The 72,089-nt window shown below is 41.1% G+C and overlaps 1 protein-coding gene across 1 annotated transcript; it reads left to right on the forward strand.

Annotated features, from left to right (window-relative positions):
- Positions 1 to 34,170: 34,170 nt before the first annotated feature.
- Positions 34,171 to 54,167, forward strand: LOC140515222 (uncharacterized). The gene is made up of 9 exons (XM_072625825.1): positions 34,171 to 34,772; positions 38,612 to 38,727; positions 40,835 to 40,902; positions 44,998 to 45,059; positions 46,675 to 46,778; positions 47,553 to 47,705; positions 48,323 to 48,410; positions 48,560 to 48,625; positions 53,109 to 54,167. The coding sequence occupies exons 1-9, from the start codon at positions 34,371 to 34,373 to the stop codon at positions 53,265 to 53,267; spliced, it is 1,218 nt and encodes a 405-aa protein (XP_072481926.1). The 5' UTR covers positions 34,171 to 34,370; the 3' UTR covers positions 53,268 to 54,167.
- The last annotated feature ends 17,922 nt before the right edge of the window (positions 54,168 to 72,089 follow it).

Raw genomic sequence — 72,089 nt, forward strand, 5'->3', positions numbered from 1 at the left:
ATAGATATCGATATCGATATGTATATAGATAGATATATATGTGTAGATATTGATATGTATATAGATAGATACACAAATGTGTATATAGGTATATGTATATAACTATATGTATATAGATATATATGTATAGATATTGGTATGTATACAGATAGATATATATGTATAGATATCAATACATATACAGATAGATATATAAATATGTAGATATAGATAGATATGTGTTTATATAAATATATAGATAGATATGTACATAGATATATGTATAGATATTGATATGTGTATAGATATATATCAACATGTAGATATAGATATGTATGTATATAGATAGATATATAGATAAATATGTATAGCTATAGATACATATCTTGATAGATATGTGGTTGGTTGTTGCCCTTCGTCCTTGAAGAAGACCAAAGTGACATCACCACTGTAAAGTGAAATTTCAGTGTGTCCAGCTGTGGCTGATCAGACCAATACGAGCTTGGAATGCTCTGCCACAGGTTGGGCACAGATAGTCCGTCTGAATATTTGGGGTCGATAAATATATAGATATGGATGTATATAGATAGATATGTATAGATATTGATATGTATATAAATAGATATATAAATACATAGATATAGATATATAGATATGGATAGATGTACAGAGAGATATGTATACACATAGCTATGTATATAGATATATATGTACATAGATATATAGACATAGATGTATATAGATAGATATAGATATATGTATATATATGTGTGTGTGTGTGTGTGTGTGTGTGTGTGTGTGTGTGTGTACTTAGACATGACCAATATGAGCATTTGCTTTGTTTCAATATACTAACTTACTGCCAAGGACTGCTTTTTTTGGAGGAGGGAAGAGGCATGTGGGGATGTGATAATAACACCCTCTTTCCACCAAAAAAAAAGAAAAGAGAAAGAAAAAAGCCAGTGATGCATTTTTTAAACATGCGGAAGGAAGTTCAGAGGGAGATGAAACTAGTGGGACAACACTGGCATTAACAAATCAGATTTAGTACAGAGTGTCCTAAAAACATTAGCTTTCAACTATGAAAACTAAAAGTTGCCCTAAGATTTGGGGGGCACCCTGTATATACTGAAGGAAACAAACATTTTTCTGGCATTTGCTATGTGTCAGGATAGTAAGTAGGGAGAAAACTACAAGTGAAATGAAAACCCCCAGGAGCTTACTTAGTGGGAAAAGAAAACAGTCAAAGTGGAATGGAAAAGAGGAAGGATGAGAAGAGTCAAGAGGGGAAGAAAGAGGGGTGGGATAAAGGTAACTGACATGGAGGCATGGTTTGGAAATCTCCAAAATCAGGAATCTGGGTGGGAAAGAAAGAAATTTTAAAAATCTGAAAAGAAAAACAGTAAGCTGTGTATAATATTCATATTTTCATTCATAAGACTCTTTTTTGCTCTCTGGATAAGAAAAGATTAGTATTTGTGGACCTTTGTCACATTCATAATAATAAAAAAAGAAATCCAAAGAAAAGTCTAGATGTGAACCAGGCCATTAATGGGGCAGCGTTTGGGATTCTGCCTGATGATGGCTTTAACCCTTCACCTTAGGACTGAGGCCAAAGAGGGGACTCATTAGTGTGGCTTCCAAAAGTCTGATTTCTTGCAAGAAAAAAATCCTGAGCTTTGATGGGATAAATTATTCCCTCTGGGTCCCATGAAGTGGGGGGTGGCTGGGTGGAATATGACTCAATGGAAAATGAAGCATGAACTGTATTTTTTAAGATTCTTGAGGAATTCTAGGTAGGAAAATAAGGAGTCAAATTTGGGATAAATGTATGGACTAGTATATGGGATGGTTTTGCACTTTAAAGACTAGCAGACTCCAAGGGGAACCTGGGACAAGGTGTATATTTGGGAGGGGAGCATAAGGAAAGTCTTCTTTAGGAAATTCCTGAAACCCTCTGTAGTTACAGTATCAGTCAGCACCTTGCCCATGGATAGTAAGGGAGAGTTCTCCTCATAGGAGTCACCTGACTCTTTTTGTGGGGAGGAGATTACCCCATTGTACCATACAGGCCCTGTGGACCCCACCCTACATGTGGAGACCCAATCCTCATTGCATCAACAAGAACACAATGGTGACTCAGCCTATTTCTTGTTGGTAAATCAGAAGAATGTAGGAATAATGAAGATGGGAATAGCAACTGATGCTAGAAAGGGATATGCCGATGACCTGGGATTTCAATTTCAGGGAGAATAGAGAATTCGAAGAACTAAAAAAGGCAACAGAGGGCCTCTTTGTTGCCTCTTTTGGCCACAAGATGGAAGCATTGCCACACAACAGGTGATTTACTTCAGCTCTTTGGAAGGAGGGGAAAGTCCACTATATTCATTGACCCCTTTCTGGAGGGCTTTGCTTCCTGTTTCTTCCAAAGACTGAGAGCCAGGAAGGGATGATGCTCTACAGCTCCATCTCAACAGCCTTGCCAGTCACCTTGCCACCTGGACCAGAAGCCATGCCCTAGAGAGTTTAAACCTTTGGAACTCTGGCCTGACCTCCTAATTCAAGGCTGCTCTACCCAGGCCACTAGCTGAGGAAGGCCCCAGGCTTGCTTTCTCCACTTTGTTCTGCTTTCTCCTTCTCCTCTCCTGCCCTGAGACTCTTAAAACAATCCGAACTGAAGTTAGCATATGTACAGACTTCAACATAAAATGGGAACTTAGACATTTTATTACACTCTCCAAGCAGGCTCTTATTTTAAAAAGCAGCCCTGCACCAAGGTCTCACTCTAGGTCCCAATGTTCTGGTGAGCTTGGTCAGGAGTTGAGCTCCTCCTCCAGTTAGTGTGGACATATTTCTCTGAGACCACTGGAATCACTATAGGTAAAGTGTAGCTGGCATTGACTGAGGATTCCAAGAGCTCCTGTCCCTATCTTCAAAGAAGTCACTAAGAGATCCCAGACTCAGGATCAGGCTCATTAAGGCAACATATGTATCACAGGCTGCCATAACTTGGAGTGGGGGAGAGAGGAGGAGGATGACCTTCTCTCTCTTCCCAGGAGAAACTGGAGAGAGTAACATGCTATATATTCTGGAAAGTCAAAGAAAAGAAAGTAACAGATTGGAGCCACTACTTTTAAGGTCAATTTGTGGGCAGTTCTCCCTGCCCTGGTGTATCATGGGAGCCATCCTAAATCACCAAGTCTTTCATCCCTAAACCCACACATGAAATTCACAATGAGACTCACTCAAAGCCTCACACAAGGACTAAGACCAGTACATTGGGCCCGCTCCAAGGACCTGGAAGACCAGAAGCTGCAAGCAGTCTTCATGAGAGTTAGGGGAAGCCAGAACCAGTGGGGAGTAGGAAGTCGTGTCTTTTCATCACACCCATTATAATATCGTGCTCTCAACAAGTGCCAACAGGAAAGAGTGGCAACCACTTTCACCTGGTTTTGTGTCTGTCTTATTGGAAATGTACGCTTGGCAGACATGATCTTGGTACCCACCCCATCTGGGGCCAGAAGCTGTAATCAACTGGGCTTGCCAGAGTTCAGGACAAGGAACCAAAACACCCAAAGGGGAGACAGAGTTGGAAAATGAAGTTCCAGTGGGGGAAGAAGGAGGACCAGAGTACATGAGATGGCATGGTTTGCAAATGGCCAGGAAGTGGTATGGTGGACAGTCTGGTTCTGGGCACGATAAGTTCACCTGCCTGATTGCAGGTTCTAGGGACAGAGTTCAAAATCTGATGGTAGAAGAAAGGTCAAAGCAAGCACAAGAACACTTTGGGTAAAACTCCTAGAGTGAATGGAATTTGGAAGGGTCTTTGGTGACCAGTTAGTCTAATAATTACCAGGAAGAAACTGCCACTCTAACATGCCGTACAAGGGAAGAACTCCAAGGAAAGGGAAGGAACATATTAGTAGCTGAGTTAGGTCAACAAATCAACTAGCATTTATTAAATGCCTACTGTATTCCTGGCACTCAAGATAATACATTCTACTTTTGGACAGCTCCGTTAGGAAGTTGTTCCAAATATCAAGATTCAGAGCCAGTATAATCTGTATTCCAGCCATCCGATGCCATATAAGCCTTCTCTTCTCCTGGCTAAACATCCCCAGTTCTTTCAACCCATCCTTATATGACATGGGTTCAAGACCCATCCCTATCCCGACTGACCTCCTATGAACACTCTTCAGCTTCTCCTTGTCTTTAAACTCTGGTATCCAGAACTGACCATCACATTCCATAGGAGATCTGACAGTAAGACTGGTATCAACCTATTCCTGGAAACTCTCCATCTCCTAATGAACTCTGAGATCCCACTCACTTTTTTTGACTGTCTCACAATGCTCATGAATTTAAGGTCCATTTAAAAAGCTCAGATCTTTTCAGAACAACTGCTCTCTGACCATGCCATAAATAGCATAGATTCAGAGTTGGAAGGAACCTTAGAGGTCATTGAGTCTGTTGAGTCCTCATTTTACAGGAGGTCAAAGGCCTTGCCCAAGGTCACAGTAAATGCTTGGGGTGGAATTCAAACCCATAGATTCAGGACAGCTCTAACTTCCATAATCTACTAACTATGCCAAGTTGCCTCCCCCATATTTTTCTTATGAACTAGAGTTTGGTGATGGTTGTGGTGTTGGTGGTTGCTTTTAATCTAACTGTAAGATTTTACTTTTTCCTTATTTAATTTTAAATGGAATGCCTTTCCATCACACTAGGACTCCTACTTCCCTTCCTTGGAGGGAGAAGATATGCCATTGTATTGTTTACCAGCATTTGGGATAAGGGGGGGTGGAGATAAAAGCCATTCCATCATGCCAGGTCTCCTGCTTGGTCACCTGACTTTGGAACAATTCGAATAACACCAATTCCTTTAGATTTCCTGGACTTATTACCTCACCTCAGATGTCTAAGGCTTTTAGAGAACTCCAGGCTCCAAGAGCAAAGAAGCAGAAGCTGCTAAAGAGAGAACTGGACATTCCAAGTTACCTGACCTTAAAGATGCAGAATCTGTTCAGAAGTTCTTTCTTGAAGAAATACAGCTTGGAGAGAAATTACTAGTCCAACACCTGAAAAGGATATTGACCACTTGACAAATGCCATTGCTCTCTGTGAGCAGCCACAGCAGTTGTCAGAAGTTTTACAACAAGATCTTCCATCACTGGTGTTCGAGATGCTTCTGACAAAGCTGCCAAAAATTAGCCAGAGAACTGGGAGTGCGCAGAGCTTAGCTGAAGATGTTGTGGAATGAGAAACATGTTGACAAAATAAAATCCTAATAAAAATTTTAAAAAGTAATTCTTAGTCCAGTAGATGAGCAGCAATGGAGGGAACGGGCAAACATGCTAGTTATGGACTATGTATTACCTTGAAATATACCAAAATCCATTCTAACTTTGTGTAGGTAGTTTTGCTTGGGTTTTATTTGTTTATCTGAGTGAGAAGTGTATTTTGATAAAAAAAATTTCATTTTATAAATACATCATGTGTTATCTAGATATCACTAATTTCATTTATTACTAAAATATGCAGTTGTAAGATACATATGACATGACATTAATACATATTAAAATACTCAGTGCTCATTTTTGAAAAATAAAAATTAAGGCAATACAAAGAATTCTGCACTCCATGTTAGAGAGCTAATGCGTAGATTTAGTTTATCCTAATAAATTTTGCAGTATAGTAGAACACTGATCACTTTTTTTATTTACCAGCACTAACAAGCTGTGGAAGTCACTGGATGTGAAGTATTTTCTATTCATAAAGATAATCATGGATACATTTAAGAGATATTTTTGGTGTATAGGGTAACAGCTACCAACAACCAAAAAAACTTTGAAAATTATTTTATTTAAAACAAGTTTACTAGTCCTGGATATTTATCTCACAAATCAGAGTTATTGGAAATCAGAGCACTGAACAAGTAACAGTCAAGGAACTTGTGTTCTACTTCTGTTCTGCCACTATCAACTATGATTGACGTAGGACAGACTCCTTTATTGTAGAATTGCTGTAAAATAAGAGATTTATATTAAGTAATCTGAGTTCTCTTCAGCTCTGTGATGAACTCCTCATCATCAAAGCCACTTTGTTATGGTATATTTTTATACATGTTTGTCTTGCTGGTCACAAATATTAATTACAAGTTCCAGAATGGTTTCATTGGCCTATTAATAATACTCTGATGAGCTTTTCTTTTTAGTTTAAAAATGAATAGTGAAGAAAATTTTCTGACAGTTGATTATCCAGAAGTAGAGTAGTGAGTTATCTCAGGATACTATGAATTCCCCATCACTTCAGGAATGTGTTGGATCAGATGATTTCTAAGAGGAAGTCCCTTCCAACACTGATACTGTAGCATTTTAGAATAAGTTTAACTTACCCCTTACTCCCTTGCTCTTGTCTCCATGGTCTTCATTCATTTCTCCTCCTCTATACCTTCAAATCTTTGGTTTATCTACTTTCTTGAATGTTGAAACACCAGTGTCTGACATTGTGAATGAAGGCTTTTTCAGAGACAAATTGGGCTGATCAAGCTCTTTTTCTATGGCAAACCAGTTTGAAAACTAAATCCTAGCATCTGGTACATATTGGGATATTCTAGACTGAACACTGTCTTAGGTCTTTTGTAAGTGTAGAGTGGCCCCAATAGTTTGCTATGACCTGTTTATAAAAATTTTCTTTGAAAAGCTCATATATTCTCTTTAGCAGCATTTAAATCTTGTTCTATGATCCCCTGTAGCTTTATAATCTTAAGAAACAAGACCCTTAAAATGATGATTTGGTGGCTAAAAGTGGAGGAGAAGGGGAGGCCATTCTGCCATGGGGAAGAAGACTTTGGTGGAGCTCCTCTAGCTTGCTGATCTGAACATGTTAAAGAAATGTTGGTTTCTACCATTCATTTTAAGTCTTCTATGCAACATGACTAAAGTGAAAATGTATTTAGTAAGAAAGTATGTGGAGAACCCATATATGATTGCATGCCATCTTGGGGAGGGAGGTAGGAGGGAGGAAAGAAGGAGAAGGGAGGGAGGAGGAGAAAAATCTAAGATTTATGGAAGTGATTGCAGAAAACTGAAAACAAATTAATTAAAAAATAATTAAAGAAAAAAGAAATGTAAATAGGCTGCAAATAATTAGGGGAAGAGGGTTGCTATTGAAAGTAAGACAAGGAAATAGTAAAGTATATGCTTCTTTGGAAGAAATGAGGCATCATAGAAACATGATAGAGTGGAGCAAACCACTTCAACATCGAAGGGAAAGAAGAAAAATCTTGGAGGAATTCTGAGTTATACAAAAATTGCTGATCTATAGTGGTGGAATTTCTGTAGCAGGAGCTCCCTATACCGATGAAATCAGATCTGGACCAAAAAAACAACCCCACATTACAAACCATCCATAAGTGAAAGGAAGGAGGCAAGAATGAGATAAACTTGGATACAGGAAAGTAAAGGATTATCCATGTTCTTGTGACATCAGGGCCCAGCAAAAATGGTCATTTGCACTTACTATTTCTGATCCTAAAAGGTATATAAGTTAAATTGGGCCCCTATTAGGAGAAATTTTTTATTCTTTCTTATTTCTTTTTTTTTGTTCATTGGACAAATGAAAAGTGAATTTTTTTTTTTTTTAGCAAATTATAATTACATGAGGGGGGCAAGCACAAATCTTAATGCTAGTTACATGTGGCATCAGAAAGCTAAATATTTGTGGTGAAAAGTAATTGATCTTGAAGGTGGAGAATAGTTTTCTGAATTTTTTTAGATATCTACCTCTAGGACAGGTCCATGTTCTCTTCCTAAGGAATTTTATCTTTTGTGAAACCCCAGTCCATTCTGGTAATGTCAAAGTCTATTATATTCAAGTGAATTAAACGTGCCACTTCCCTATCTCCCACCAACTCCCTTTAAGAAAAAAACAAATGGTGCAGAATGTACGCACTTGCATAAAGCTTTTGGAAATGGAAAGTCATGAGCTTTCAGAGGTGGACAGGTTTCTCTCTATGGACAAATGTTTTTGATCTGTTTCTTAATTTCACACTTGGAGTAAAGCATCAGAAACATTTTGGATGCATGTATTTATCTGAAGGTAGCAGAGTTATTGTATCAGATGATTTTAACAATTACCCAAATGGTAATGCCTGCTTTTGTTACATTGTTTATTCAACTTGTGGACAAGGGTGTTGCTCAAGAATATAAAATGTTATCGAAATTTCAAGCGTGTTGGTATTTTACATAAGCAAGCACTATACAGAACTTTCAATCTTATAAAAGCTGAATTTTTTAATGTTGTTTGTGCCTCAAGCTATTAAAAAGTGAAATATTAAAGGGCTTGGAGGAAAAAAAATTCATTCTTGACCAAAATTTTCAAAGACTGGCACAGTGGCCAGTCACAAATTGTGAGGACTCAAAATGAAGCTTGCTACCCACCTCCCGATACAGGGGCGATAGACTCAGGGTGCAGACTGAGATGTATTTTTTTCAATGTGGCTAATACAGGAATTTGGTTCACTTGACTATATATGATTGTAACAGGAATTTTTTTTTGCTTTCTCAATGGGGTAAGGGGAGGAAGAGAACATAGATCGGAAAATAAAATAATATTTAATAAAAAAAAGTAAAGATTTCATTCTTGAGCATTTCCCATTTCTCCTGGGCATATTTTACTCTATGGGATTCTTTCATCTGAACTCTTTGAAATCTACTTTCCCCAAATTAAGATGTGTGTTCAGATTTCCTCTTCCCTATTGCAAACTCTAGGAGGGAGTACTCACTTACCCCTGGGGTTTCCATAATTTCTATGCCAACAACAAGGTCCTCTGTGCTGGTGAGAATCAGGGACAGAATAGAATTTTATCTCACTGTGTAGCATAATACTGACTACACTGGCTCCTACTGCCAGAAGGCCAGGGATGTAACATTTCCTCCCTCCCTCAGGGTTCTTAAGTACCCTTAAGGTGGTTTGAGTATCTGGGCTCTCTGTTGTTGACTTCAGTCCTCCTAGATAAGTGTTCCCTAGATTGTCAAGGTATGGGGTCTCTTAGTCTCCACTTCTATTTAGACACAAACAGTTGAATCAGCTTTTACAAAGGAATATTTATTTCAAAGTATAATTGCAAATATGCAAACTTACTGCCTAAGAAGTAGGGCTTCATTTCCACCTGATGTCATCTCAGTCTCTGGGGAGGGGAGGGGGATTAAGCTCATAGTTTTAGTTTTGTTCCTATAGTACACAGTCTGAAATTCCAAATCCAAAGCTCCTTTTGGGCTAGAATCTCAAGTCTCCTGGTTTCTATCAGACTGGCTGACTGCTTGCTACATACTTCCTGGAATCCTGACTCCAAGGTCACCTCAGCTTTAACTCCAGGAACCAGAGGGAATTATTGCCTCCACCTAGAAACTAAAGACAAATAAAACAGAACAGAAACAAACAGCCCCTCAGAACCATTTCTCAGGGCCACAAGGCCTAATTTTTCATCCTTAATTTTCTAATCTTTAGAGGAGGAGAAAAGAAGCCCTCCTTCCCTTTTACTGGCTCAGCTTATGGTGCTCACACTCTGGGTCAAACGTGTGTGATCTTCACCCTCTAGATGCAATAGGAAAGAACATCTAGCAAAGAGAGTGAGACTGTCCCAGTTTAACAGTTTTTAAAATCCCATCCTATACCAGTTTCAGAGCCAATCACAGTTACACCCAAATACAAAGTTTGACAGATTCAACAAAACAAGAAACGTTTCAAAGATTTCCAACTATTTCTGCATGCTTAGTCTTAGTCTAACAGGGCTTTTCTCAATCCACATGCAAAAGAAAAGACAAAAGACAAAGAAATCTGGCCTTGTGTCTTGGATAGCAAGTTGGTTCACACTGAGATTTCTAAACTTCATGGAACTGGGACCTGGGATCAACTGGGCATCATGCCTTGCTCAGATGAGAAAATTGTCCTGGGTGGAAACTTTTCCATGATTCTCTCAGTGAGTAAGGACATTCAACTGAAATCCAGACAGAAAGTGTCCCTTTCTACACAGGTGCACCCACATTCTCAAATAGTCCCTGAAGCATAGATGTTCCCTATGGAGATCCAGGTAAATTCTACCGGGTCCTTATTCCAAAGGGCACCTGAAATTCCCCCATGGATCCTTGCCACTGCCAGAGTAAACCATATGACTGCAGTCACCCATCAGGACAAGAAGACAAATAGGTTCAGTTAGAGAAGTGGTAAAGAATATGAACTGTCTGGGGATTTCAGGCACAGGCTTTCACACCCCAAGAAATTGTAGGGCATTTCGGCTTTGCAAAAGGCAACCAGTCTCAACCAGTTTAAAGGTAGAAAAAAACCCAACAAGACATGCTTTTCTACTAGCCATGAGTAATCTGGTGATGCCATGCTACCTACATTAAACTTAATGTAGGGACTCTTTCAGGAATCAGTAATAGGGCATAAAATATCAGTATAGCAATACTACACAGGATTCAATAATGCAAAAAGCATCCATATTTAAATGGTGAAGCAATCATCAATTGAAAAGTTCGTAAAATTGTATCAACGAAACTGACTTGTGAGAGAACATACACTAAAAAACAAATCGGCTGTACATTATAGCCTAACATATTTACTTATTGGGAAGGGGGATATCTCTAGGGTCTCTCATCTTAGGATAAATAAAACAAAAATCCCAGGCAAAAAAATCTCTCCAGGGGTCCTCCCAAAAACAAACGGTCCACTTTTATCACAGACAAGGGCCCACATGTAACACTGGCTACTCTGGCTCTCAGTGCCCGAAGGCTAGGAATGTCACATTCCCCCCCCTCCCTCAGGGTTGTCAGGTATCCCTAAGAGAGTTTGGGGTATCTAGGCTCTCTGTCATTGGCTCCATCTTGCCCTTCCCCCCCCCACTGATGTTGTTCCCTAAGGATGTGGAATCCCCTGGACCTTACATCCATTTAGCCACTAGCAGTCAGATTAGCTTTTACAAAGGAATATTCACTTCCAAGTATAATTACAAATATACAAACTTACTTCCCCACACATGGGAGTTAATCCTTCCTCTCTACAGCCTCAGTCACTGGGGAGGAAAAGGAGATTAGGTTCTTAGCATAGCTCAGTTCCTATAACACACAATCCCAAATTCCAAGCCCAAGCCCCAACCTGGGATCCAGTGCCAGGTACATTGGTTTTTCAGGGCTTCCTTAGGGTGTTTGCTAGCCACAACATTCCACCTGGAATCCTGACTCCAAGGTCACCATGACTCTAACTCTAAGGTCCCATAGGGATTCCTGCCTATACCTAGAAACTAAGGACAAATAGAACAGAAACAAACACCCCCCGACCCATTTCTCAGAGTGACAGGGCCTAGAAATGGAAAGGGGCAAAAGAAATCCTCCCCACTTCCTGGTTCAGTTCCTAGAACCCACACTGTGAGTGAACCATGTGTGATCTTCACCTTTTGGTCCTAGCAGGAAAAACAGTGAGGCTGTCCCAGTCTGGTCATTTTAAAAACATATGCTATCTGTCTTCTAAGCCAATTAAAGGAGGCTGCTCCCATCCATGTAGGGGCATACACAACAGCAGAGTGCTGCCATGTCAGTGGAGCTGGGAATGTTCCAAAGAAGCTCATTACAATGGGATAAAATTATTACTCAGGAAGGCAATTGGTCTGCTTTAGGCAGAGTGGGAGAGCTCAAGCTCTCCCTGGATAATTGAAGACCCCTGCCAGTACCATATTGTGCTTCTGATCTGACCTTGTGATCTATTTCCCAAACTCCTCAGTGATCTACTCATTCTGTCCCAGTGATCTGGATTATATTTCAATGACAAAATCCCTCTTGTTTCTCCCTCTTTTGACCTCTATTTTGTTTCTCCTCTCTGTTTCTAGATTTCCTCACAGAATTTTGCCTTCTTAATACACAATTCAATCACACCTCCCCTCCCTTTTCCTATCTTTATTCTTTTGAATAAAGTTAAGCCATCCAGATCCAGGGTCTAGTTATGGGTTTTCATCCCACTGGTTCTCAGTGAAACCTGTGTGGTCAAATTGATGGCCTTGATTTAAGACATCTACTTCCTCTCACTTGTTAAATGTGGGACCGTTGTTTGAGGATAGTCAAGGCTGTGCCTCTACTACAGGCTCCTTTTTTGGATTCTCTCTTCTTTGAATTCCTCTGTGCCTCAGTTGTTAATTCAGCTTCCTTCATTGTAACCATCTCTGTGGTATCCAGATTGAAGGATATGCACAGGCAATCTCCTCTCTTCCCCATCATTTCTAGTTTAAAGCCCCTTTGTTTATCTAATACAGTGGCTGGCTAGTCAACTACTCCACTGAGGTTTCAGGACTGGTAACCTGGCTGTTAGCTAGTCATTGTGGTTTGCCTGGGTTCATTTCTTGACTTCTAAATGGGGCCATTGGTTTCCCAGTTCTAAAATCCATTGACTCCTCATCACCATCCTGGTTATGTTGGGGACAATTCCACTCTTGGCTCTAGTCTAGGGTTTCTCCTCTAAAAAGAGAACCAGGAAGAAGGTATCCACTGTACAAACATGAGCCAGTTAGAGGACAAATCCTTTATTCTGGCTGCTAATTAGCCATTTTTAATTTCACCTCTACAGAGCACCATCCACTCAAACAAACATGTCTTCTTTCTGATAGACCCTCTGTCTCCTAAGCTGACTCTTCCTAAAGGAGGCAAGAGGTCAGGCTGGAGACACATGTAGCATGAGATGAAAGGCACAAGCTATGATGGTCACATGGGAATCTCATTCCACGATTCCTCTTCCTTCTGAAGACTGGAGATTGGGCAGGCAAGTGTATAGCAGGGGATGTGTGTCAAACCTGCACAGCAAAAGAAGAAAGTCCTGCTCCCCAATACCTTTCCTATTCCACTCCCCTTAAGAGTCAGGAGCAGCAGGACGTAGAAGGGTATCAGTCAGGAAAGATTTGACTCTTTTATTTTCATGCTAGTCTTTAGGTGGATTCCATCTCTGATCAGAAATCTGCAAAACCTATATTGAAGCTATGGTTTAGAAACTGAAATACCTTCCTTTGATATAACATTTTTTAGCCAGATAGTCATTTCTAAATTATGTTTTTTTCTTCTGCATCCCTCACCTTCAACCGGCAAAAAGATGAAAATATAACTTATGGTCTTATAGTCTTCAATTTCTTCCATAGGACATGGTGATTACTGGCAATATAATCAGTGAAAATGATAAATAAATCAAAAAAGTTTGAAAAGATGTACAATGATTCACAATCCTGGACCTCTCACTTCTACAAAGTTCAGAAGGAGGAAATATTTTCTCATGTTGCTTTTTGTGGACTATTATCTTTCTTTGTAATTTTGTAAACTTAATTTTCAGTTGTTTTGTCGTTGGGAGTCAAGGGACATCATCATCCCTGTTCTAGGATATAACAATGAGACAACATAACCAAACTTCTGGGCAATTAACAAAAGATAAGGATTTTGTTAGTGGGAGGAAGTGGGAAAAAGGTAACCAGCTCTTTTCCAGTCTTCTCCATCTGAGCCAAGTCTTATAATTTGCAGAGAACAAGAAAGGCATGGGGTGGGGGAGAGGTCCTGTGTGCAAAACAATCTCTCCATCATCACAGGGATACTCAGGGTTGTTGAGATGTTTTTCAGTCATGTCCAACTCTTTCTTGACAGAGATACTAGAGTAATGTGTCATTTCCTTCTCCAGCTCACTTTACAGAGGAGGAAACTGAGGCAAACAGGGTTAAATGGCTAGCCCAGGGTCACACAACCAGTCGATTTCTGAGGTCACATTTGAACTCAGGAAGATGAGTCTTCCCGACCCCACACCCAGCACTCTGTCCACTGCAGCACTACCTTGCTGCCTGGCAGGACAGGTAAATTTGACTCCTTTGCAATTTGTTAAAGTGGAGCTCTGAGAATATTTGCTAGGATGGAGGTTATGATTAGGAAGCAGGCAATCTTTTAGTACACATAAGACCTTTTATTCATTCTTTGATCTCTTTGGGGCCTAAGCCTAGTAACAGTATTGCTGTATCAAAGGGTATGCACAGTTGAATAGCTTTTGGGATGTAGTTCCAAATTGCTTTCCAGAACTGCTGGACCAATTGGCCTCTCTTACAGTGCATTGTACTGCCTCCTATACACCTGACACCCTTCTGATGACACAGTTTCCCTGACCACTCTTTCCTGCGCTAGGTGCACTGTGACTCATTCCCCTCGTTTCACTGGTTGAAACAAGGGAGTTGGAACATTCATGGCTCCCCATGGCCACTCCCAGGCTCCCCTCTCCTACAATGGCTCCTTTGAGGTTAGTTTGATCCATATTTAGCACTCAATTAAGATTCTAGGAGCTGTTATCTACAGGTCTCTAGGCTACTCTCCTTCCTTCCTCAGTGAGTTCACAACCTGGCTTACAGACTTTCTCTGCTTCCCAACTCCTGCACTCATACAAGAGGACTTCCACATATTCAACATACACAGTGAAATGTCTCCCAGTTCTTTGACTTACTCATTGTCCATGAGCTCCTCCTCCTCTGTTCCACCACAGTCACATGCAGAGGTGGGCTTGGCTTTGATCACTCTCTGCCTTGTTACTAAAAAACCTGCTCTTCATCCTCATCAAGATCTGAATCCCAGGGAAGTAGAAAACTGGGAAAGAATTTTTACAACCAGTGTCCCTGATAGAGGCCTCATTTCTAAAATATATAGAGAACTGAGTCAAATTTATAAGAATACAAGCCAATTGATAAATAGTCAAAGGATATGAACAGGCAGTTTGCAGAGGAAAAAATTAAAATTATCTATAGTCATATGAAAAGAATGCTCTCAGTCACTATTAGTTAGAGAGATGCAAATTAAAACAACTCTGAGGTACCACATCACACCTATCAGATTGGCTAACATGACAGAACAGGAAGATGATAAATGTTGCAGAAGATGTGAGAGAGGTGGGAGAGGGAAGATGTTGGTGGAGCTGTGAGCTGATCCAACCATTGTGGAGAGCAATTTGGAACTGTGCCCAAAAGGCTATAAAAATATGCATACCCTTCAACCCAGCAATAGCACTTCTATGTCTGTATCCCAAAGATATCATACAAATGGGAAAAGGACCCACATGTACAAAAAATATTTATAGCAACTCTTTTTGTGGTGGCCAAGAATTGGAAATTGATGGGATGCCCATCAGCTGGGGAATGGCTGAACAAGTTGTGGTATATTAATGTAATGGAGTACTATTGTGCTATAAGACATGATGGGCAGGCAGACTTCAGAAAAATCTGAAAAGACTTGAATGAACTGATGTTGACAGTAACAGCCACAGTATGTGATGACTAACTGATAGACTTAACTCTTCTTAGCAATGCAAGGATCCAAGACAATAAAAGGATCCAAAAGACTCATGATGGAAAATGCTGTCCACATCCAGAGAAAGAGCTATGAAGTCTGAATGCAGATCAAAGCAGACTATTTGCTCTCTCACTCTTTTCTTCTTTTTTTGTTTTGTCTTTGGCCCAAAGGATGGCTTCTGCCTCCCTCCTGTCCACATTTTCAACTCTGCCTGCCTCCTGCCATTTGCAGGCAGGGCTCAGACGGTAGAAGCTGAAGCAGCTCCCCAACTCTGAGGTGAATCTCATCCCTCAGTTCTAATTTCATGTTTCCAACTTCCTATTGGACTTCTAGAACTGGAGGTTCTCTACATATCATCAACTCACCATTTCCAAAACGAAATTCATTATCTTTCGCCCAAACTTTCTTCTCTTCTTAACTACCCTACTACTGTTTGAAGGCACCACCATCCTCACCTAGATATCATCATCCTCTCTTCTCTCTCTCTCTCTCTCTCTGTCTCTATCTGTCTGTCTGTCTCTCTACTTCTCTGTCTCTGTTTCTCTGTCTCTGTCTTTCTGTCTGTCTCTCTCTTTCTGTCTCTGTCTCTCCCTCCCTTTCTCCCTCCCTCTCTCTCTTTTTCTTTCTCTCTCTCTTGCTGTCTCCTCCTCCCCCTGCCCCATCAGACAATCAGTTGCTTAGTTCCATTGATTCTAACTCCCACCACTCCCTTCTCTCCTCTGACATTCCCACCGTCTTTAGGTAGTCCCTCGTAAAAACCTCCCAGTGTTCTGGTTCACCTCCCTGACTCCAATCTCTCCCCACTCCAGTCCATCCTTCATTCAGCTATCAAATTGATATTCCTAAAATAGATATCTGACCAGATCACTAATTCTATCAACTCTAATGGCTCCCCATTACTTCCAGGATCAAATATAAATTGTGGCTTTTAAAGCTCTTCGTTACCTAACTCCATCCTACCTTTACAGTCTTCTCACAGCGTATTCCCCTCCATGAACATTACCATCCTTTAGCTCTTATATTCTATAAATTTATGGAGCTGCAACACGTAGATATATGTGTAGCAACCATGGGCCCCTAGAAAAGCTGTCCCTTGTCACATGACTCTCTAAGGTTCAAGATCCACTCTGAATGATCAACTTCTGCTCTTGAGCCCCCATATACTCAAAAGACATGCTGATTTGAAACTATGGCCTTTCAGTCAAACTGCACAACAAATAGTGATCAAGCATCCTGTGGTCACAAGTTATCCTGACACCAGCAGGAAAGGATATACACACAGAAAATAGAGGTCCAGAAAACACATAGGGAGGACACACTTATAGTCAACCCATTTGGCCAAGGAACATTGATGGATGGGCATGACTGGGTAGCCCTAAGCAGTTTTTGCTTTCTTTTACTTTCATCCCTAGAAGTAGCTGGCATCTGCCTAATTGTAACATCATAGGGAAAAGTTCCCCTAGGCCCAATCAGAACCCTAACACCTGGGATATGAAATTTTCTGTCTCTTTTGCTTAGAAACTGGAATTCATGCCAAAGTCTGCTAGCAACTGAGCTGCATGTGGCATCAGTAAGGCCTTGAGGAACAGCTGGCTTGGTCCAGCTTAAATATTTGTTGACTTTTTGATTTGACTATATGACCTGGCAAGAGGGGAGAAGAAAATGATATTCTTAGGCCTATCCATCCCACCAATTAGGGCACTCAGGAACATTCCAAACTGGATCCAGATTTGGAGGACTACAACACCCTGCTCCTGTCTCTAGCCCTCATGAGGAATTGATCAGATCTCCAGAACATCTTTTAATGAATATCCTTTGGATACAAGTCTTGTGTGTATGTTTTCTCCTTTTCCCTTGCCCTAGTGTGGATGCTGACTTACCATAACCATGCATTGGGATAAGCCTTTGCTGCTGAATGTAGGCACTGAAGAGGAGAAACTTTTGGGAGAGTTGACACTCCTAAAATGGCCTCCTTCTGGCTCACAACCAGCCTTCAGTGTACTATAGGGAGTGATCCTCTTCATTCAAGAGTTCATGAAAAAGTTGAAAACTATGACCTCTATGCATTCGAGAGTCAAGAAGACTAGTTTGGCTGGGGTAGGAAGAGATCATAATGGGAAAATGAGCTCCTACATGAAGGTCAGGTTGAAGGAGAACTTAAGACTTTATGTCACGCTCAGCAGAGAGCCATTGACCAAGGTTTTATAAAGTTGTGGAGGGCCTTGAAAGCAAAGACTACAGTAGGTTGATTGAGTAAGGCCTTTGCCAGGTCCAGTTACCAAACAGGTAAAAGCTAGAGCTCCCCTGTTTCTTCAAGAAGTCATTCACCCAAGTTACTATTTCTACGATTTGTCTTTTGATCCACTCATTATTCAGGATGCCATTATTAAGTCCCCTTTTAGGCCTATATCTTCTGCTTGGGTTCCTGTGTACATTAATTACTACTTAATTGTGTTATACTCTGCAAAGGATGTTTCTCCTTTATTTACACTTCGTTATCGTTTCTCAGTGTCATAGCATATGGTTTATTTTTACAAAGCTACCATATGATGCTGAGAATTATGTATATGCTATAATATTCCTACAAGGAAGTTTCAGATGCTTTTCCCATCCAGCTTCCAACATTCTCCTCAGCTCTGTACTTCCCTTTTGTTTATCTTTCTGTTAGATTTGTCCATCTATAAGAGGAACGTTAGAGTTTCCTATAATTACTGTGTTATCTCTATCTTCTTGCAATTCAATTCACTTTTCCTTTATAAATATTTGTGCATATATTAGCTCATTGTCTATGGATCTTTTAAACATATATAGTTTCCATGACTCTCTTGACTTTATGAATTTTTATTTTTGTTTTCTACGGTAGTATTATCACCATTCTGATTTCTGGAATCATCCAATGCATCATTGTAAGTTTTGGTCCAGCCTCTCATTTTGTTTTTATTTATTAGATGTATTTACATATGTAGGAAATTGTTGAGTTTTATTTTCCCATCCATTCTGCCATGTTCTTTCATTTTATTTAATTCTTTGATCTCACATTCCATATTATGACTGGGATTTTTTGCATTTCTCCCATTTAAGTGAATGCCTTGTTCCTACATTTCATTTTGCTTACGGTACTTTGATACATTTATTCTAATTGCCTCTCTCCCCTGTTCTGCTCACCCTCCTCATTCCTTGACTTTAGTTAAATTGTCATTTTTTTCTTCCTATCTTTTATCTGCCACCCTCTTTCAACCTTTCCCCCTCCACTGTCCAGAATTGTGTCCTTGAAAATTCTCCCTTCCCCGTGATCCCTGTAACTTTTTACTTAAATAACATTCTTTTTTGACTCCTTTTTACAAAAAAAAAAAGTTGATTTTCTCCTCTCTTCTAGTTAATCCTCCCATTTATGCATAAATGTATTTTGACTTACTTTATCCTTCCAATATGAGGGATAAACTTTAGGAGAGCCAACCTGAGCTCCTTCTTCTATCCTATTCTTATTGTTTCTGCATTATTTTACCTCACTTTCTCCCCCCCTTGTGTATTTCTTTGCTTATTGTTTTATCTTGTTTGATTTTGGAGGGGTCTTCTTTTGGGTCTCAGTCACAGAATATTTATTCATAAAAGAGGTGGTGTGATGTGGTACAAGTCACTTTTCAACTTAAAACGGGAGACCCCAGCCCCTAACCTTACCATGATCACTCATTGTGCTTCATCTCCAGATCTATATTTGTCTCACCACCCTCAACATCTTTTCATTTTACCTGCCCCCAGAGACTTATATATCCCCTCTCCTTGGGTGAAACATTGTCCTGGAAAGCACAACCCTTGCTCTGAGAGGGTGGTTCCTTATTGTTCTCATTCTCCCCCAAATAAGATCCATTATAATATCCCCACCTCTTTATGCAACACTTATCCCCACCTTCTACCCCCCCCCCCCCCAACCACCACCATGCATCCTTTCATTTCCCATCTAGAGCAAAACTCTCATCCTTGGTCCTTCCCTTCATCGCTTTAATCCAATGCTCCCACAACCTCCCTATCCCCATATCCTTTCTCTGGATAAGGATACACTCTCCCCCCTCTCCCCTCTCCCAACTCAGATGACTTTCTATTGTGTCATTTCTTATTCACTCCCTACCCCCAAGACATTGATTCCCTTATAGGAGAGTGTGAAATTTATCCCATGAAATAGATTCATCAATTCCTCCTTCCCCCCTATTCCATAGAATATTGATTGAGCTTTTCCTCCCTCCTCCTATAGCCAGATCCTGAGACACAAGCCTTCAAAGTTTCTTGTTCTGGCTACAACTAGCCTGAGAGGTAAAGGACAGGTTGGAGAGAGTGAGTGAGAGCTTTAAGAATTTCTATTCTCCATTGTTACTTTATGAGGCTTTTACCTTGTGTAGTGTTTACATCTTATCTTGTGGATGCAGCTTTAGTTGCTATAAATTTGGCACCTATTTCTTTCTTTTGAATTTATTTAGGTTGGAAAGCTATACAGAAAATATCTACTTCCTCACCCTGTGGTCCACATTCTTTTGATTGGTGAATGTGTTATATAATCCACAAAATCCACCAAGCCCCAGCAACACTTTAAATTCCAGCCTTGCTGCTTCCAAACTCTCTGGACAACTGGATTTTTCAAACTTTGGAACCAAGTTGTCCTAACTGGTGCTTCACTAGCCAACCCCAGCCAAGCTTCTCCTTCCCTGCAATTTCCTTGTCATCTTTCTAGATTTCATAGCTCCACCATTCACAAATTTGCTAGAAATCTATATCCACTTAGAAATGAATAACATTTGAGGGTTCTGGTCCTCACCTTTTGTGGGTAGTAGTTGGTATTTTCCCTTGAATGTAGGTACATTATGGCTTTCAGAAGCATGGACACTTTTACTGGGATTCCAACAGATCAAATCAAAGTATTCATCCCCAAAGTATTACAGTAAGGTCCGCTGTTGAAAATTTGAAGCACAGTGTAGTAGTTTCTCAAGTAAATATCGCCAGCAACAAGTTATAATACCCAACATTCAGGGGCTTTTGTACCCCTTAAGCTAAAACAGGGTCTTTTCTAAGAGATTCCATCTATTTTCCCTTCTCCATTGTTTCTCAGATTCCTATGCAAACAAGAGTGATAAAATCTAAAAATCATAAAAATAGAAGGGCCTAGTTTAGATTTTTATACAGCAAATGAATACATGAAAGTGTGTAAAAACCACAAAAATCGTATAATTATCTTAATAGATACAGAAAAGTGTTTGACAAAATATAACACCCATTCCTATACAAAACACTAGAAAGCATAGGAACAAATAGAACTTTCCTTAAAATGATAAATAATATCTCTCTAACTAAAACCAAGAGCAAACATTATCTGTAATAGGGATAAACTAGAAGCCTTCCCAATAAGATCCGGGGTGAAGCAAGGATGCCCATTATCATAAATATTATTCAAAGTTGTACTAGAAAGGCTAGCTATAGTGGTAGGGTAAGAAAAAGAAACGGAAAAATAAGCATGGTCAGAGGAGACAAAATTATCACTTTTTGCTTATGATTTGAGCATTTACTTAGAGAACTGTGGAGTTGATAAAAAAGTCAAAACAATGAACAACTTCAGCCAAGTTGCGGAATATAAACCAAACTCACACAATTTATCAGTATTTTTATGTTCTCCCAACAAAACCAAGCAGAAAAATATGGAAAGAAAAATTCATTTTAAAATAACTGTAGACAATATAAAATATGTGGGAGTCTACTTGTAAAGACACACACACAGGAACTATATGAACACAATTGCAAAACTCTCTTCACACAAATAAGGACAGATCCAAATAATTAGAGTAGGCCAAGCCAATGTAATAAAGATGACAATATTACCTAAATTAGGGATAGCTAGGTGGTACAATGGATAGAGCATCGAGCTTGGAGTCAGGAAGATCTAAGTTCAAATCTGACCTCAGACACGTACTAGCTTTGTGACCCTGGGCAAGTTACTTAACCCCTATTTGCCTTAGTTCCTCTAAGTTCCTCTTAGTTCCCCTAAAATGGGGACACACCGGAGAAAGAAATGGCAAACCACTCCAGTATCTTTGCCAAGAAAACCTCATGGATAAGAGTCCATGGAGTCACATAGAGTTGGACATGACTAAACGGCAAACATTGATTTACTTATTCAGTGTCATACCAAAGTATTACTTTATAAGGGTAGAAAAAAATAACAAAATATATCTGGAAAAACAAAAGGTCTTTCAAGAATGTCAAGGGAATCAATGAAAAAAAAATGTGAAGAAAAGGGACCTTGTAGTACCATATCTAAAACCTCTTATTTAACTCCATCTGGGTTTCCTTTCAGGGTTGGAGAACCTGAAGCCTCCAAGGCCACACATGTGGCCCTCTAGGTCCTCAGGTGCAGTCCTTTGACTGAACCCAAACTTCACGGAACAAATTTCCTTAAGAAAAGGATTTGTTCTGTAAAACTTGGACTCAGTCAAAAGGCCACACCTGAGAACCTAGAGGGCCACATGTGGACTTGATGCCTCAGGGTCCCCACCCCTGCTAAGTCCTAACATCCTTGCTGCTGTCCTCCTCTCCTCTCTTCTCCAGCAGAATGGCCCCATTAACATATTCACTCTCTTAATAATCTTTCATCTCTCCCCCCCCCTTTTTTTGGAGGTGAGAGCCAAGTCAATTGGAGTTAAGTGACTTGCCCAAGGTCACACAGCTAGTAAGTGTCAAGTGTCTGAGGCCAGATTTGAACTCAGGTCCTTTTAACTCCAGAGGTAGTGGTCTATTCACTGTGCCACCTAGCTACCCCATCTCTCCCTTTCTTTCCTACTGCCTACAAACATGCCCATATCTCCCCAGCCTCACAAAATCCTCACTTGGGGCTATTATCTCCACTATCTATTGACCTACTTCTCTGCTAAACTTTTTGAAAAAGTTATCTGTCCTTGGTGCCTGCATTCTTCCTCCCTTTCCTTTCATTCTTCTCTAAAACCTCCTGCCATATGGCTTCCAACCTCATCACTTAAAAGAAACTGTTGTCTCCAAGGTTACCAATCTCTTTGTTGCCAAAACCCCTCTATTGCCTTGTTTCCATGCTCATCCTTCTTGACCTCTCTGCAGCCTTTGTCACTGTTGAGCATCTTCTCTTCCTGGACACTCTAGGTTTTCATAACCCTGATTTTGCTTGAGCCTCTTCTACCTACCTAAGTGCCCTTTCTTGGTTTCCTTTGATGTATCTTTCCCTATATCATACCTCGTAACTGTGGATGTCCCCCAGAGAGTTGTCCTGGGCCCTTCTCGCATCTATCTCGATGCTTTGTTACTTGATAATGTCATTAGCCAGGTCTGCAGAACATATGGCCCATGGGCCACCCACCAATGGATTTCCGGGGGCCTGTGAAAAATGTAAAAGAAAGTAAAGATGTAAGGAGTGCTTTGTCTGTGCCCCACTTAACCCACCTTCCACTAGTGCGTGTCATGTAACTTGGTGGGTGGGTTGCCACTGCACACTCTTTCCTGTTTGTTATGTGAGCCATGGTAACCAGCCATCATTGGTCTGCCTCTACTCTGAGAGGAGCGATTTCATGATAAACAAAAATCTTAAGCAATAATTATAAGTAATTGGTATTAATTACAATTTCTCTTTTCAAATACAGTTTATTTGCAAAATAGTTTAATCATAATTGTACCTTTACTTGGCAAGTGAGCTGCTAAAAACCTGTCTGCTACCTGAAGAAGTTTAGCCTATTTTAATTTTGACCTCTACCTACTGCCAAGTCATGCTAGTCTCTCATTAGCTCCCACAGGTTCAATTATCACCTCTATTCAGATAACTCCAGATCTAAATAGAGAGATTTTGTCTTGCCTGAGCTCTAAATGCCTGCTGGGTATTTGGAAATGAATTTCTGGTAGCCATAGCAAATTCATCATTTTCAGAACAGAAGGCACTATCTTCTCCCCAGTCCATTCCCTCTTACCAACTTCCCTGTTACTACCTAGGGTACCACCATCCTCCCAGTCTCTCAGGTTTACAATCTTGATGTTCTCTTTACCTCCTCCCTCTGACTCACTCCATACATCCAATCAGTTGCTAAACCTTGTAGTTTAGACCCTCACAGTAGCTCTCATCCTTCTCTTCTCTACTCATCAGGCCCTCCTCACTTCACTTCTGGACTATTGCAACAGCCTTTTAATTGGTCTCCTTGCCCTAAGTCTGCCCTCACTCCAATTCCTCTTTGACCAAGCTGTGAAAGCTTGGACATTTAAGAGATATGAACTAAGCAATAGTACAATCTGATGAATTCAGAACCAGTTTGGTGGCCAGACTCAAATCAGAGTTATTAAAAGTGTTCTTAAAGCTTTGGTCTTGCCATGTCATCTCTCCTCCCTCTTAATAGTCCAAGATAAAATATAAAGACCTCTTGTTTGGGCCTTTTAGGCTCATCCCAACCTGGTCCTTTCCTATCTTTCTAGTCATTTCACACTTTATTCATCTCTACACACCCATCAATACAGGCCTATTCCTTGTCACATGACATCTCTGCCCTCTTTCACTGGCTGTGTCTCTTCTCTGCTTCCTGGCAACTCAGCTGAGATCCCACCTGCTGCAGGAAATCCTCCAGAAGCCCCCAGATGCTTGAGCCTTCTCCTTCAAAGGGATCAACCCTGTACTCCATATCAAGTAGGTACATACCTAGAAAAATAGACACAATATTAAATGCATTAATAGAATATTCATAACATAGTAAATATAATCATGAATGTCATGTGAGTAATTAATATATATAATAACTTTATAAATATATACACTATACAAATGTAAATAACATGAGGTACCTGTTTTCTCTCCTGCTAGAATGTAAGCTGTCTGAAGACAGGACCATTCATTGCGTTTTTGTCTTTCTTTTGTATCTCCAGCACTTAGTACAGGCAGAGTTCATTTTATTGTACTTTGAGATAGTGCGTTTTTTACAAATTGGAGATTTGTGACAACCCTGCATCAAACAAGCCTGTTGGCACCATTTTTTCAAGAGCACATGCTCATATCATGTCTCTCTGTCACCTTTTGATAATTCTTGAGGTATTTCTTTTCTTTAAAAAGAAAAAAAGAAAACCAGTTTCTTTTGTAATTTTGAGATGCGGTTGATACAGGGGAACTTGTTTTGCTTGACTAAGTGTGTGTGTGTGTGTGTGTGTGTGTGTGTGTGTGTGTATGTCTCTACATGTGTAGATGTAGATGTGAGATGTGTGTGTGTCTGTGTATACACACATACATATGTATATAGGTGTATATATGTATATATTAAGAAATACATATCTATATATTTAATTAATATAATTATATATTAATTAAATATACAATATATATTAAGAAATAAAGCAAGCATTTCTATAACAAAGTAGAATTTTTTAAAAGAGGATTTCACACAGAACTGCAAGTCTATTATGTACACCTTGCTATTTCTTTTAAATATATAATAAAATTATCATGTAACTGTTTTCACTCCCTCTTCTTCCCCCCATGCTAAAGAGGACAAATATGTGTTCACACACACAACACACACACATATATATACATATATGCACACACACATATACATATATATATTATGCAATGCATACTTCTATTTATCAGTTCTTTCTCTGGATGCATATAGCATCTTCCTTCATAGGTCTTTTTATTTAACTTGAGTATTTAGCCAGAACAACTTGATGGCTCAAAGTTGTTCTTAAAACAATACTGCTGTTACTATATACAATGTTCTCTTGCTTCTGCTCATTTCACTCTTCATTATTTCATGCAAGTCTTTCCATGTTTTTCTAAAATCACCGAGCTCATCATTTCTTATAACTCAGGAGTATTCCATCATGATCATGTACTACAACTTGTTCAGCCATTCCCCAATTGACAGGCATCCCCTCAATTTTCGGTTCCTTACCACCACAAAGACATCTGCAACAAATATTTTGGAACATATAGGTTCTTTTACCTTTCTCCCTAAAACTTTTGGTAAATAGACCTAATAGTGGTATTGCTGGAACAAAGGCCATTTAGTAACTCTTTGACCATAATTCCAGATTGCCCTCCCAAATGGTTAAATTAGTTCACAGTTCTACCAACAGTAAATTAGTATCCCAATTTTTCCACACACCTCCCAATATTTGCCATTTTCCTGTTCTATCACTTTAGCCAGTCTGATAGGTGTGAGATGATATCTCAAGGCTATCTTAATTTGCAAAATTTTTCTAATCAATAATTATTTAGAGTATCTTTATATGACTACAAATTGTTTTGATTTTTTCATCAGAAAACTACCTATTAATATAATACTAATGACTACATTTATTATATTATTAATCATATCTTTGGACCATTTATCATTTGGGGAATGACTCGTATTCGTATTCTTATGACTTTTACAAGGTTTTTTGTATATTTGAGATATAAGACCTTCATCTGATACGATGTCTATAAAAATGTTTTCCCAATTTTCTGCTTTCCTTCTTTTTTATATATATTTATTTTTAACACAGTTTGTAAGAGATAAAGCAATTCAAACTTTTCATCAGGTGATACATCTTTTTAAAGCATTTACAATATGGACCATCTGCTTTCCTTCTGATCTTGGCTACATTTGTTTTATTTGTGCAAAACCTTTTTAACTTAATGTAATAAAAATTATCCATTTTACACCTAACTTTGCTTTCAATCTCTTGTTTTTCAATATATTGTTCATCTATTCATAGGTCTGACAAGTAATATATTCCATGTTCTTCAAATTTTCTTGTAATCTCTCTCTCTCTTTATATCTAGGTCATATTTCCATTTTTGATCTTCTCTGGGAAAATGATATAAAATACTGATCTATGCCCAATTTCTACCAGACTTTCTGGCTTTCCCAACAATATTTTTTTTTTTACCAAATAATGAATTCTTGTCCCCAAAATTTAAGTCTTTACACTTGTCAAACACAAAGTTACTATTGTCATTTGCTTCTGTAAAATGTATGTCTACTTTGTTCCACTGATCTACCTTTCTGTTTCTTAGCCAGTACCAGGTGGTTTGGATAATTTCTGCCTTGTAATATAGTTTAAGATGTGGTACTAATAAACTTCCTTCCTTTACATTGTTTTATTAGATCCTTTGATACTCTTGACTTTTTGTTCTTCCAAATGGATTGTCTTATTACTTTTTTCTAACTCATTAAAATATTTTTTGGTAATTTGATTGTGATGGCATTAAATATATAGATTAAAGTTGTCTTTTTTTTATTAAATTGACCCTGTTTACCCATGAACAAGTAATATTTCTCCAATTATTTAAATCTGATTTTATTTGTATAAAAAGGTTGTTTTTTAATATATTTTTGTTCATACAGTTCCTGGGTTTGTTTTGGCAGGTGAACCCCCAGATATTTTATACTGTCTAGAGTTATTTTAAATAGGGTATCTCTTATTGTCTTTTCTTGCAAGGTTTTGTTGGTGAGATATAGGAATGCTAATGATTTATGTGGGTTTACTACATATCTTGCTGCTTTGCTAAAATTATTAATTGTTTCTGATTCTAATTTTTGATCCATTCTGAATCACCCCATCACATTCAGCTCAGCCCCAACCTTTCTTTCAAGCTACCCAAGTAATAATGACAATCTTAAGAATACTAATGACATTTTCACATATAAGAAGTAAACAATTTGACCTTACAGTTACATTGTAATTGATCTTTAATGTTTACTTTATATTTTTCCTGGATCTTATGTGTCAAATTTTCCATTTAGTTCTGGTCTTTTTGTCACAAATACCTGAAAATCTTTCAGTTCGTTAAATATCCTTTTTTTCATTCAAGATCATATTCAACTTTTCTGGGTATTTTATTTTTGGTCCCAACTCCAGCTCTTTTGCTCTTCGAAACATAATATTCCAAGATCTATAGTCTTTTAGTGTGGAAGCTGTTAGGTCTTGCATAATTGTTGCTCCAAAATATTTAAAGTGTTTTTCCTTGTCATTTGCAGTATTTTCTTTTTTACCTGGAAGCTTTGAAACTTGACTATGTAAGTTTTCATCCTGGAATCTCCTTCAAGTGGTGATAGGTGAATTTTATCTATTTCTACTTTACCCTCTTGTTTTAGAATTTCAAAGCAATTTTCCTTAATAATTTCTTGTAATATTGCATTTGGAGATCCTGATGTTTTCTGACCTACTCCGCCATCCGCCCAGAATCCTCCCCCAATTCTCATGATATTTCAAGCTTTTTCATCATCATCATCATCATCATCATCATCATCATCATCATCATCATCATCATCATCATGTGAGCAGTGATCAGTGATGCTAGTATTGTAATTGTTTGGAGGTGCCACAAACCATGCTCATATAAGACAGAGAACTTGTTGTTTGTGTTCTGACTGCTCCATCAACCAGTCATTCCTCATCTCTCTCCCTCTCCTCAGGCTTCCCTAGTTCCTGACACAACAATGTTGAAATTAGGCCAGTTAATAACCCCGTAATGCCCTCTAAGCGGTCAGGTGAAAGGAAGAGTCAAATGGTGCTGCAAAAGTTCGCACTGTCGTCTTATTTTAAGAACTTAAAACCACAACCACCTCACCCTTCAGCTGCTACCACCCTGATCAGTCAGCAGCCATCAATAGTGAGGCAAGTCCCTCCACCAGCAAAAAGATTATGACTTGTTGAAGGCTCTGAATATGATTAGTATTTTTTAGCAATAAAGTATTTTTAATTAAGTATGTGCATTTTTAGACATAATCCTATCACAAGCTTAATAAACTACAAAATAATATAAATATATAACTTTTATATGCACTGGTAATCCAAAAAAATCATGTATGACTCACTTTATTGCAACATTTGCTTTATTGTAGTGGTCTGAAAATGAACTTGCAATATCTCCAAAGTACGTCTGTATAGTCATTGGCACATAGTAAGTGCCTAATAAATGCTTGTTGGTTATTGATTGTATAATCTCTATAGGGCCAAAACTTCTCACAGGTTGTAGGACTTTCCAAAATCTAAACCCAAGTAAACTCTTAACACACTTAGGTTAGGATTGTAACATCTGTGGGATAACAGAAATTCATTGCAAGATGAGAGGAGGGAGAGGGAGACAGACTATGTGCTGGGAGTTGTCAGCTCCCTTCCTCTCCCACAGAAAGTGATAATTTAGTGCTTCTCACTGTTTAACTATCCATCTATAATCCAATAGGCATTCGATAAGTCTTTATTAAATGATGACTATGCTCCAGGCAATGTGATAGGTTGTGGGCAAAGAACTGTATTTCTTGTTTTCAAGGAGATTACATCGTGATGGCAGAGATGAATACATATGTAAGTAAATATAGGACACAGGCAAAGTAGTGAAATACCAAGTAGTTAAGAAGGGAAGGCAGTGGCTCTGGTAAGGGAAAGGGGAGGGGCCAAGGAAGACATCAGGCATGATCATGGAAAATGGGAAAAGGACCTCAGAATCAGAAGAGGATAAGTGCTGTTCTAGAGAGAGAAGGGAAGAGAATACAAACTATAAACCATAGACTTTGACTCCAATTCAGAGGAAATTCTAAAATGGATCATTAAAGAGCTGGTTGTTGAATATCTTGAAAGGGAAGTTGATATTCAATTGTTGTTCAGTCACGCCTGCCTCTTGGTGACTCCATTTGGGGTTTTGTTGGTAAAGATACTGGAGGGGTTTTACCATTTCCTTCTCCAGCTCATTTTACAGATGAGGAAAATGAGGCAAAAGGGGTAAGGTGACTTTCCCAAGGTCACACAGCTAGTAAGTGTTTGAGGTCAGATTTGAGCTCAGGTCCTCCTGACTCCAGGACTGGTGCTCTATCCACTCCAATGCCAGCTAGCTGCTCCCTCTTTTTTCTTTCTATTCTTAGAAAAAAAAATTTAATTTAACAAGATTTATGTTTACTTCCTGCCCCTCACTTTCCCCATCAAAACAAAACAAAAGCTCTTGTAACAAATATGCATAATCAAGCAAAACAAGTTTCCATATTTGCCATATACATAAATGCCTGTGTAATTCTGCATCCTGCGTGAGCAGTCTTCTGGAAGTACAGTTGGTTGCTGTATTGATGAGAGTTCTTAAGAGCTATTATACAAATTGTTCTCTTCATAAAGTCTTCCCAGATTTCTCTGTCATTGTCATTTCTTACAGAACATGTATTGCATTACATTCCTATACAGTAGCTCATTACCCAATTGATAGGTACCCTCTGAGTTTCCAGTTCTTTGCCAGCAGGAACAGATCTGTGTGGATATTTTTGTGTATGTGAATCTCTTTCTTCTTTGTTTTATGTCTTTGGGATATAGAGCTAGTAGCAGTATCACTGGGTGATACTCATAAAGAGTATGTAAAGTTTAGTAATGATTATGGCACAGCTCCAAATGACTTTGCAGAATGGCTGTCACTATTCACAGCTTCATCAATGGAGTATTAACATACCTGCTTTCTCCAAACCCCACCAACATGTGTCATTTTTTTGGTCAACATTGCCAACTAAACTTTGTGAGATACAACCTCCAGGCAGCTTTAATTTTCATTTCTCTAATTATTAATGATTTGGAGTATTTTTCATATAGCTACTGATAGCTCAGATTTCATCCTGTGAAAATTGCCTGCTCATATCCTTTGACCACTTATCAGTTGGTGAATGGCTCTTGTTCTTATAGAGTCAGTTACTTAGATTTCTGGAAAATGAGATCTTTATTAGATAAACTTGCTGCAAAGAATTTTTCCCCAGTTACTTGGTTCCCTTCTAATTTAAACTTCATTTGCTTTGCTTGTACAAATGCTTTAATTGTATGTATTCCAATTAACCATGTTGTCTTCTGTAATCTTCTCTATCTCTTGTTTGGTAATGAAATCTTACCCCTCATCCTTGTTCCTCTAATCTCTTTATGTTGTGATCTTTTGCATCTGTCATGCATCCATTTGGAATTAATCTTGCTTTATGGTAACAAGTGTTACACTAAATCTAATTTCTACTAGACTGTTTTTCCAGTTTTCCCAGCTATTTTTGGTGGAACAGTGGGTCTGTGCTTCACTAGTTGGGTAGGGTCTTTGGACTGATCAAACATTAGGTGAATAGTCATTTGCTTCTACATGTAGCACCTAGAGGTGATTTGTTCTGTGAAGTTTGGATTCAGTCAAAGGGCTGCACTTGAGGACCTAGAGTGCCACAAGTGGCCTTGAGGCTGCAGGTTCCCTACCCCCTGGGATTAGCAACTTTTCAAATTGAGAGAGGGAGAATGAACAGGTACAACTCCCTGAAATCAGAGAAAGAGGCATCTCACTCTCTGAAAGTGTATTCAAAGGAACAAGGAAATAGTAACTGACTGATCAGTATGGGGCCAGTTTTCTGATAAGATATATAGGTTGCTTGAAATGTACAATTGTGAGAAAACTCCTTGCATCAGTCTTCAGATCTGACTGAGTTTCTGGTCAGCATAACTGAGGTCCTTGGTTAAGGGTCTCTAAGCAGCAGATGGAGATGGTCCAGCTTCCCAACCAGGCAGTCCCAGGTTCAAACAATGCAAGAAGGTTTTCTCACAATTCCCACAACTGATTCAAGTTTTTTCACTGGATGTAAATTGGACTAAACCTATAACTGAATAGAAATGGAACTGAGCTAACTCCAGAATTGAGTCACAAGATGGAGTCAGAGTGGTACAATTCCCAGCACCACTTGCTGCTCCAATCCCTTGGTTTCCCTCAGGTCTAAGAGATTCTCAACTGCCCTAGTGATGACAAAGTTCTTAGGATTACATGTATCATCTTCCCATATAGGAATATCAAGTTTAACCTTGTTTAAGTCCCTTATGATTTCTCACTCATGTTTACCTTCTCATGCTTTTCTTAAATCTTATGTTTGAATGTCAGATTTTTTATTCAGCTCTGGTCTTTTCATCAGGAATGCTTGAAATGCCTTGGTTTCATTAAATATCCATTTTCCCTCTCTGGTCTGTGCTCTGCTCCTTACACAGGTAGGACCCCTGCTCCCCAGCCTCATCACCCATTTCACTCTGCCCTGGTATTGTGAACCAGAACTGGGGAACAGGTGACAGAGCTGACAAATGGCACCCCTAACCTGCTAGTCCAAGGGGCTCCTGGGATCTCTTGCTGACCAGATGTTCAGGTCCCTTACCATCCTGGGCCCTGGTCATTGCTGCCACTGGCATATCTCAGTGCTGCACTGTTGGCCAGCCCTTACCCCAGTATCCAAGGACTTCTCTATCTTCCTAAAATAGGGGAAGCTAGGTGGCACAGTATATAGAGTGCTGGGCCTGGAGTTAGAAAGACTCATTTTTGTGAGTTCAAATGTGGCCTCAGACATTTACTTTGCTGTGTGACCCTGGGCAACTCACCAAGCCACTTCACTCTGTTTGCCTCAGTTTCTTCATCTGTCAAATAAACTGGAGAAGGAAATGGCAAACCACTCCAGCATCTTTGCCAAGAAAACCCCAAATAGAGTCACAAACAGTCTGACACAACTGAAAAAACACTCAGCAACATCTTCCTAAGCTGCTCTGTGCTAGAAAAATGACTTGCTGATTCTTTCTTGGTTTTGCCCTCACTTTGGTGTATTTGCTGCTCAGTTTGGTTTAGTGTATTTTTTAGGTCATTGTGGAAGAGGTTTTGGTGGAACTGAGGCAAAGTTATTGAGCTCTCTCTCTGCCATCTTGGCTCTGCCTTAGCATTTGGAACATAAAGATATGCTTTAACCTCGGTTATCACTGAGAGGGGACTCTAATCAGGGACTAGAAAAGTAGTCCCTGATCAATGGAAATAATTCTGATGGGGTTGCAGGCAAAGAAGAGTGTGCAAGAGGGGACACACATGTGGGAATCCATGTGAGGGGAAATCATGGTGGAGAGCATTTGGGTGAAGAAAAGGGAAGGAGCAGCTACAGCTGGGGACAAATGGAGGAAATGGATTATGCTTTACTAATGTAAATGACAAGGCTAGCACTGGGGCAGGACACAGGAGTGACAGGGAGCTTGGATGATCTGGACCTGCCATTCCAGTGAGAGTTTAGATCTCTCAGGAGACAGAGGAAATCAGGAGGTGAACAGTTACTCCAGACCTGATTCTTATCAACTATGAAGAACCAGTTGATACTGGGGAATGACTGGAGACTTAGGGATGGCAGAGGGAAAATACAATATCATCTTAGAGCTCCAACATATCCTAGACCAGGGGTGGGGAACCTGAGGCCTGAAGGCCACATGTGGCCTTCTAGGTCCTCGGGTGTGGCCTTTTGACTGAGTCCAAGTTTTACAGAACAGATCCTTTTGTTTAGGGGATTTATACTGTGAAGTTTGGATTCAGTCAGGGGGCTTCACCTGAGGACCCAGAAAGCCACATGTGACCTGAAGGCCACAGGTTCCCTACCCTTGTCCTAGACCCTGGGAAAGCAGATTTCAAATGGATATTCTCATTGGCCCAGTGAACTAAATGCTGGTGGCAGGAGATTCTGATGAGTAAGCTAAGGGGGAGAAGTCTAACAAGATGCATTTCTTGTCTAAAGGGAGAGCATGACATTTGAAGGGGGGTTCAATTTGTTCCTCACTCCAGGGGTAGAACAGGTAGAACTGCTCCAGGGAGCAGTAGGTGGAAGTCACAGGTCGATGGATTCCCTCCCACAGAGGAAAACTTTGTAACAATTCGTGCTCCCTGCCCATGGAATGGATGTAGTGAGTTTCTAGTCAGTGTTGCAGAGAGGGGATGGATGACCCCATCTGAGAAGCTGCAGATGGGAGACACTTGGAGCCTCCACAATGGGTCTGGGTCCAGGACATGGGCATTTAAATCCCAGCTCTGCTTCTCACCCTTTCCCTGATACTGAGCTTCCTTTTTTTCTGGAGGGGGTGGGACTAGAGGGCTCCTAAGGTCTCTTCCAGCTCTAAACCTGTGATTCTGGGAAGGCCAATTCTATGACTGAGGTCAAGCTGCAGCTTTGCTGGACTATTGGTGTGACCTTGAGCAAGTCCCTTCCCTTGTCTGGGCCTCCCTGGCTCCCCTTCCCCCAAATGTAGGGCCGAACAAGAGGCTAAGGGTCCTGACAGTTTTAAAGCCTGTTTAAGCCTCTAAACCCTTGGCCATCTTGGGCCTCAGTTTCTCTGTCTGTAAAGTGAAGGGGGTGGGAGGAGCTCATTTCTGAGGGCCTTTTCAGGGCAGCCCTAAATTCTAGGAGGGTGCTACAACAAGCAAGCACCTTCAGAAGGAAGGGGCTGAAGGGGAGATCGGCCCTAGAGAGAGATTCCCACCCCCACCACAGCTTGGGCACTGCAGTGTAGGATCTCTAGCCTGTAGAGGATTGTTTTGGCCCAGGGCTCCTCCTAATTCGGCTGCTGCAAAACTTCCCCGGGGGCTACTTGGTTCTGGGTGGGAAAAGGAGAGACTAGCACGGAGGAGGAGAGGGTGGGGGGAAGGGTTAGGAGTTAGGGAGGATGTGGGGATGGCTCTCCCTAGACGTGCAGAAGCGGGAGTCCTAGGGTGGCACATACACACACATACGCAAGACCTTTATTTGGGCAAGACTCGCCCCTTCTATAGGGGTTTTCCAAATGGGAGGCTGCACCTGGTGACCCCAAAATCCTGGTCCTCCCTTCCTGCCCTTAGCTGGGCGTCTTTGGCCAAGCCCCTTCCCCTTTTTGGGCTCGTCTCTCCCTCGCTAAAATGATTTACACGAGTGTAGACGGGGGTGGGGGCGGGGGGAGAGGTTGTCCTTGACGAGGCTTCCCTCCTATGGAGCTGCTGCTCCGTCACTCCCCGCCCCGCGTCCCAGTGGGTTCGCCCTCGCTCCAGAGTCCCGTTAACCCCGCTCCGATCGCCCCCGCCTGCGGGGGAAGAGTGGAAGAGGCCATTTCATTGAATCCCAGCCAATGGGAAGGCGAGAACGGCCGGGGGGAGGGGGAGGGGGCAGGGACCGGTACAGAGAGAGCAAGGTGAGAGCTGGCCAGCGTGAGAGCCCCTGTGACGTCACCAGATCTGACCAATGAAAAGGCTCATTCTGTGAGCGCGCGGACATTATGAGCTGTCCGTCCTGTTGTCAGGGAGCACAAACGACGATGGCGGAGCTTTGTGCCGGGTTGGGGGGCAATGATAGCGAGGAGAAAGCGGCGGTGGCCAGAAACAGGCAGGGGAAACAGTTATTGGTGGAAGAGGAGAATTACTGGGGAGGAGAGGGAAAAGAGGAAGAGGGCAAAGAGGAGAGAAAGGCTGAAGGCGGAGAACAGAAGAAGAGACAGCACGAGGACGAAGACAAGGGCAAAGACACTGACGTGGAGTACGAGAAGGTGATCGAGGGGCCTTTGACTGACAAGTCAAAGGAGGAGGAAGACAAGGACGACATGGATAGCCAGGAGGAGAACCTGAAGGAGGAGGACGCCCACCTCAGTCTGGAGGCTCTTCGGGTACTGGAGAGGCTGAAGGTATTGGATACTGTAGAGGGGACAGGACCCGGCCTGGGTAGGGAATTTCGAGTAGGGGGGAGTGGGGGGGGGGGGGAGCGAGAGGGACTGGGGACCAAGGGGTCTGCTGTTGGAGGGGCGGGAGAGGGGTCGAGCGAGCAAACTGTCTTTGAATTTAATGCCCTCCAGGACCGTCCCCAGCTGGGCTTGTAGCCCCTCTCTTCCTCTATTTCCCCCTTCCCTCTCCCCTCTTCCTTCATCCCTCCTTTCCTTTTCCTCCTCTTCCCCGTCTCCATCCTCTTCTCCCTTTTCTCTCCTCTCTTCTTCCTTCCTCTCTCTTCCCTTTCGTCTCCTTCCCTCCTTTTCCTTCCTTCCACTTTTCTCCCTCCTCTTCTCTTTTCTTCCACATCCTTCCCTCCCTTTTCTCCTCCTCCTTCATGCTTTTCCTTCTTTCTCTTCTCCCCCTCTTCCTCATTCTCCTCCCTCCTGCTTTTCCCTCCCTGTCCCCCTTCTCCCTCCCCCTCCTTCCCTCTTTTCTCTTCTCTTCCCTTCCTCTTCCTTTCCTCCTCCTTCCCATCTTTTCCTTCCCTCTTCCTTCCTCCTTCCCTCTCTTCTCCTTCTTTATCCCTTCTTCCTCCTCCCCTTCCCCTTTTTCTTCCTCTCCGCATTCTCCAGCCTCCTTCCCTTTTCTCCTCTTCCTCCTTCCCTCTTCTCCCTTCCCTTCTCTTCCTCCTCCTGCCCATCTTTCCCTTTCCTACCTCCTCCTCCTTTTCTTACCTCCCCCTCCTCCTTCTTCTTGCCTTTCGCTCCCCTCTCCCTCCCCCTACCCTTTCCCTTCCCTCCTCCCCCTTTCCTCTCCACCTCTCTACTCCCTTCCCTTCCCCTTCTCTTCCTTCCTACTTTCCCACCCTTCTTCCCTTCCCCCACCCCTTTATCCTTCTTTCCAACTTTCCCACCTTCTCCTTTTCTTCTCTCCTCCTCTCTTCTCTTTCCTTCCCCTTTCCTCCTCCTTCCTTTCCTCCCTCCTTCTACCTTCTTCCCTTTCCTTCTTCCATTCTCCTCTGGGTCCCGGCCCCAAGACTGAGCTCCCCAAAGCCTCCCCCTTGCCTCCCCAATCCATCCTCCACACCACAGTGTAAGCTCCCAAGGTTATTTCTACCCCATTGTTGCTAGTGTCACTGTCCTCAATAAACTCCAGGGGTTCCCTAGTGCCTCAACAATCAGATAGAAAGTAACTTTTAACCCAGCCTTCAAGACACTGTACACTGACCACAAAAACACCTCTGCAACCTCATCTCCCCCAGTTCCCTTCACATACCCAGCACCCCTTTGAAACTGGACCACTTGGCCTCACACAAACATATCTGCGCTTATCTACCTCCTTTCCTTTGCTCCTACTCTTCTCTCAGCTCCCACCAGTAATACCAACTCCCACTTTTGTGTGACTTTCAGGTTTATAACACTTGGGGAAGACCTAAGCATCCGTCTCTTTCCAGGAAGCTGCCTCTGCTCACTGTGGTCAGAAAGGAGCTCTCATTCCCTTAAACATTTTTTTCTTTCTATCATGTTGGGCTTTCTGTTAGAGTCAAATATTTGTTTTATTTGCCTTGTGGTTTGGGATGGTTTCTAATTTTATCTTTTTTATTCCCTGCTTTATCTAGTGTTATGCCTTAGAGGTAATAGTAAGTAAGTGAAATGAAAGAGGTCAATTTCAGCTAGACATAAGCCCTTTAAATACCTAGAATTACTGCACTGTGAGAATACATTGTGTCATTGAAAGTGACTAAGTGGTCAACCAGCAAGCATTTATTAATAGCTAAGGCATTATGCTAAGAGCCAGAGATACAAAGAAAGAGGAAAAAAAGTCCTTCCCTTCAGGAACACACTTTCTAATTCTAGAGACTATGTAAATAATATGATACAAATGAGATCTCTACTGAAGAGATGAAAAATAATCTCATGGGTAAGAGCACTAGCAGGCAGAAAGTGGGAAACAGGAAAAACCTCTGGTAGAAAGCTGGATTTGAGCTGAGGCTTGCAAGGAACCAGGAAAGCAAAGAAGGAAGAGTATTCTGGTTATGGGAGCAACCACTGCAAAGGCACTAAGATGAGGAATGAAATACTATATAAGAGGAACAGTAAGAAAGCCAGTGTTGCTGAAGCCTAGTGTATGTATGTGGAGGGATATAAAGTGTTAGAAGACTGGAGAGGTAGGAAGAGTGAGTTGTTGTTCAGTCACGTCCAACTATTTGTGACCCTGTGGACTATACTGTTCATAGGGTTTTCTTGGTAATGATACTGCAGTGGTTTGCCATTTCCTTGTCCAGTGGATTAAGGTAAACTGAGGTGGTAACTTGCCCAGGGTCAGCTAGTAAGTGTCTGAGGTCACTCAGGGCTTGCTGGTTCCAGGTCCAGTGCTTTACCTACTGAGCCACCTAGGCCAGGGTTGGGGAACCTGCGGCCTCAAAGCCATATGTGACCTTCTGGGTCCTCAAGTATGAATCCAAACTTCACAGAACAAACCCCCTTACTGAAAAGATTTCTTCTGCAAAACTTGGACTTAATCAAAATGCTGCACTCAAGGATTTAGAGGGCCATATGAGGCCTCAAGGCTGCAGGTTCCCTACCCCTAACCTGGGTAAATAGGGGTTGTGTCTTGCCCAGGGTCAGAGAACTAATAAGTGTCTGGGGCTGGATTCGAACTTAGGGCTTCCAGACTCCAGGGCCAGCACTCTATCCACTGAGCCATCTAGCTGCCAAACAGAGTTTTTCATATATGATCCTGGTGGTATTTGGGAGCTACTGGAATTTACTGAGTTTATATTTGTGGGGGGCTTGGTGAGGGACATGGTCAGACCTGCACTTTAGGAAATCATTTTGGCAACTGAGTGGAGGGTTGGATTTTAGTGGGAGAGGTGTTTGAGGTACAGCGACCAACCAAAAGACTATTTGAATTATCCAGGCATGAAACGCTGTGTGAGTGGAGAAAAGGGGATGTATATAAGTTGTATAATAGTTTGACTGTTTGGGATGAATCCAGGTGACAAATTAAAGGTGACAGTGAGATTGTGAGCCTCAGTGACTGAGAGGATGTCAGTACCCTCCACAGTCATAGGAAAGATGGGAAGATTGGGCAGGGGGGGAAGATCATGAGTTCTCTTTTGAACATGTTGAGTTTAAGATGCCAATAGGACATCCAGTTTGAGATATCCAAAAGGTGAGTGGCAACTAGAAATCAGGACTAGGCTTGGCTATCTAGACCTGGGAATCATCTTGTTCTCTATGATAATTGAATGTATAGAAGCTGAGTGATGTGCTCACCAAGTAAGATGGTACAGAAGGCCAGACTGTGAGATATATTCCCACAGTTAGTGGGCATGACACAAGGATTCAGCCAAGGAAACTGAGAAGAAACAAACAGGTGGAAAAGCAGGAGAAAGTAGCATCTTGGAAATCTAGACAGGAGAAAAAATCTAAGAAAATGAGGGTATCAGCAGTAGTGACAGTTGCAGAGAGCTCAAGAAGAATGAGGACTGAGACAAGATCATTAGATTTGGCAGTTGAGATCCTTGGTAGCCTTGAAGAGAACAGGTGTAGTTAAATGATGAGGTTGGAAGCCAGGCTGCAAAGGATTAGAAGCCAGCATATAGCTGGATTTTCCAAAGAGATTAGCTGAGAAGGGGAAAAGAGCTAGCGAGAGGGGAAGAGCTAGCAGGGCTGGATGATTGCTCAGTGATTTGTTAGGGTTACTTTAACAGGGCTTTGTCCACAGGTATGGGTGAGGTGGGGTTAGACTATTATTTCTTAAGACCTCTCATGATCCTTCTAAATGCAGCTGATTTTTCTTTTTCTTCATTCAGGAGATGAACTGCCCCTTCCTCATGGATTTTTCTAAAAGTAAACGGAATGCAGCCAAAGAGTTCCTGTGTACCCCATCAATTTACCGTTTGGATATTCTGTTATGGTTATTTAAACGGTAATGTCTTGTCCTTTCTTCTCTGTGTCCTGAGCAGCTCTGCTCCTCAGACAGAGGGGTTCATCATGTTTTCACACAGCTCTGGCCCTAGAAGGTACCATGCTGTGCCCCTAGCTTGGGGGAGGAAACCTGCAGCCTCGAGGCCACATGTGACCTTCTAAGTCCTTGGGTGTGGCCCCTTGACTGAATCCAAGTTTTACAGAACAAATCCTTTTATTAAGGGGATCTGTTCTGTGAAATTGGAATTCAGTCAAAGGGCCACATTTGGGGACCCACAGGGGATTTGTGTTGTGAAGTTGGGATTCAGTCAAAGGGCTGCTCTTGAGGACCTTGAGGGCCACAGGTGGCCTTGAGGCCACTGGCTCCCCACCCCTTCCCCAGATCATCTTTATAAACAATCAGGGGCAGGGGCAGGCACACAATGGGCAGACCATATCGACAACCATTTGTTAAGGCTCTACTACATGTCAAGCACTGTTAGGCATCTGGGTTATAGAGACAAATAGGCAAAACAGTCGCTGTCCTTGAAAAGCTTCCATTCTATTGGAAGAGACAACAAGTACATCAGAAAGTCTATGCCAGATAAATAAGAGATACTTTAGGAAGCCAGGAAGTAGCAGCTGGAGTAATAGCACAGGCCATAGCACAGGAGGTGCTGTTTGGGCTGAGTAGGCAAGAAACCAAGAAATTCTGCCCCATTGAGATAAGGAAGAGTAAATGCCTGGCACAAGAGGGCTAGTTGCTGGCACAAATCTAGAGAGGGCAAAAAGAACAGTGGCATGGAATAATTCTGAAAAGGAAGGAAGTGAAGAACTTTAAAGGCAGATCCTTTAGACTTAATCCTCCAGAGTGGCCCTCTAGGTCCTTGGGTGCAGCCTTTTGACTGAGACCAGGTTTTACAGAATGAAGTCTTTTATTAAGGGGATTTGTTCTGGGAAATTAGAATTCAAAGGGCCACACTTGAGGACGTAGAGACTAGGCACAAGTGTGTCCAACTGTTGAACAGAGCAGTGTTCATAACATTTTAAATGACACAGGTTGTCTTTCCCCACCCTCTTCCCCTTACTCACGTAGAATGCTGAGCTATTAAATAACAGGTTGTACAACTGAGACAGAGAAAATTGTACATTTAATTACCTCTTTCAATTCTCCAGACTTTGGTGCCCAGGACTGTTCTTTTGTTTGTCTCAGGATCCATAAGTCTTTTAGGCAGTTGGTGGAATTGAGTCACTTTGGCTTTTCCATACATCAGTTTTCCAAGTTCTTTTTTGCTGTACTGGCTAGTCATTGATAGAGCAGAGGATTCAGCAGTATAGCCTTTGACAAATCTCTTTCCCTCTCAGATCCTGTTTCTATCAATGTAAGAAGAGGGTTTGGCAGTAACTCTAAAGGCCCTTCTTGTCTGATGGCTTTTGATCTATGAACACCAAGGAAATTCAGAAATATTCATGAAAAGGGGTTTAAGTGCCAAATTTGTCCTCCCCACACTGCTGTTCACAATCAATCTTGAAGTTGAATCTTGACATTCTGGGCATAAGGAAAGCCAAGAAGCAAAGGGCTTAATTAAGTTGACTCCTTGCTTATGCCAATGCCTCATTTTAGTGACATCCAGCAATAAGTTGATGCCAGTTATATTCAGGGGGGGGAGAATTCATCTATTGTAAATGGAGTATCAAGCAGTTTTCCCTGAGGGTGGGTGCCTGATGTACCCCTTGGTCAGATAGCATGGACTTGAGTTTTCAAGTATAGATGATCCCCACCTTGAGGATGCCATGGGTTACAAGAGGGAAAACACAGACTGACTAATTAGGTAACAGAGATACTCAGGGCCATTGGCAGAACCATAACAGGAGTGAGTAAATAGCGGAGATGTGATACATGGGCAGGTTTTTATCAGGCAATGTGAAACTCTCTAATTCCTGTGTCCCTTTCTACATCCCATTCTACCATCTGAGACCCTTCCTCTTAAACTAGATAGTTTACCTCCAAGATAGAGATTTTCTTTATATCTTAGAGATACAAAATGAGCATATATATATATACATATATATATATACACATAAGCTATAACAGCATGTCATATTCATTCTTTCTTCTTTCCCTTTAGATTGTATCCTCCATTTCGAGGGTCTTTTGATACTTGGCAGAATTGTAACGTTGAAGAGAAAATAATAGGTACAACTTTATCATGTCAGTGACTTTATTTGGTCTTCTTTTTTCAATCCTTTAAAAACTATTTTGAATTTGACAAACACACACAAACATTTGTTTATGCAAGGGAAAATAGAAAATGAGGCTTGCTCATGAAATCTTTCATCTTCATTACATATAGCTTATTGAATTTCACTGAAGTAGAGATTAAAATGAATCCAACTACTTCCAATGCTTTCCTATGTGCCATTGTCTCCTGCTCTCATTAGTGTATTTTAGAAATCTTTCATTGCCATTCTTTTCTTTTCTTGGGGAGGGGAGTGCAATCATTATCATTAGCCCTCTCCAATTCTCCACATAACATTTGCCCTTTTGCTCCCCCAAAAAAGCCCTCCCTTATAATAGCAAACATAGTTAACAAGTATTGTTAAACAAACCAAATCCACCCATTGACCTTGCCTAAAAATGTATGTCACATTCCTCACCCGACTAGAGTCTCTCACCTCATTCCTCAGAGATGATAAGTCTGGTTCAGTGGCAATCTTCAGGAGTCATGATCAGGCATTGCATTGCCAATAAAGCTGATAACTTTAGGAAAATAGAGGAATATTTACAAAAATATAAAATGCCCACATTAACAAAATAAGAACTACTGAATTTAATCCCATTCCTGAAAAAGAAGCTGAACAAGCCGTGAAGGAACTATGAAGTTAAAAAACACCAGATGGGATGGGAAACCTGTGACCTCAAGGTCACATGTGGCCTGCGAGGTTCTTGGGTGTGGCCCTTTGAGTCCAAGTTTTACAGAACAAATCTTTTTATTAAGGGCATTTCTTCTGTGAAGTTTGGATTCAGTCAAAGGGTTGCACTTGAGAACATAGAGGGTCACATGTGGTCTCGAGGCTGCAAGTTCCTCACCTCTGGCACCAGAACCAGATGGACAAACAAGCGAATAACAAGTGAATTCAAAAAACAACTGACTCCAACAATACATAATTGGTTTGCAATAAGGCAAACTACTAGGTGCCTTCTATGAGACAGATATAATCCAGATACCTAGACCACAGAGAGAAAAAGCAAGAGAAAGAAAAATATAGACTAGTGTCTCTAATGAATGGCACTAGAAAATAGTGAATAAATTATTAGTGGCAGTCCTCAAGCTAATAATAATAGTAGCTAACATTTACACGGTACTTTAAGGTTTACAAATTACTTTACAAATATCAAATTTTTATCCTCACAACAACCATGCAGGTTAAGTGACTTGCCCAGGTTCTCACAGCTAATAAGTGTCAGAGGTCAAATTTGAACTCAGGTCCAGAGCTCTGGAAATCATACTTCCTTAGCTGCCTTTTCTTTTTAGTAATATTTTGTTTTTTCCCAATTACATGCAAAGATAATTTTTAATGTTCATTTTTAAAAATTTTGAATTCCAAATTTTCTTCTCTCTCTCCCTCATCTCTCCCCCCTCCCTGAAATGGTAAACAATGTGATATAGGTTACACATGTGCAATCACGCAAAACATATTTTCATATTAGTCATGCTGTGAAAAAGACACAGACCAAAAAGAAAAACACTCAGAAAAAAAATAAAGTGAAAGATAGTATGCTTCAATCTACATTCAGACTCATTCAATCTACATTTAGTAAATAATCATAACAATGATTGTATACTATAACCAGGTTGGATTTAGATGTGGAATGTAGAGTTAGGAAAATTGAAACATTATAGATGACATAAATAGCAAAAACAGCAGGACAATATATTACTAGATGAAGGAAAAATGTTTCACAGGATACAATAGACCTTTTTCTTAAAACCCTTAAAGAGTTTAGGAAAAAATAGATTGCTCCTTAATATGGTAAATAGTACTATCTAAATACAAAAGGTGGCATCATCAGTAAGGAAGGGAACACTAAAGGCCTTTTCAGTAAAATCAGGGGTAAAGCAGGGAAATCCATCATCATCACTATTATTTGCTATAGGGCTCAAAATACTAGCTATAGCAAAAAGACAAGTTAAAAAGAAATGAAGGGGATAAACCTGGAGACAGAAGACAAGGAATTATTGCTTCATTTGGCATTTCTCCTTGGAAAACTCTGAACTTAGCCAAAGCCTGCTTAACAAGCAGACTCGTTTAATTGCTCCTCTTGGTAGCTATACTTTATTTCCATCGGAACAGCTCAAAAGTCTGTGAATGTTTATACAGCTTCTTAGAATTAGGCCTCGCATGACAGGCTTGGAGAGGAGGACCTGCCAAAGCAGAGAATCCAAGAGGCAGACAAAGCTCACCTTCTTGGCTGGGCTGGACTGAGAGGCTCAGGGAGACTTTTTCTCTTGGTGCGGGTAGGTGAGAGTCAATCATTATTTGTCTCTTCCTGAGTGCAGTCTGTGTGGGTGTATGGCAAATATGTACACTTGGGTCTGCATACAGATGTTGCATGTGGTGTTCCTGAGAACCAGCGCTGGAGTCAAGGTCTCACAGAGATTTCTCTATAACCTCCTGTTTGCGTTCAGTTTTTGGCAGAAACTGTTCTTAACCCAGTTATGAACTTTAGGAAAATTTGAGCAAAGTCTCAGCCCCTGAAGACAGTGAATAACTTTTCCATTTCAAAATGGATTGGAGACTTAAGGCTGCATCTGAAAGCAGAATGAGTTGAAGAGGGAAAAGTGCATGTTGCCCCAAATTTGGCCCTGGTCAATGCCATGGCTAGTGAAGCAGATTGGGGCACTGACCTTAACCTCCTCAGGTTAACCCTCTTCAGAACCAGGAGCACAACAGAGCTGATGGTTAGAAAAGCAGCATCCCTGGCTGAGGTGACCAAAAAGAGGGGGTCACCCATGCCCAGTTCTCTTTGTGCACATGCTTAATGTAAATACAGAGTTGCCTGTAGTATAAATGATGATTTAAAAGGGGGAGAACATGAATTAGTTGTTCTTTTTCACAAAAGTCATCCCAATTTGCCCTTGTGTTTGTAAATCAAACCACAGAGTGCTAGCCAGAAGGGCCCTGAAACGTCATCAGATCCAACCCCTCCCTGTATTACAGAGGCGGAGATTGAAATTAGAGAGGAATTAGGGGCCATGGTTTGGTGCCTAAAATTCCCTGCTCCCTAGAGGTCAGTGTGACATCCAGCTTGGCCCTTATCGGTCTCTCTGATTTCCAATTTCTTTGCTCAGCACCAAGGAAACTCTTTCTCCCTTCTTCATTCTCTTCTCCATTTTAAAGAAAATGCAGAAAAGTAGGGCTCTTTTCAGTGAGTTTAAAAATCTGGGACCCTAACAACTGATCCCTACTTTGCTTCCCATTGCCCAAAGTAGACATCCCCTCATATTGCTGTCAGGGTTGCATGTCCCCTATTAACATTTAATCTCTCATTGGGTTTGGAAGAGTTGGTAAGCACTATAGAAATGCTAGTGATCCTTCTTATTAGGTAAGCAGTCTCCTGTTCCTCTCCCCCCGCACCCCCATGACCAGTTACACAGATAAGTGCTCCTAGCCATAGTCCTAAATGCTATAGGACTAGGGATAGTTTAACATTGTCTCCAGGTAACGTGCCCATCTCCAGCTGGAGTCAAATCCCCTCCCCCCATTCTTTTTTTTCCCCACTGTCTACTCACCTTGATATTAAGGTTTGTGTGATGCACAGGGGTCCTGACATTTAGCCCCATCCCTGGCACCTGACCCCCACCATGGGTTCATTTAGGTATGCAGTTAATTAGGCATGGGGCTAGGATTAGAATCCAGACCCTCCAAGCTGTCTTCTACATGCTCTCTGGTTTCACCTCAGTCCTCCCTAGGTTTTTCTCTTTGGGACTCAGGTCTAATTTTCTCTTGTTCATGCTTTTCCCTGGAGCTACCTGAGCAACAACTTGGCTATCAGCTCTAACTTCTGCTCACTCCCTCTCTGCCATCACAAATGGGAAACCCCTTCCCATGCATTGAACACAGCTAGAATTCTGTAAGAAGGGGAAAGTCATGAGAAGGTGGTGGGAAAGGGGTTGGTCATCCACTTTCTAGCTAAGATGGGGGAGATTTGACATTGTAGGGATGGCACTGAACTGTCTTCTCTTTCAAGTTCATGTTTACAATAACCAAATCCTTATCATCTTGACAGAGATGACTAGACTAGGCCATGAACTGATGTTGTGTGGACCAGATGATCAAGATCTCATTAAGGTAAGAGAAGGGACTCATTCATTCATGTATTCCTTCCTGTCTTCCTTCCTTCCTTCCTTCCTTCCTTCCTTCCTTCCTTCCTTCCTTCCTTCCTTCCCCAACCCTTTGTTGCATCCCTATTGTGCTCAGGCCTCTGTGCTTGGAGTCTGAGGTTAGATGAGCAGAGGTCCTACCCTCGGGAAGCAAGAAGGCTCCCCTGGACATTCACACACCCTCTCTCTCCCCCATGCTTCAGGTCATTATTGTATTCCCAGTACACTAAGTGCATTAGGCAGGTGCAAAGCCCATTTCTCTGAGGTTAGAGGGGAGAGAGTTATTCCCCCAAAGGGGCATCGGTGAGAGCTTGATGGAGAAGCCGGCCTAAAATTTGACCTACACAGCATGACCTGAGAGGCTCTTGCAGTGGTGTGGATAAGTGAGAGGTAAAACTACTGGCTTGTTTTAAGAGGTGGTGGCAGTGGGGACAGAGAGGAGGGGACAAGGGTTGGGATTATGTCAAAAGCAGGCTCACAGGAACTGGTAACTGGATAGGAAAGAAGACAAAAAAGAAAGATGCCACTGTCCCACCCACATCCCAAGCACAGAAACAAGGTGAATGATCCTTGTAATAAAAGGATTTCTTCTCTAAAACCTGGACGCAGTCAAAAGGCTGCACCCAAGGACCTAGAAGGCCATATATGCCCTCAAGGCTGCAGGTTCCCCTCTCCTGGGATAGCCTGTTAGACACTTGAAAAAGACCCTCATGTTCTCCTTCACCCATGTTCCATCTTTTCTCCATGCTCACTGCCCCCTGTTCCTCACAAGGGATGATCTCAAGGTCCTAGGCTATGTTGGCCATTTACCTCTGTGTGCTCTTCAGCTAGCTTCCAACTGACCACTGCATCCTCCAGCTTGGTTCTTCCAAGGGCATGATGCAGAGCTCCCTCCATCTCCTTGGTCGTGCTTCCAGGACTTTGTTATTACTGCCCCAGATCACCCAAACTCTGCTCCCATTCTTGATACATATTGAACATATAACCACTAGAGCCACCAGATTCTTACCAGATAAACTAATGTTTAACAATTCCTCCCCCATCTGAGACTCAAGAGCTTGCTTTTTTTGGAAATCAAGTCAAGTACAAGATTTTGCATTGAACCTAATTTAATTTCATCTAAAGAGTCAATGAGAAATTCTTGCCAGTAGGGTTTCAGATTCTGGAATGGCCTCATATAGGAAATGTGATACTATGTCTGGCATTGTTTCTGCATTCTCTCATGAAGACTAGCTGTACTACTTTCTGGACATTCTGGACATAGAACATACAACACTTTTGTATGTTCCCAACTTCCACTTTTACTTCTCCAACAATTTTGTAGGGGAGGTGAGGCAGATATCATTATCCCCATTTGACAAAAGAGGAAACTGAGGCCCCAAGAGCTAATATCCCTAAGGTTACACAGAGTTAACGACAGAGCCAGACAAGACCTCTGGTCTTCCAGCTCCCCATCCAGAATTCTTTCCAGCACTACAGAGCATGAGGCAGTGAGTTTTAGAGGCTAAGAGATAGTGGTGAAAGCTGGGCCTCTTTGTCTTATATTTGTTCCACAGAAGTTGTGCATGCTTTTCTCATTACAGGGCTATGCCCCGGAGAAATCACAGATCTATTTAATGCATGAATTAATGAATCTGGTAGAAACTCTGAGTTCTGAAATCAGTGACAAAAGATTGGAAAGATCCAGGTAAAAAGCCAGGGGATGCTTTCCTGGGAGGTCCCTTACTGGAAGAGAAATGGGGGGGGGGGGCGGGGCAGAGATCCATTCTACTCCCTTGATTTCGGTTCTGTTCACGCAGGCTCATGTGTGTAGATTCTCACAGTTGGAAAGGATTATAGAGGTCATACAATAAAACTTCCCACCCAATGCAGGAATCCAGGCCTGACTTCAGAGGGCAACTCCCCTTCTGTCACATCAGGGCTCATAGGTGATTGAAATGACTTGAATGCACAGATATCTACTGAGCAACAACTCTGTGCCTAGCCCTGTGCTATATGCTCTGGGGGAGACAGAATTTTAAGACATGGCCTCGGGTTTCAAAGAGATAACAAAATATATTCATGAAAGATTAAGCAGCATCATGGGAAGAGAGCAAAAAGGGTAAAGGAGAGGAGAAAATAATGCTGGGCAGACTGGGATTGATTGTTCCAGGAGTGGCTCAGTCAGCGCATCTCTTAGAGCTTGCAGGAAGGCTCTGTCACTGAGCTGGAATTGTCAGGATGCTTTGGGGACCCATGGGAGCTGGCTAGGAGAGGCTGGGCAGGAAGCAAGGGCCTGTGGAGAACTGTGGCTTTGAAGGAAGGAATTTCCTCCATGAGACCCAGGATTGTCCCTGGCACTCAGGTGAGGTTGAAGCCTGGTATGGGGAAGGGTGTGGCCCCCAGTTACCCCACCTCTGACTCTAGGAAATTGCTTCTGAATTGGGTTGACTTCATGGGATATCATCATGGTTGTTTGCAGTAATGAACTGAACATCTGTGAGATGATGAAGGAACAGAAGACAACGCTACTGAAATTTTTCAGTCTAGATCGATCCCAGAAGATCACAGCTTCCAAGTCAAGCTCTTTACCTACAGAGCCTCATTATGGGAAAACGGAACACCTTTATGCAAAGTAGGTGCTTGGGGGCCTGGGAGAGAAGCCAGCATAGCCAGAGCCTTAGAGTGACCATTGGTTCAGATGCTGCAGTTAAGGGATAGCCTTCAGGAGCTCCTCCTTGGCACAGTCTCATCTTGAGGGATTGTAGAAAGAATGCTTGATCTTTTACAGAAGATGACTTTGGGGCACCAATTGAACTAGACATGAAGAACACCTAACTCAAGCTCTCTCTCCTCCCCTTCCAGAAATAGGCCTGCCCAGTGAGAATATCTGCCCCCATAAAGATGGGCAACCCAGCTTGGCAGTATATTGGTCAGGTTTGGAATTTAGGCCACTGAGGTATTCAGAATTAATGCCATTGTGTGTTTTGAATCCCTAACAAGTTCCCTGAGCTAAGGTGAGCTAGGTGAGGGTAAGGCTGAGCAGGGGGAAGGGGCCAGGGGAGTTGAAGAGGGCAGAGCATTCCCTTTAGGGCTCCTGATAAAAATCTCACCCAGCTCTTGAGTGATTGAGAGACCTGGTCTCTGTACATCCCATCGCCCTCACCTGAGCCATCTGCCACATCCTCGGCCCTGTCTGTTGGTCTGTGGCAAGAGTATGCTTAGGAAGCTGATGCTTGTTTCTCCTCCTAGGCCCCTGGAGGCAAAGAAGACGAAGGCAGAAGAGCTTAATGAAAAACTGGACAAGCTCGCTGAAATGCTACAGGCACATAAGGGACAGGTGAGACAAGAAGGGGAAGGAGACAGCTGGGGTACTGAGTGCTCTGCCAAGTATCCCCCACCCCAGGAATGTGGGATGACAGGGCTGAATTGGGAGAAGATGAGGGACTAAAAGAATAGAACCCCCATGCCGGCTCTTTCCTTGTCCAGGTCCTCAGTCGCCAGAACAGCGCCAAAAAACGGTTTTTGCCCAATGTCACCAGGCGCACCATTCAGGTGAGTAAACTGAGTCTGAGGGAGGTAAAGGGATAATCCCACAGAAGCCAGAACAGGGTTGGGACTTGCTCTGGCTACCAGAAGGAACGACCCCTCACAGAGCTTGGGAGAGAATTCCACTCCCTAAACATTTCTTAGGTGCCTGGGGGCCAGGTACTGGGGCCATGAAGACAAACACAGAGTCAGCCCCTGCTCTCAGGGAGCTTCTGTTCTGATGAAGGGAATCCTTCAGTACTGGTCTTCTGCCTCGGAAATAAATGGAGTTCATCCAGCCATTGACATGCATTGCTTGCTGACCATGTGTGCTCCTTATCTGGATTCCCTTTCCTATCGGGAAGTGGGTTAGTTGGCCCCCTAGCTTGAGTATCACAGCACTGTCTGGTGTTTGTCTTCTTAGCCCCATGCCTTGCACCCAGGTGCAGCATCCATGTGTCCTTCTGTAGTCCCCACAACACCCAACCCAGCCCAGCCCTGAGCACCCAGGAAGAGTTCAGTTAGTGCTTGGTGGTTCCATTAGAGCTACAGGAATGAACTCATGCCAATGGGTCACACAGAGGGAGACACTGATACACACAGGCTGCCTGTTGTATCAGTGTGCCCTGAGGCAATGGGGAAGCCCCCAGAAAGGCTCTGGGAAGCTCCCAGAATGAAGGCCTTGGTCTCTTGCTTCTGGTTTTGTAGGATTCTCTCCACCATGGGAATATGTTTAGCCAAAGTAGCTGCAACCTGGGCCAGACTTTCTGCCTGACCCTCTTAGATTCCCATGAGCTTGTCATAGTTTTCATACACATTTATGACGATGAGCTTCACAAACAGTGTAATCACCTTGCCCCCACCATCAACCTGTGTGGCCCATTCTTTCACTGTGTACATGAGAATCTGACCATCTGTAACTAGGTAAGCCCTGTATGACCTCTCTGCCAGTCCCATCCCTGATGAACATTGATCTGAACTGGGACTTGTCATTAGGTCGTTTAGACAGTAACCTCCATGGAGTCAGGGTGATGTTCTCAGAGCCAGATGGGAATACAGGTGGTCCCCCTACCCTCCCCATTTGTCCAGAGTATGTCCTTCTGTAAAGTAAAAGTTCATTTCTTTATTTTGTTTTTCATATCACTCGAATTCTTCCCAATATCCCTCCCTTTACTCCTCCCAAAGACCCATATCATATTCCAGATATTCTTGAAGAAAGGAAAGAGAAGGGGGAAAAATAGCAAAACTGATCAATATATAAAATTAAATTTGCAAATGTATGCAATGTACCACAGCTTTGGGCCTCCCACCTCCAAAGCTGTTTTCTCATGTTTCTTCTTGCAGTCATACTTCTTTTTTGTAATTTTGCAAAATTCGCTTTTGATTGTTTTGTGGTGGATCTTTCTACTTTAGATGTGTAGTCGTGTTTCTCCTTTTCTTGAAATTGTTTACTTCACTTCATACTTCTCTCTATTCCTCATATTCACTGTTTCATAGTAATATTCTGTTATCTTCATGTACCACAATTTGTTTAGCCATCCCCCAATCCATGGCCATGCACTTTGTTTTCATTTCTTTGCTACCACAAAAAGCGCTGCTTTAAATATTTTGGCATACTTGGGAACTTTCTTCTTATCGATCACCTCACTTGTTTATGTTCCAAGTATTGAATCTCTGGGTCAAAGATTATGGACATTTTAATCACTTTGTTTGCATAATTTTAATTGCTTTCCCCAAGGTTTATGTTGATTCACAGTTCCACCAACAACGCAATAATGTGTCTCTTTTTCCATACTCTCTCCAACATTGACTCTTACAATTTTTTGTCTTTGCCAATTTGCCAAATGTGAGTTTAAACCTTAGTCTCTTTTTGATGTGCAATTTTCCTTTAGCAGTTTTAAGCATTCTTTCATATGGTTGTTAATCATTTCCAATTCTTCTTCTGAGACTTTATTATTCATATCTTTTGATCACTTATCTCATGGAAAATAGTGCAACAGACAGGGTTTTGGGTCTGGAGTTAAGAAGACTTGAGTTCAAATCCAGCCTCAGGTATATAATACAATACCAGTTGTATTACCTTGGGCAAGTCACTTAACTTCTGTTTTCCTCAATTTGTGTACACATACACATATATGAGACATAGATAAAGTGCTACATAGACATATTTGTATGTATACATTATATACATACCTCAGTGTACACTGTAATTCCATCAGCTCTTTATTTGGAATTGAGTAGCATGCTTTATCATGAATCCTCTGGAATTGTGGTAGGTCATCAGGTTAATAAGAGTTCCTAAGTCTTTCAAAGTTATTTGTGCATAAACTTTTTAATTTTTTGTAATCAATAATATCCATTTTACTTCTTGTGAACTTTTCTATCTCTTCTTTGGTCTTGAACTCTTTCTCTATCTATCCATAGATCTGACAGTCAATTTCTTCTGTGCTCCTCTAAAATGTTTATGATATCATCTTGATGTCTAAATCATGTATCCATTTGGAGCTTATCTTGATATATGGTATGAGATGTTGATTTATACCCAATTTCTGCCAGACTACTTTATAATTTTCCTTATAAGTTTTGTTGACTAGTGGGTTCTTGCCCAATGGTTGGGATCTGTAGGTTTCTCGTACAGTAAGGTAGTATATTCATTTGCTTCTGTATACTGCATACTTAATCTGTTCCATTGATCAGTCACTCTATTTCTTATACAGTACCAGATTATTTTTATGATTATGTATTTATAGTATAGTTTGATATCTAGTATTGCTAGACTCCCTACCTTCTCACCTTGAACATTTGTTCCATCAGATCAGTTTTGGTTTTTTGTTTTTTGTCTAGTTCTACAAAGTAAGAACAAAATCTGCTCGTGGTTTCATTAGCATGGCATTAAGTAAGTTCATTGATACATACTTTTATGTAAATGTGTTCTTCTTTCGTTGCCGAAGAAGACCAGGCCATCAGAGAAATGATGACATGACTTGCACTTGACTTTGTTTTGAGTGAGGAAGAGCTGTACAGGTCACCAGCCTCATTTCTCCAGAGCCATCTGAATCCAGTGACCAGATATTCATCAGGATGACTGGAGATGACCCAAGATGAGGCAACTGGGGTTAAATGACTTGCCCAAGGTCACACAGCTAGTGAGTGGTCAAGTGTCTGAGGTGAGATTTGAACTCAGGTCCTCCTGACTCCTGCACTGAAGCTGTATCTACCGCACCACCTAGCTGCCCAATTGATGCACACTTTTAATGGTGTTATAAAAGAGGTCCATCTTTGCTTATATTTCTTAGGGTTTTTAGCACAAATGAGTGTTATACTTTGTCAGAGGTTTTTCCTATATCAGAATAATTATGTGGTTCTAGAAGCTTTTGTTTTTAATGTGAATGTTGATTGTTTTCCTAATGTTACATCATCCTTGCATCCCTGTTATAAATCCAACTTGTTCATAATGTATGATTTCTTGGATTAACTTCTATTGTCCTGTTTGACAGGATATTTAAAAATTTTGACGTTTGTGAGAATAATTTATGTAGTATTGGTCCTCATTGTTCTTTAAAAGTTTGATAGTATTGTCCTTTGATTTTTAGAAGCTTGACAAGATTTTTAGAAGCTTTAAAAGCTTTAATCTTTTTTGTTAAACATTTCCTAATTCCATTTAATTTCCTTAAGGGTGCACTGAGTTGTACACTGTTTGAAACCTGCAGGCCAGGCTGTGAGCTTGATACCTCTGCTGTTGTGGTTGTGCTTTGTCCTTCATTCTTGAAGAGGAGATGATGACATGACTTGCAATTGACTTTGATTTGAGTGATGGGGGGTTGTGCAAAGTCTCCAGCCTCACTTTCTCCTCCAGAGTCATCTGGGTCCAGTGTCCAGATATCGATCAGGACAACTGGAGATGGACCAGGATCCTCTCCCTTCCCCTCCCCTCCCTTCCTCTTCTCTCCTCTTCCCTTACCTAAGGGTGTTCTGCCAAAAGGAAGATAAACTTTAATGGTCAAAAGCTACCTAGTTAACTTGAGGTTTACTGACTAGATTTCTTTCTCAAAGACCAAGCCTTAAACCCAATTCACTCTGGATCTCATGGATTAGACAACAATAAGTCCCTGCCCAAGTACCACTTAATGATTATTTGGGGGAATCCTTGGGTCAGAGTGAATGTACAAATGTAAAGAGCATCACAAAAGCACATGGAAACTTAAGGAGAATATAGGGAACCTGGGGGTAAGGGGGTAAGGAGGAGGACAATGTGGGGGTATTGTGACACATTGCAGATATCTGGAGCTTCCCCAGGAATCCACAAGTAAGGAGGGGTGCCCTCCTTTGAGCATTCTGGGACTGATGTGTGGCAGGTTTGGAGCAGAGGAACAGGTCTGTATGATGTTGTGCCTAATCATGGGTGATGAGTTGGAGTACGTTCCAGTGGATGGTATGGGATGTAGTGTAGGGCATTTTCAGGGCTGACATTCCCAGAATGAAAGTCTTTATTTCTCTGTTTCTTCCACAGAACGTGAAAACTGTCAGTAAAGTCGTGAATTTAAAGGTAGAGGGGGACAAAAACCTTTTGGCTGGAACCAGATGCGTGGTGGCCCTGCAGTCTCTGTTCCCCAAATCACTGACAAACCAGACTACATCAGTTGGCATGCCCCGCTTGGAAAGTGAATGAGGGACTTTTCCATAATGGGCCATAACTCGACAATCCATCCTTTTCTTAACAGAAGCAATAAAAAAAAAAAAGTAACAGCTGTTATTTATGTAGCACTTTAAAATTTTCCAAGCACTTTGCCAATTTTATCTCATTCAATTCTCTTACCAACCCTGCAAGGATCAAACTGCTAGTTCTGGGAGAGTCTCATATCAGTTATACCAAAAAAAGGGTTCTAGAGGTCACACCTCAGAAGGAATGGTTGGTCTTCTAGACTATAGGTTCCATGAAAGCAGGACTCATACTCTAAGCATTCCTTTCCCATAGAAACTAGCATTCTGGAGAGATGCTTATTTTCATAAATTTACCTCAGTTCTCTATATATTTGAGAAATGATGATCAGAGAAAATAATAAGAGAAACTTGCTGTAAAAAAATTTTCCCCCAGTTTCTTACTTCCTTTCTAATTTATGGCTTTGTTTGTGCAAAAAAAAAAACCTTTTTACTTTCATGCAATCAAAATGATCAATTTTACCTCCTGTGATCCGCTCTATCTTTTCTTTGAACATAAACTCTTCCTTTATCCATAGATTTAACAGGTAAATTTTTTCATGTACCGCTGATTTGCATATCATGCACCCTCTATGTCTAAATCATTCATCATTTTGACTTTTAGTGTAGTATCATGGTGTGAAATACTGATCTTTGTCTAGTTTCTGTTAAATTATTTTCTGGTTTGTCCTGGTACTTTTTGTCAAATAACGAGTTCTTATCCCAATAGCTTAGATCTTTGGGTTGATCAGCTATTAGGTTGCAATGGTCATTTACTATTAATTATTGTTTACCTAATCTAGTCCATTTCTTTTCTAGCACCAAATTGTCTTGATAATTATGACTTTGTAATAAAGTGTGAAATCTGCTACTGCTAGGTTGCCTTTCCTTTTTTGTTCATTTTTAAGTTTTTTTCCCTTGATTCCCTTGATATTCTTAACCTTTTGTTTTTCCAGGTGAATTTTGTTATTGTTTTCTAGCTCTATGAAATAATTCCTTGGTAGTGTGATAGGTATGAAGATGAATAAGTAAATTAATTTCATTATGTTGGCTTGGCCTACTCATGATCAATCAGTGTTTCTCTAATTGTTTAGATCTGTCCTTATTTGTGTGGAGTATTTTGGAATTGCGTTCATGTCCTGGGTATATTGTGGAGTTAGACTACAAAGTATTTTATATTATCTGCAGTGATTTGCAATGGAATTTCTTTTTCTATCTCTTTCTGCTTGTTTTTGTGTTGAGAAGCTTAATAACTGTATGTTGAATGAATATACCAGGACCTAGGAATTAGCAGAGTCCCATCTGGCTCTCTGGGACATGACCATTCTAAGTCTACTAGCTTTGTTGCTGTTCTCTTCTCTTGGCTTTATTTGTAGAGAAGTCCTTGCATGATCAACTATTTAGCCTCTTAACTTGTCCAGGGCAGGGTAGAGAGGGCAAACCTTGCATCAGTCCCAAGGGTAGGTTTATTTCGAAGAGGAAGAAAAGGAGAGAGGAATTAAGAAGGGGTCAGGGAAGAGAAGTTGAACAGATTTCTAATTCTTCCTGATTCAGATCAGATGAACAATGTGGCTTCATTATTTTTTTTGAAGTAGATTCTTGAATATCAGACATTGCCAGAGACTCATGGAAGCTTAAAATTCATTCCAAAGTCAAATGCCAAGGATTTATTAGATAATTGACTATTCTAGTAGTACCCATGGCCTCTGCTACCCTCCCTAGTTGCAGCTGGTTGTAAGTTGGCTCTCCAGAGGTTCATCCCAACTCTGGGAAGCTTCCTTAGTGGCATCACACAAGTCCTTTTCCTCCTCAGGGCATTGGTTTTTCCACCTCTGACATGAGAGTCTATACTAGGCAACATCTTGAATTGCTGGGAGGTAGAAAAATCAAATAGTGCTTCTTTCTGGGTGCTGTTACCTTCCCCTTTTTCAAAGACAAGCAGTCACTTTGGGAATAAGCCAGAGGTGGAGAACCTGTAGCCTGGAGGTCACATATGGCCCTCTAGGTCCTCGAGTGAGGCCTTTTGACTGAGTCCAAGGATTCCAGAACAAATCATTTTATTAGGGGGATTTGTTCTGGGAAGTTTGGATTCAGTCAAAGGGCCACCACACTTGAGGACCTAGAGGGCCATATGTGACCTCAAGGCCCCAGGTTCCCCACCCCTGGTCTAGACTCTGATTTCAAAAGTGGATTTCAAATAGATATTCTATCCCCTGGAACAGGCTGTCAATCAGCATTTGTCTTTCCCCTCTCCCTAATCACATCACTGAAAGAATGCCCTGAAATCAGCATCACAAGTGAGAAGGATGCATCCCAGCCCCTGGAATGACCATTTAGTAGAGTACTGACATCAGGCAAGTCTCTGTGCCTCTCTGAGTCTCCATTGAGTCACCTAGACAAAAAAGGGGCTGGACCAAATGTTTACTAAGGTCCCTTCCAGAATGAAAACTATCTGTCCCAGAAGGAAAGTATTTTGAAAACCTTCCAGAGCTCTATAAATAGGAGTGGTTATTGCCATCTCTGGGGCAGTGGGGTGTGGGCTGCCTTATTCATTCATGTGGTGGCTCTTGTGCAAGGTGCCAGTCATAGAAGCATTTTAAAGACCCAGACCACCATGAAAGAGCTGCTCTTTTACTAGGGTGGGCCAATGTCTTCCCAGATCCTTGGTATTTTAAGGTGAGCGGCATTGGCACTCAAGGAGAGACCAAGACAAAGTAAAGACTGGTGAAAAGAGAGAAGACCCTGTCAGTTTTGGGTGGGGTTGTGGGTGGCAGAGTTCGAAATTGTATGGAGGGAATCAGGAAAGACTTGACCCAAGATTTGGCATCTGAGGTGAAGGGAGAGGGAAGAGGAGGACATTCCAAGTGTGTGGGAGGGGAGGACAGCCCAGGCAAATGCCTAGAGACTGGAGATGGGCTATTGAATTCAGAGGATACCTCATAGTGCAATTTGGATGGAACATGGAATGCACGCAGAGAGACACTGTGACATAAGCCTGGAAAGATAGGATGGAGAGATTGTAGAGTGTCTTAAAGGCCAGGCCGAGAGTCCCTCCTTCATCTGTAAGCAAGAGGGAGCCATGATAGGATGTTGAGCAAGGGAAGGATGTGACCAGAACTGTGCCTTAGGAAGATCATTTTGTCAGCTTGGAGAGGGCAAAGGGTGGAGGCAGGATCTCCCCTGGGAACACTATGTCAGTTGTCCAGGTGAGAGGCTCTCTGAGGCCCAGGCTCCCCATTTAGTAGTACATGTTTACTCCATACTTGTGGAATGAGTGAGAAGCCATGAGGGCCTGAATGAGGGTGGGGACTTTGGGGACTGGAGAGAAGGGCAGGCAGGTGTACAGGAGAGAGGGTCAGGTTAGGACTGATATGACTTGGCTTTGTATTGGATGATGGGGGGTGGGGAAGAGTCAAAGACTGGGCCAAGAGCTGGAGAACTTTAATAGAAGAGGGTAAGTTTGGAGGAGGGGTGGGTTTAGGGAGGAAGATGAGGATGCAGCCAGAGTCTGAGATGCCAACAGGACCTCTCCAGTGGTGGTGTCCTAGAGCTAGAGTTGGAGGTGAGAGATTAGAGGGAAGGAGAGCAGTAGGCCTGGATATGTAGGTTTCAGAGTCACCTGCAGAGAGAGAAGTGAACCTTTAGGAATGAATGAGCTCACCAAGGGAAAGAGTGGGGAGAGAGGAGAAGGGGGCCTGGAACACCTCCAATTTTAGGGGGCACCCCCAGTTAAAGAGCAGGATAAGGACAATGAACATGACTGAGAGAGTGGCCACATGAGTAGGACTTGTAAGTGTAAAGTCATGGAAACCTCAGAGGGGAGACACTGGGGTGGGGGGGTGGTTGTCAACTCAGTAGCAAATGTCACAGCAGTTTGCAGGAGGAAGAAGACTTGAGCAAGGCCCTTTGATTTAAAAAGGGAAAAGGTCCACAATGACCTTTAGAGAGAGTGGCTTCAGCACAGTGGGGGCTGTGGGAGGAGTCAGTGGCATTAAAGGTCAGAAGCACCAAAGGTCTCTCTCTCTCTCAAATTCAGCAGGTTGGTATCAGAAGAGCTTGAGCAGGTGTCAGTGTCTGTGGCAAAGCTGATTTTCTTTATCTGGGACTTGCTTCTCAGGCTGGGCAGCATTGAGCGGCAGTGCTTTTAGGGAAGAACCCATCTTGGGGCAGTTGTGGGGCAATGATCAAAGGGACAGGTTCCTGATGGAAACCTGAGGAGTTTCCCGAGAATCACATACTCATGCAACTTCTTGATTTTCTTCTCTCTTCTCCCCATCCCCAGTTGAAAAAAATGAAAGCATTAGTATGGGAATATGAGCTCTCCAGAGACAGTCCTTGGGCATCTGATGAAAGTATGAATGAAAGCTAGGTGTCCATTCCCTGCTTCCACAGCTCCTTGGGACTTGACTGCTGCTGGTGTTTGGGAAATGAGGGGCAAGACTTTGGTCATGAGACAAGTTTCTCTTGGATTTTTTAAAGATATTTTTTGTTCATGACTAATGTGAAAATGTTTGCTATGTAGAGCCTATATCAGATTGCACACAGTCTTGGGCGGGGAGGAGGGGAAGGAAGAAAGAGAAGAAAATTTAAAATGCAAAAGCTTATGGAAGTGAATACTGAAACTAGAAATATATAAAGAAGTTTTTTTTTAAATAGTTTTTGGTTTATTGTTAATATGAAGTTGACAAGCACCCACAAGAGACAAACAGGAAAAAAGATTATATATGAAACCACAAATCTAATTATGGGCTCCTTACTTTTTAAATAACGTATAATAAAATCACCACCTTAGTTTCAAAATGATCTTGTGTGTCTTTGTCCCCTGAACTGCCTTCTATCATCTTCTATGTAGTTTTTAAAATGCTTCTTCAATGAATCTTTTTCCTTTCTTCCTTTTTTTCCCCAAACACTGGCAAGAAAGGAAGAAAGAAAGAGAGTGAGAGAGAGAAAAAGAAAAGAAAAACACTTTATAACAAATAATCACAACTAAACAAAACAAATCTATACATCAGTCACGTACAAAAATGTCAACCTCCTTCTGTATTATTAAGCCATCACCTCTCTGTCAAGAGATAAACAGCATGCCAGTCCCTCGTCCTCTAGAGGTGTGGTTGATCAATGCATTGATTATAGTTCTTAAGTCTTTCTAAGGTATTTTTCTTTATATTATTAGTTATTGTACAAATTGTAGTCCTGTTTTCTCGTATATGAGACATGTTATGAAGGTAAACATGATAGGCCTAGGCAATAGGTTGTCTAGGAGTCTACAGAGTGTGAGGAATTGAGGGTGAGAACTAGGTTTTGAGCCTAGGTGACTAGGAGCATGGTGGTAACTCTCAACAGTAACAGAGGAGTTCAGAGGAGGAGAGGGTTTGGAGAAAAAATAACAAGTTCAGTTTTGGCCATGTTGAGTTTAAGATGTCTATGGGTTGCTCAGTTTGAGATGTCCAATAGGCAATTGGAGATATAGGACTGGAGCTCAGCAGAGAAGTTAGGGCTAGACCAGGGGTGGGAAACCTGCAGCCTGGAGGCCCACATGTGGCTCTCTAGGTCCTCAAGTGTGGTCCTTTGACTGAGCCTAAGTTTTATAGAACAAATTTTTTTATTGAGGAGATTTGTCCTGTGAAGTTTGGATTCAGTCTTAAGGTTGCACTTGAGGACCTAGAGGGCCACCTCCAGACTGCAGGTTCCCCACCCCTGGGCTAGACAAATAGAACTGAGAACCATCTGCATAGAGATGATAACTGAAACCATGGAAGTTGAGGTCACCAAGTGAAATAATATAGATGGGGAAGAGAAGTTTCAGAATAGAGTCTTTTGGGATACCCACTGTCATTATTAGGGACCTGGATGATGATCCTGCAGATGAGATTGAGAATGAATGGTCAAACAGGCAGGAGGAGAAACAGGGATGTCCTGAAAACCTAGAGGAAAGTGGGTAGCAAGGAAAAGTCAATGATTAGAAGTATCAAAAACTGCAGAGGTCAAGAAGGAAGAGGACTGAGAAGAGGCATTAGATTTGCCAAATAAGAGGTCACTGGTGACTTTAGAGAGAACAGTTGCAGTGGAATGATGAGGTTGGAAGCTGGACTTCAGTAAGTTTAGAAGAGTGGGAGGCACCTAGTGACCTCACTATGGCATGAGCATAACAGAACAGCTGAATGAACTTAACTACAAAATTCAAAATGCGCCCATTCCAAAATGAAATAATTCCACATGTGCATCAATAAGCAGATGCAGCTGTATACACAGAACGCTTCCCATGGGGAACCTTTAGTATTGTCTCCTATATACATACATAACTATATCTTCCAATGTATATATCCTGTTGTGGTCTAGGGGTGCTGAGAACCCTGAAAGTCAAAGGCAGAAGGCATGGTTCTACCTCTAAAGAATTATATTCAAGCCTTCTTTCTGTCAGGGACAAGATTTATTAATGTTACCATAAAAAGAGCTACTATTAATATATTTCTGCATATGAGCCCTTTTCCTCTTGCTTTGATCTCTGGGATATAGTACAGCCAGATTAAAGGGTAGTTTAGTGATTTGGGGGACATAGTTTCAAATTGCTTTCTGTACTGTCTGGGCCAATTCACAGCTCCACCACCATTCATGTACCAATTTCTCCCCAGCACTTCCCCTCCTTACTTCCTAGTGGAATTTCCTTTCCCTATTATGGATAAGTAAATCTCATCGTGCTTCACGTCTTCTACAAGAGTTTCACTTCTTTCCACTACTGAACCTAAACTACCAAGGGCCCAGCTTGAATTGGGCCTAGCCTACACCGCTTGGCACTAGTCGTGAGAGATGGGAAGTATAGAACCCCCTTGAAGGGAGGATGAGCAGTGAAGAGAAAAGGGAGCCCTGGGTGTTCTCCATGCCCTGGGTGGTACTTCTGGTTCTAAAGCTTACTGAAAGACCACAGTCTTTCACCCTTGGTGGATTAATGAGGAGAACACTATGTAGCTAGTCACCAACTAGAAACAAATACAAATGTACCTTAGGTTTTAGGAACTTTACCTTGAAGATAACTATAAGAAATCTTGTTTGTAGCAATTGTCAACTTAGCATCATTTTATGTATTCAAAAAGTGAAGTAGATAATTTTCTTCAACTGTCATGAACTCTCAAAACTCCCCAAAATAAGAATTATACACAAGTTATTGCAACTGTCTCCAGAGACCTAGATACAATATATCTAAAGAAGTAACACAACATGGTGAAAAAAATAACAGAAAAGGCTAATCCTGAAAACAAGAGCATCCTCTCCCCAGCCAGCCCCTAGACTCTGGGAGGATTGTACAACCTGACCCACAGGTCCGTGCTCAGGGATCCACTCAGCAGTTTCTTTGCTGATGCTGCCTTCTTTCAGCAAACTGCCCCTGCCTTCACCCCATCATCTATGGCAACAAGTAGCAGAACTCAACTCTACCCACTAACCTCTGTGTGGATGAGGTGGAGATAGAAACTCGTTTTTCCTGGGACTGTAATACTTTGCTATTGTATCACTCAGCCAGAAAACTAAAAAACAGGGAACTAAAGCAGGGCACCAGTGTGTGGGGGTGGCCTAACTAGGCTGAAAGAAAAAGGACTGGAGTCCAGGTGAAATCAGTTTTGCTCCCCCTCCCCAAAGTCACTGGGGACAGGGATTGAGGCTGGCTTTCATTCCTCAGGATGAGAGGGGGGCTAACCTTTCTGAGGTTCAGCCCTCAGGGGATCCGTAGTCAAAGAAGGAGTCAGAAAGTGAGTGCTGGGAACATATAAAAAGAAAAAAAAAGACTGAAATTACCAAGAAGAAAATTTCATTCAAAAACCTTTAGCACAAGCAGGCAAATCAACAGAGAAGATATTAAGACAAAAGAGAATGTGGACTCCATGCTATCTAAATGCATTCGAAGAGAACATGGAACCATAGGAAGATGTTTCTGAGTGGTTCAAGAAAGAAACAAGAATCATGAAAGTAGAGTTTATGGACTACACAATAGAAATAGTTAGCAGAACATAAACTTTTAAAAATCATTTAATATTCTATTTTCCCCAATTACATGCAAAAACAATTTTTGATATATATATATATATATATTTTAAATTCTGAGTTCCAAATTCTCTCCCTCCCTTCCTGGCCTCCTTCTTCCCCTGAGACAGCAAATAATTTAGTATAGGTTATACATGTGCAGTCATCCAAAACCCATATTAGTAACTGTTGTGAAAGAAAACACAGAACAAAATAAAAAAAGGAAAGTAAAGAGTTTTTAAAAAGTCTGCTTTGATCTCCATTCAGACTCAATCAATTTTTTCTCTGGTGATTGATAGCATTTTTCATCATAAGTCCTTTGGAATTGTCTTGATATCATTGTATTTCATTGTTAAGAATAGCTAAGTCATTTACAATTGATCATCACATCAGTCCATCCGGTCTTTCCAGGTTTTTTCTGAAAGCATCCTTCTCATTATTTCTTATAGCACAGAAATATTACATCACAATCATACACCACAACTTGTTTAGCCATTCCCCCATGGATGGACATTCTCTCAATTTCAATTCTTTGCTGCCACAAAAAGAGCTGCCATAAGTATTGTTTTACATATAGGTCCTTTTCCTTTTTGTTTTTTTAACTCCTTGAGAAACAGATCTAGTAGCAGTATTGCTGGATCAAAGGATATGTATGGTTTTATAGCTTTTTGGGCTTAGTGTCAAATCGCTCTCCAGAATGGTTGGATCAGTTCACAAGTCTACAAACAGTTCATTAGCATCTCAGTTTTCCCACGTTCCCCTCCGACATTCGTCGTTTTCTTTTTCTGTCATATTAGCCAATTGGATAGTTGTGAGATAGTACTTTAGGATTGTTTTAATTTGCATTTCTCTAATCAATAGTGAGTTAGAACATTTTTTTTCATATGACCATGGATAGCTCCGATTACTTTACCTGAAAACTGCCTGTTCATATCCTTTGGCTATCAACTGGTGAATGACATATATTTAAATATTTGACTCAGTTCTCTATATATTTGAGAAATGAGGCCTTTATCAGAGAAACTTGTACATTTTTTCACATCTATGATTATTGTACATTCCCTCTTATCTTATTCTCTTTCCTTTCACCATGTCCATTCTCAAAAGTTTTTTGCTGTGGACTACCACCTCCCCCCATTTGCTCTCCCTTCTTATCAGCCCCTCCCTTCTCTTACCCCTTTCCCCTCCTACTTTCCTGTAGGTAAGATAGATTTCTTTATCCACTTGAGTGTGTATGTTATTCCCTCTTTGAGCCAATTCTGATGAGACTAAGGTTCACTTAGTGAACTTCCATCGTGCTCCCCCTCCACATTCCCCATCTTCCCCTCCACTGTAAAAGCTCTTCCATGCTTCCATGTCAGATAATTTATCCATTCTACCTGTCCCTTTCCCCTGCTCCCAGTGCATTCTTCTTTCTCATCCCTTCATTTTATTCTTTCTGTAATTATCTCATCATATTCAATTCACACCCAGACTCTCTGTCAATGTATATTCTTTCTAATGGTCCTAATAATGAGAAAGATTTTAGGAGTTACAAGTATCATTTTCTCATGTAAGAATGTAAACACTTTAACCTTATTGAATCCCCTATTTCTCTTTCCTATTTGTCTTTTTTTATGTTTCTCTTGAGTCTTATGTTTGAAACTCAAATTTTCTATTCAGCTCTGGTCTTTTCATCAGGAATGCTTAAAAGTCTTCTATTTCATTGAACGTCCATTTTTCCCCTGAAGGATTATGTTTAGTTTTGCTGGGTAGGTGATTCATTTTTAATCAATTAATTAATTCATTGATTTTTAGTTTTCAACACTCATTTTCTTAAGATTTTGAGTTTCAAATTTTCTCCTCTTCTCTCCCTTCCCCCCTCACCAAACCAGCGTGCAATCTGACATAAGCTCTACATATAAATTCATATTAAACATGTTTTCACATTAGTCATGTTGTAAAGAAGAATTAGAACTAATGGGAGAAACCATGACAAAGAAGAAAAAAAGAGAGCAAACAGTATACTTTGATCTGCTTTCAGACTCTTTAGTTCTCTTTCTGGATATGGACAGCATTTTCCATCATGAGTCTTTTGGAGTTGTCTTAGATCCTTACATGCTGAGAGGAGCTAAGTCTATCAAAGTTAGTCATCACATAATGTTGCTATTACTGTATATAATGTTCTCCTGGTTCTGTTCACTTCACTCAACATCAGTTCATGTAACTATTTCCAAAGTTTTCTGAATCCACCTGCTCATCATTTCTTATGGAACAGTAGTATTTCATCATAATCGTATACCACAACTTGTTCAGCCATTCCCCAACTGATGGGCATCTCCTCAATTTCCAATTCTTGGCCACCACAAAAAGAGCTGCTATAAATGCTTTTGTACATGTGGGTCCTTTTCCCATTTTGTGATCTCTTTGGGGTATAGACCTAGCAGTGGCATTCCTGTGTCAAAGGGTATGAATAGTTTTATAGCCCTTTGGGCATAGTTAGTTCCAAATTTCTCTCCAGAATGGTTGGATCAGTTCTGGGTAGGTGATTCTTGATTGTAATCCTAGCTCCTTTGCCTTCTAGAATATCATATTCCAAGCCCTCCAATCCTTTAATGTAGAAGCTGCTAAATCTTGTGTTATCTTTACTGGGGCATCACAATATTTAAATTGTTTTTTTATGGCTGCTTGCAAAAGAACTCTTTGACCTGGGGGTTCTGAAATTTGACTGTAATATTCCTGGAAGTTTTCATTTTTGTATCTCTTTCAAGAGATAATTGATGCATTCCTTCAATTTTCCTCTGAGTCTAGAATTTCAGGGTAGTTTTCCTTGATAATTTCTTGAAAGATGATGTTTAGGTTCTTTTTTTATTGATCATGGCCTTCAGGTAGTTAAATAATCCTTAAATTATCTCTCTTAGATCTATTTTCCAGGTCAGTTATTTTTTCAACGAGATATTTCCATTTTTCTTCTATTTTTCACTCTTTTATTTTGTTTTATTATTTCTTTTGACCAATTCTAATTTTTAAGGAATTGTTTTATTCAGTAAGCTTTTGTACCTCCTTTTACATTTGGCTAATTTTGCTTTTCAAGGCATTCTTCTCTTTTTTGAATTTTTGTGCCTCTTTTTACCATTTGGCCTATTCAAAATAAGTACAGTTGAAGCTTTAATTCCATGACGAACATGGAGAGTAAAGAAGGAATAAATAGGTACAAAGGCCATGCATCCAAAAATAAAAGCCTAGGATAAATGAAAAGGGAAGAGAATTAATGAAGGAAATGAAATTGAAAGAGGCATGGAAAAATTTTTAATGACAAAAGAAGTTGAAAGGGATGAGAGAAAGGGGAATTTTGCTTGACTACTTAAGTGAGGGAAAGAAGAGTAAGAATCAGTTAACTAGACAAAAAGAAGAAAGAAAAAACTAAAACTTCAAAACTAGGGAAAGAGATGACATACTATAGAGAGGGGCTGGAGGGGAAGGGGAAGAGAACCTTTAGGAATGGAGTTGCATTTAAATAGATTAAGCAAAAATAAATGAAGAAGTAATGTGCTATCTTTAAAAAAGAGGAACAGGGAGGGGGGGGAGCCAAGATGGCGGAGTAGAAAGACACACATATGCTAGCTCCTAATCCACAGCTCATAAAATACCTGTAAAGAAGAACTCCCAACAAATTCTGGAGCAGCAGAAGCCACAGAACAACGGAGTGGAGGAGATTTCTGTTCCAGAGAGACCTGAAAAACTGACACCAAAGGTCCGTTGAGCACAGGACTCGGAGCAGAGCCCAGTCCTGCCTTGGCCACGAAGCACCAAGGGGAGCAGGCTTCAGGGACAGAATCTCCAGCGGCAGTGCAGGTCCCTTCACCCACAAGCTCCAAAGGTCAGTGAGAGGGTCTTTTCAGCTCGACAAGAGGGGAGCAGGGTGTCCCCATGACTCAGGCTCCCTCAGGAGGCAGCAGTGGAGGCAGCATCAGATAGGGGCTCCCAATGCAGGCAGGAGCTGGGATCCATTGTTTTTCCAATGAGATATTTCATATTATCTTCCATTTTTTCATTCTTTTGGTTTTGTTTTGTGATTTCTTGGTTTCTCATAAAGTCATTAGCCTCCATCTGTTCCATTCTAATTTTGAAAGAACTATTTTCTTCAGTGAGCTTTTGAATCTCCTTTTCCATTTGGCTAATTCTGCTTTTGAAAGCATTCTTCTCCTCATTGGCTTCTTGAACCTCCTTTGCCAATTGAGTTAGCCTATTTTTCAGGGTGTTATTTTCTTCAGCATTTTTTTGGGTCTCCTTTAGCAGGGTGCTGATCTGCTGTTCATACTTTGCTTGCAAGTCTTTGGTTACTCTTTCCAGTTTTTCCTCCAGTTCTCTACCATAATTTTCAAAATTTTCTGAGCTCTTTTTGAGCTTTTCCATGGTCTGATCCCATTGAGTGGGCTGGGATACAGAAGCACTGACTTCCGTGTCTTTCCCTGATGGTGAGCACCGCTCTTCCTCATTAGAAAGGAGGGGAGAAGAAACCTGTTCACCAAGAAAGTAACCTTCTATAGTCTTGGTTTTTTTCCCTTTTCTGGGCATTTTCTCAGCCAGTGACTTGACCTCTGAATATTCTCCTCACACCCACCTCGCCTCCGGATCCTCCCAGCCAGTGCTTGGGGTCTGAGACTCAAATGCTGCTTCCTAGCCTCAGGGCTTTGGGTGGGGGCAGGGCTGCTATTCAGTGTGATATCAAGTTCAGCTGCCTGGGTGGGGGCAGGGCCACCTCACGGGCTCAGTTCCCTCAGGAGGTTTATGCAGAGACCTTCAACAATGGATCCGGGGTTCTGCCTGTTTGAGTAGCCTCGGTCTGCTCCCACCTCCGCTGTTGCCTCCCGAAGGGGCCTGAGTTATGGGGGCACCCCACTCCCCTCTCGACCCACCAAAGAGACCTTCTCACCGACCCCCGTCACCTGTGGGTGGAGGGACCCGCGTGGCTGCTGGAGATCCTGTCCCTGAGGCCCGCTCGGATATGCTCCTCTCGGTGCCGAGGCTGCAGCAGGGCTGTGCTCGGCTCCACGTCCGCAGCGGGACAGACCTTTTGTGAGAGGTTTGCAGGTCCCTCTGGAACAGAAATCTCCTTCGCTCCACTGTTCTGTGGCCTCTGCTGCTCCAGAATTCGCCATGAGTTACTTTATACAGATGTTCTATGGGTTGTGGGTTCGGAGCTATGTGTATGTGCGTCTTTCTACTCTGCCATCTTGGCTCCACCCCTTGGGATCCATTGTTAAGGATGGATAAACGTAAACCCCCTGAGGGAACTAAGCCCTGAGTGGCAGCCCTGCCCCCAGCTGAGCACCTGAACTTAATCTCACACTGAATAGCAGCCCTGCCCCCACTAAAAGCCCTGAGGCTGGGAAGCAGCATTTGAATCTCAGCCCCTAAAGCGCTAGTTGGGCTGATCTGGAGGCGAGGTGGGTGTGGAGAGAAAACTCAGAAGTCAAGTAACTGGCTGGGAAAATGCCCAGAAAAGGGGGAAAAAAAATAAGACCATAGAAGGTTACTTTCTTGGGGAACAGGTGTCTCCTCCCATCCCTTCCAATGAGGAAGAACAAAGCATATTGTCAGAGGAAGTCAAAGGCCCTCCCTCCAAAGGGGACTTAAACTTGGCTCAGGAAATAGAAGACCTTAAAAAACGAGTTAGCAGCTTACTAAAGGAGAACCAAAGAACCGCTGAGGAAAATAGCAGCTTTAAAAAGAGGCTAACTCAATTGGAAAAAGAGGTCCAAAAAGCCAATGAGGAGAAGGAGGTTTTAAAAAGCAGAATTAGCCAAATGGAGGAGAAGGTTCAAAAGCTCACTGAACAAAATAATTCATTGAAAGAGAGAATTGAGTCCAGGGAAAAGAATGACTATGAGTTAAACCAAGAAGTTAGTAAACAAAACCAAAAATTTAAAAAAATAAAAGATGATGTGAAAGAACTCATTGGAAAAACAACTGACCTGGAAAATAGATCCAGGAGAAATAATTTAAAAATTATTGGACTACCTGAAAGTCATGATCAAAAAAAGAGCCTAGACACTATCTTCCGTGAAATTATCAAGGAAAACTGCCCTGATGTTATAGAATCAGAGGGCAAAATGGATATTGAGAAAATTCATCACTCGCCCCCTGAAATAAACCCAAACAGAGAAACTCCTAGGAATATTGTGGCCAAATTTCAGAGTTCCCAGATCAAGGAGAAAATACTGCAGGCAGCTAGAAAGAAACAATTTGAGTACTGTGGAAATACAATCAGGATAACACAGGATCTGGCAGCTTCAACATTAAATGAATGAAGGGCTTGGAGTAGGATATTTCAGAAGTCAAAGAAACTGGGATTGAAGCCAAGAGTCACCTACCCAGCATATCTGAATATAATACTTCAAGGGAAAAAATGGACATTCAGTGATAGAGACAAATTTGAAGATTTCATGTTGAGGAAAAGACCAGATCTGTATTTAAAGCTTTGACCTCCCAAGACAAGAATCAAGAGAAGCATGAAAAGGTAAACAGGGGGGAAAAAATAAAAATCATAAAAGACTCTCTAAAGCTGAACTGTTTACATTACTACATGGAAAGAAAATATTTTTAACTCTTGAATCTTTTCTCAGTATTTGGGTAGTTGGAGAGGTTGTACATACACACTCACACACATACACATAGACAGAGAGTACAGGGTGTGTTATATCAGAAGGGGTGATATCCACATACACACACACACACACACACACACACACAAATAAACAAATGAAATAAAATAAAATAAAAATTAAGGGGTGAAGGAGGAAAATACCGGGAAGAGAAAGGGAGTAATGAAATGGAGCAGGCTATAACTCATAAAAGAGATAAGAAAAATCTTATTCAATAGAGGAGATAAGGGAGAAGGGGAGGGGGGGGAAATAAAGCTACTGTCCCCACATGTGGCTGAAGGAACAATAACATGCTTACTAAATTTGATATGAAAATTTATATCACACCACAGGAAAGTAGGAGAGGAGGCAACAAGTGGAGCAAAGGGAATGTTAGAAGGGAGGGCAAATGGGAGAAGGGAGTCACTAGAAATAAATACTTTCGAGAAGGGACAAGGTCAATTGTAGGGGGGAAAAATAAGGGATAGGGTAGGTCAGAGGGCAATATAATTAATATTACACAACATGATTATTATGGAAGTCTTTTGCAAAACAACACGTGTTTAGTCTGTATTGAATTGCTTCCCTTCTTAGTGGGGCTGGGGGCGGGGGGGAGGGAGAGAAGTTGGAATTCAAAGTAGTAGAAATGAATGTTGAGAATTTTTACTGCATATAATCGGGAAATAAGAATTACAGGGATAGGGGTATGGAAATTTATCTTGCCCTGCAAGAAAAAAGAGAAGATGGGGATAGGACAGGGGTGGAGTGTGATGGAGGGGAGGGTACATTGAGAGAAGGAGCAACCAGAATGCAAGGTATTAGGAAGTGGGGGGAGAGGGGTGATGGGGAGAAAAATTGGACATGTTACAAAGTGAGGTAAAAGCAATTAGTATTAAAACAATAGAGTGAATTAATTACTGAGAATAAATCAATGACATCTTTAGTTTGGAGAAAAGAATCTCAGTCTAACTTTCCAAGAGGAAGGTAACCTCTGATAAAATTTGGCATTGATGGAAAAATCAAGGTTTTAATGGTAAATTTGATTTTATGATTGCCTTTTAATCAGGAACTAGAACATGTATAGAAAGACATGTAAGCCACTTAAGACTTGCCTAAAAGATGTTCCTTAGCCAAAGTGAAACTATAATCATATTTTAAACCTGGTTATAGGAACTTGCCATTTTTAGATGCTATGGGACTACTAAGTGACTGTTCTTCTGAGTCTAACTCCAGGTATGGGAAGCAAGAAAGGCAATCTGAGCCTCCATTACATGATGCCAGTAAGCTGATGAGATGCTGGTATGAACTGCATAGGTGATCTCAAGGGAAGAGTGGGAGAGCAGCTGTTCAGCATGGGCTGAGGTGGGATTCTCTGGACTCAACTTCCCCACTGACACCTGGCAGACTTTAAGCCTGACTGAATGCAAGTGAACAATCTACTCCTGCCTGGAACAGACATGAAGTTGGGGAGATATTGTTTCCCTGCAATGTCCCTACTCTTGGTGGCAATTTCCTATAGTCAAAAGGTTTGTAAGCTTAATACCAGATCTATTCAATTATAGATTATGGGAAGAGGAACATCCGAGGCTATCTAAAATTAAGCTATTAGGCATGGGACTTTAGACCAACAACATTAAGTAAGGGTCCTTTTATTCTTAATAATACTGTGAAGACGATTAGATCAAGAGATTGTGAAGTTAGCAACATAAATATTATCTGTCTCTCAGTTGGCTTATGTTTAAAAAAAATTCTTTTGTGGTCCATATTGTAAATGCTTTAAAAAGATGTATCACCTGACCAAAAGTTTGAATTGCTTTATCTGTTATAAACTGTGTTAAAAATAAATTTAAAAAAGAGGAACAAAAATCCCAAATTCAAAAAGGCCAATAGTAGAGAAAAATGGAGGGAAATATAAACCTGGTTTCCATAACTCTAAATGTGGCTACATAGAACAATCCAATAAGATGAAAGAGAATGACAGATTGAAAGAAAACAAAACCTTGCAATCTATTTCTTCCAAGAAACACAACTAAAAAGCAAAGACATGAACAGAATAAAAATGAGAGTCTGGAACAAAATTGACTATGCATCAGGTGAACCCAAGAAAGGAGAAGTTGCAATCATACTATCAGATAAAGCAAAAACAAAAATTTACAATATAAAAATGGATAAATAAGACAGTGACATGGTGAAAGAAACCATAGTCAACAAACCATTGTCAATAGTAAATATGCATGCTTCAAATTCTTTTGTATCTAAATTGACTAAGCAAAAAATAACTGAATAGAAGATACAGACATACAATAATAGCAAGTGATTTTAATGCCCTCTCAATTCTGGACAAATCTAACAGAAAGACAAAACAGAGAAGTGAACAAATTCTTGGAGAAACTAGAACTGAAAGATTTATGGCATCTTCTAAATGGGAATGCTGAAGAATACCAACAGAATTTTTACCAAAATTGACTATGTATTAGAGCACAGAGATTGCAAATAAATGTAAAAAAAGTAGAAATCTTTAATACATCCTTTTCAGAACATAATGCAATAAAAATAGTAATCAATTCATTGGAGCACAAGCAGAAGACACAAATGGAGACTTAATAAAATCCTAAAAGAACAAGCCATAGACATAATAAATAATTGTGTGAAAGAAAATTATAATGATAAAACAGCATGCCAAAATTTCTTGGATGCTGCTAAAGCAGTCCTCAGGGAAAATTCTATCACTCAAAGGAGAATTAATAAAATAGAAAGGAAGAGGCTTATTGAACTGAATATGTATTTTAAAATTTTAGAAGCTAGTAAATAAACTCAAAATATGCCCAGAAGATATGATTTTGAGAATGAGAGATGAAATAGATAAACTGGAAACCCAAGAGACCATAGTGATTAAAAACAAAACTATAAATTCATTCTTTGAAAAGACAAACAGGAGGAACTGGAAAGATGTAGGAGTAGGTCAGAAAATTCTAATCTCTTCAGATTTCCCCCACAAACAAGGCAAAATTGTGCCTCTGAGCAAACATAGAGCTAAAAATAAACAAGTTTGGGAGCAGAAAAGTGGTCCTCCTGGGACAATTACAGAAGATGTGAAGAAAAATCCCAGGACTGAAGTTTGGTCCCTGAGAAGAGTAAACACCTCCACACTAGTTCCATTAAAATAAGAAGCAGCAAGCCCTGGGGCTAGCTGGGTTGGGAGGTGGCCTCAACCCCAGTCACTGAAACTTTCACCTCCCAGACAATGTGGGGAGTAAGACGTCTGAGCTGGGGAAAATTGAGGGAACCTCTCCTGATAAGAGATGCCAGCCTAGCTGTTCTGGGGAGACATTTCCCTGTGGGGAAAGGAACTAGAATACACCTACCTGGTGAGGGCAGAAGCAGTGGGTTGGGAACACCACTGGCTGTGGGCACATACAGGAGGGCAGAATTCTTGCTTTCACTTCCAAGCTAGAGGGGAGAACTGAAGGAAGGTCTGAGTCCATAGGCACCATCCCCCATACCTCAAGGCTAGATGTGATTTCAAAAAAGAATCTGCTACAAATAAAAAAATGAGCAGGCAAAGGAGAAAGAATCCAACCATAGAAAGTCACTATGGGAACAAAAAAGACTGGGGTTCATCTTCAGAGGAGGATATCAAAGCAATATAAGTCTCTCCTACCACAAAGAGTAGTGTCAAATGGTCACCTGACCAAGAATTCACAGAAGAACTTTGAAAAGACTTTAAAAATCAAATGAGAGAGGTTGAGGAAATTTTTTTTAAAATAGCAACAATCCAAGAATAACAAGGAGATTATGAAAAGAAAGTTACCAAACTACAAAAGGAGATCCAGAATCTTAAGGAAGAAAATGGCTGCTTGAAAATTAGAATTGGGCAAGGGGAAGCCAGAGAAGTTATAAGAGACCAAGAAATAATCAAACAAAATATAGAGTATGAAAAAAATAGAAGAGAATTTGAAACATCTTATGAGAAAAATAAATTATCTAGAAACAGATCAAGAAGAGAAAACAAGAATAGTTGGACTATCTGAAAGTTACAATCAAAAAAAGAATCTTAATACAATAATACAAGAAATAATGAAAGAAAATGTTCTGAAGTGTTAGAACAAGAGGGGAAGTAGAAATAGAAAAAATCCACCAATCAACATCTGGAA

The sequence above is a fragment of the Notamacropus eugenii genome, chromosome X, assembly GCF_028372415.1.
Source record: "Notamacropus eugenii isolate mMacEug1 chromosome X, mMacEug1.pri_v2, whole genome shotgun sequence".
Classification (NCBI taxonomy): domain Eukaryota; kingdom Metazoa; phylum Chordata; class Mammalia; order Diprotodontia; family Macropodidae; genus Notamacropus; species Notamacropus eugenii.

Coding starts and splice junctions, on each gene's coding strand:
- LOC140515222 (XM_072625825.1), top strand. CDS start 34,371: ATGAGCTGTCCGTCCTGTTGTCAGGGAGCACAAACGACGATGGCGGAG. Junction 47,706..48,322: donor ACGGAACACCTTTATGCAAA/GTAGGTGCTTGG, acceptor TTCTCCTCCTAG/GCCCCTGGAGGCAAAGAAGA. Junction 48,626..53,108: donor TCACCAGGCGCACCATTCAG/GTGAGTAAACTG, acceptor TTTCTTCCACAG/AACGTGAAAACTGTCAGTAA.